Genomic DNA, 69,813 nt, shown 5'->3' with positions numbered 1-69,813 from the left:
ATAAATACTACAGTGAGAGGGAGGCAGCTGAGCTATGCTAGGTAAAAATAAGGTACCTAGACCCCTCCCTTCCTCCGTATGTCATTTTTGCAGGCTAAATGTAATATCCTTAGAGGTGCGAGGAGGCAAACTGGAAATGGACCTTACTCTTTTCAAAGGGAAAATGAGAAAAGAGAAGTTCTGGTTTAGAACCCTCAGAGGCTCGTTTAGGAGAACCCTTTCTTTAAGATCTGAGGGTAAGCTGGAGGTCAAAGCTTAAAGGTGCATTACTTTCAAGGATGGCTTTGCCTCTCGCTAACTCCAGCTATGGGAAACACTGGCTGCTGCATCTTTTAAAAGTGCTAGCCATGTCCAATTTAACCAAAATATTTATCTAGAGGGTGCATGGTCAAATTATTTTTGCTTGACTAGCCTCATGAAGAAGCACCCCCACAATGTTGGGGAGAAAATTTATGCTACATTTTCTGGTTCTTTTTGCTTAATGAGAGGATGACCATGACCGCTGGCAAGGGGATATCAGGAACAGGTGACGGTGACTTCCTTAGTTGAACATGGCGCCTGGTGATAACTTATAAGTCATTCACAAAATGGATAAGCTAACTAGCCCTGGCCTCCTGCATACTAATTAATATTTGTGAATTAGAGATAAAAATATTTTAAACTAAACTGATCATTTGTGTGGATGATGTAATCTTTTTCAACCCCCCCCCCCCCAATTCTTGGATCTAACAAATTCTAGAATTTTCCATGAACTGCTGCCATGACTCCATTTACCCTTTCTGCACTGAAAGGAATGGGCCGAGGGGCAACCTTCCTTCTGAATGGGCTTGTCGCTGCCGACTGGGTGTGGGGGGGGGGGCTGCCCTCTAAGGTTAGCCACTGGGGAAATTAGCTTTGGAGAATGACGGATGGGGAACGGGGGGAGGCAAATCCCCCAATTTACTAACGACATTCCCTTTGCATTCTTCACGGAAAGCGGGACCCCTACTCCTCTTACATCTGTAAGGCACACTCGTGCTCTCTCGCTGTGTCTGCGGTGCTGCCACACTGTCCGGTGCCACGAGGCGTAGAAGGACATTTCAAAGGCAAAAAAGCCCCTTGAACTAGCCAGGAGCCTCTTAACCCAGTCTTTTCCTTATTTCAGCTCTTCCCTTTCACTTCTTTAGGCAGCAGCATTAGTTTTTAAATAAGGGAAACAATTATGCATAATGTTAATTCAAAAGGGGGCTCTCCAAAATCAAAGAAAAACTGTGCACGAGGCCTGCCATCAGTAGGCGAGGGCTGGCCTGTACCCTTCCCCTGCGCTTCCCGCTGGCCGGCCGGCCGGCCCGCCCGCCCGCGTGGCCACGGTCAGCCCCGGCCCCACCAGGGGTGGCCAAGGCCGAGTCAGCCATGTTGGAATCTCACTGCAGCAGAAAGCTCGAGTCTGCCGCAGAGGACCTGGCCTCCAGACGCTGTCACCTGGCCAAGAGCTGGTGAAGTGTCCTCTGCGACCAGGCACTGTTTCCTGGGGATAGGAGACTGTTAGTACTGCCCAAGCTTAAAATGGGGGGTGGGGTGCTCCCAAGAGCTTGCTCCACGGTTTTCTAATGTGTAAATTAGGGGGGAAAATAGTGAAAATTAGCAGCCCAACTCCCCCCGTACCTAGCTATCCTCCCTAAAGGTTAGTATCAAGTTTGTCACTCCTTCTTCGTGAGCACCCTGACACAGACTGGACACTTACTCTCCATTAAACCCATTAACATGCAGAATCCTCATCTGCTTCACGATGGTGCTTTTCCCAGACTCTCCAGCACCTAGAGGACGAGAGTAAGGCTCAGGTTAAGAAAGAGGCGCCTCCCAGGCTTTGGCAGGGAGAGAGCTGCTGTCCGTGGCTTCTTTTTTTTTTTCTTCCATAGAAGCAACATACAACAAACACAAGACAGACTTGCAATTTCGACGCAGAGAAAACAAATGAAACATTTCCAACTCAGTGTCTACCTGTAGTATTTCACCATCAGAATAACAAACAAGAATTAAGGAGGTTCTGCGTTTTTTTGTTTTAAAGGTATTTGTTTTCCTCTTTTGGATGCCATGTTCAATTTTGTGGGGTGTTGGAGATAGGGGTAAGGAGAAGATATGACGCAATTTTGTCATTTGAGGGGGAGAACTGATTAAAACTGAGAAGTGGAGCCTTGAAATGTGAGCATTCACTCGTAAAACCTACACACCAACGTACAGAGCCACATATAATTCACTGTTTGTCAGATGTTCTGTGGTTAAAATACCCAGGATTCGCAAACAATGCCCAGACACTGCAGTTTCCCCCCCAGCGCGTAGCCATGCAGGCCTGCTCCCCAAACATTCGCACAATGCAGCAGCCGCCCCGCGGGTCCCCCCACCCTGGGCTACTTAAAATCCACCCCTATGTGCTCAATATTACATTCTAGCTACTTATTCACCCTCCTGCCCCAGCAAACTGTACATTTCTAAAGATAAACTGTCTCAGGATACAACAACCATGTGGCAGAGGAAAATGGAAGACCATCAATTATCTGTCACCTCAAAAAAACAACACAATTTAATATCAATAGAGCACTTGAGACCAGATTAGCATTAGATAAAAACTGTAACAACAGTAAGGCAGAAGAAAAGACTTTATAATTAAGATAAATATTCCTGGAAACCATTGAATTTAAAAGATTTAAGCCCCTCCAAACTAAAAGAGTGGGAAGAAACATAAGCCTCCATTTTAATTCACCTTTCATTTGATTATTAATAAATAATAATAACATTTTATGGGGAAAAAAACATTTCCAGCAAGCTAGAGGGAGGATTGCTACTATTTTGCATTTTTTTGGGGGGGGGGTAAATGTACTGTACCACAAATATTCCCTATGTGAATAGTTTTTTCTTGCCCTCCTCCCACACACAAGCAGTATGGATTTACTCCCTCTTTTCCCCTAAACTTGGAATTGTATTAATTGTTGTTTTAATGCCCAAATAGCAAAGCATTCCTCCTCTTCCTGCCTTTTCACAAGCCTGTAATCAATATCTGTGAAAGTTAAAGTTAGTTTGCATAGAAACATTGATTTCAAAGCAAACATTCTATCTTAATGAGTGTAACTCTTGCAAATTAAAATACAGAAGGCACATTTGGAAATTCCACAAAAAGAATGTGGAATATTGATCAGGATCTTTAATATTCTGCATGCAGAAGTATTAAAATGTGCCACACCTGTGTTTTACAGACACAAATAGATCTGTGCCTCAGTTTCCACATTTATGAAATTAGACAACTAGGCTGAAAACTAAGATTAAAAAAAATTTTTTTTTGGTAGTTTGGTAATTCAGTTAATTTTCCTGTCATTAAATTAAGATGGGGGAGGAGGACTTGGGGCATAAAGATGTTTCCATTGGGGAGGGGGGATTATTATTCGGTGAGATCAACCATTAGGAATATAAAATGTTGCCACTGGCTTGGGCTGCCGATTCTTGTGCCAGAGGCTATTAATAAATTGTGACAAAATGCAGCCATAGAGGCTAGGGTACCTTAGAATGATGAGACCCCCAGCTAGGAGGTCTCAAATTAAGTGGAGACACAAAAGGTGTTGGTAACTTAAAGGTGTCATTAGCATCACACCTGACTTAAATTAGAATTCATAAAGCAAGTTAACATTCCCAGGGAAGGTTCTAGACTTCTCCAGGTTGCACTTTGAAATCAAATCATATGCACATTGATACTCACATAGCATAATTCTACTTTTTTAGACAAGGATCTCCATATATATACCATTTAATTAGTGGGATTGCAAATGCATAAACACCAAAGAGACTTATTTTCACTTAATTATTAATTTCCTGCATTCATAAATCTGGACCCAGGAGAACAAAGACTTGACCCATCCACAAACACCAAGCCAAGCACCACCAGAAGGAAAAAACAAGCCTTTCACAGTTTTTTCTTGATAATTAAGCTATTTGGTTGAAATGTGACCACGAACTAGGACTTAGCCTAGCAAATTCACAAATTTATTCAGATAGCCAATTACCAAGGAAGTGGAAAACTTCCATTCTAATTAGTGTTTGTGTCATTCTTTTGGCAATTTTGACAAGTCTTTATGCTTTTGTTTTTTCCCAAAGCAGCACCTAAAGAAAAAAGGGGTAAAGGCCATCTCCTCACAGTTAAGGGCCCCCTCCCCCCCCCTTTTTTTTTGGCCAAAGAGGAGAAACAGCAGTGGAAAAAAAGAGAAGAAAAACCAAACAACCAAGTGTCACTTGACCAACAACTAATTAATGTCTTTTCCTGGCCCCCCCACCTGGGAAGTCTTCCTTAGGGCTCTGGCCGCCCTCCCACCTTGGAAAGGACAAGATTTCTAAAACGCCATTTCCAGACCCAGAAGCCATTTACAGACAAATGTCATTTTCCAGATCTGATTTGTGAACGTCTTTTTTTTTTTTTTCTTTTTTCGCCAGGCACTCTCCGTGTGGCACACTAACAGGAAGATGTGTGTGTGTGAATGGTGTGTGGCACGGGTGCGCGCGCGCGCTCCCGCGCGGGCGGGGGTCAGCGGCTACAATTAATGCTCTCCTCTGCTTTTCAAAAAGCCTGCAGGTCTAGAAGGGGAAAAAAGGTCACACGGTGAAATGACGTGTCACTGCCCCCCCGGCCCTCTGCGTGCGGGCTTTCCTTTTCGTTTTGTTGGACTGATTTTATTTGATTCTCCTTCTCTTCCTTCCACGGCCAGGCCTGGCCCAGGACACGTCTGCTCCGCACACAGCCGGGTCCTGCCCGAGACGCACCGAGCGGCGGCCGCCGCCCCCCGCCCCCCCCCCCCCCGGCGCCACGACGGCCCGCCCCTCCCCCACTGCACCACCTTTACCGCGCCGTCCTCTCTCGGGGGGCTGATGTCACCCGCGCGGCCACTTCCCCCGCCGCAGCCGCCCCCGGGCGAGGCCCCCCAACGGACCGTGCGCCGCCCGCCCTCTGCCCCCGTCCCTCGGCCCCAGTCACACACCCTACGGAGGCGGGTCCCCCTCCCTCGGCCCGCCGCCCCACTTCCTGTCCCCCCAAACCCGAGCTAAGTCGCGGTCTCAGGGTCCCCGCGGGCCTTTTCGTCCCCGTCCCCCTCCCCCACACGCACCCCAAAGCCCTGGCGTCGTGTAGGCCTCGCGAAAAGACCGAGAGCGAGACGAGAGAGAGACGGGGGGGGGAGGGCGAGAGGGGGCCGGAGACGGCGGGAGGCGGGCGGGCCGGGCCGGGAGCCGCGTCCGCGCCGCCGGGCCCCCCCAGCCCCATTTTGAGCGCCCCCCACCCCCCGCCCGGCCGAATCTGCGCCCTGGGGTCCCCCTTCCGGCCTCGCCCCCCGCGGACGGAGCCCCGCGCGAACGGGCGGCGGGCCGGGAGCGCGCGCCCGGGGCGGGGGGCGGGCTCGGCGCGCGCGGCCCGCGGGGGGCCCCGCGGGGCCCCCGGGCCGGGCCGGGGCCGGCGCCCCCCGCCCTGCCCTTACCCAGCAGCAGCAGGCGGTGCGTGGCCCGGTAGACCTGCTTGTCCTTCTGCAGCTGCTTCTCGATCTTCTTGTTGGCCTCGCGCTGCGCCTTCTCCTCGTTGCGCTGGTCCTCGGTCTTGCTGTTTCCGAGGCAGCCCATGGCGGCGGCGGCGGCGGCGGCGGCGGCGGCGGGGCGCGGCCGGGCTGCGGCGGCGGCGGCGGGGCCGGGCGCGGGCGGCCTGACGAGGGCCGGGCGGGCCGGGGCAGCGCCGGGCGGGCGGGCCGGGCGCGGGCTCGGCTCCTCGGAGAGGAGCGCGCGGGGCGGACTACGGGGCGCGGGCCGCGGAGCGCGCGGGCCGGCGCGAAGGGGAGGGTGGCGTCGGTCGGACAGCTCCCCGCCCCTCGAGCCGGAGCCGAGGGGACTGATGGCCGCCGCCGGGCCGAGGCAGACCAGAGCAGGAGCTGCGGGAGCTGCTGCCGCCGCGGCCGCCGCTGCCGCTCTTATTGCCTCGGCCCGGGGCCCGCCGCCGCCCCGAACCAAAAGCGCCGCGGCGGGCGGGGGGAGGCGGGGGGAGGCGGAGGCGACGGCGGCGAGGGGGGAGGAAGAAGGAGGAGGAGGAGGAGGAGGTGGAGGCTGAGGAGCGGCCGCGGCGGCGGCGGCGGCGGGGAGGAGGGCGGGCGCCGGCGGCGGGAGACGGCCCCCCCGGGTGCCCGGGGAAGGGGGGTCCCCGCGCCCGGGCCGGGCCGGGCCGGGGAGCCGCCCCCCCACCCCCCTAAGTTGGGCGCGGGGCCCGGCAGCGGGGGGAGAGGGGGCGGCTCCCCGCCAGCCACGACCCCTCGCACGACGCCAATGCTCCACCCCCGGGCCGGGTGTCACCCCGCGGCCCCCGGGGCCGGCGCTCCCCCTCCTCCCGCGGGCGCCGCCAAGGGGCCGGGGTGGGCGGAAGGGGAGGGAGCGCGAGCCTGAGCCCGGACTTCGGAAAATTTCGAAAAGGAGAGAGAGGGCGAGCCAGAGAGAGCCAGAGAGCGGGGAGCGGGGAGAGAAAGCCAGGCCGGCACGAGCCACAGCACAGAGCAACCGAAAAGGAAAACGTGTCCGCACACACACACGAGTACGCACAACACGCCACACTACACAGCGATGGTGGTGTCTGGTGTCTGGTGGTGGTGGTGGTGGTGGTGGTGGTGGCGATGGCGATGGTGGAGGGGTAGGGGTAGGGGGGGCTGGCCTAGATGAGCCTCTCGTCGCGCCCCCGGCGCCGGGCGCCCTGCGCCCCGGTGCGCCCGCGCCCCCGGCCCCGGCGCCTGGAGCGGCCACTCAGGAAGGAGAAGAAGGCGCAGCCCAGGAACACGCGGAAGCAGCAGGTCGCCCCGAACACGAAGCCGCAGCCGCGGCCCTGCTCCGTGCGCTTCTGCAGCAGGAAGTTGAGCACCCACGAGGGGCTGCGCACGGAGAACACCAGGAACACCACGAGGGGCAGGTGGGCGCTCAGCGCGCCGGCCTTGAGCGGCCCGGGGCGCCACACGATGCCCCCGATGCGCGGGGCGGCGTAGTAGGCGTCGTCCTCGTCCTCCGAGTCCGTGTCCCACGCGGCCCAGGCCCTACTCGCGCCCCCGCCGGCGGCGCCCCCGCCGACCCCGGCGGCGCCCTCCGCGGCGCCCGCGGCGGTGGCGCCTTCCCCGTCGACGGCGTCCTCCTCTTCCTCTTCCTCGTCTGCCCCGGGGCCTCGGGCCTCCGCCTGGACTTGGGGCATCTTGGTCCTCTTCTTCAGCATCTTCTCCAACTTCTTCATCTCCTTCTCCCTCTTCTTCTCTTCCTTCCTCTGCTGCTCCAGGCGCTTCTTCTCCATCTTGCGGCGCTCCTTGTCGCTCAGCACCTTCTCGGCGGGAGCGTCCCGCGCGGTCTTCGCGGGCTTGGCGGCGGGCTTGGCGGGCTTGGCGGGCTTGGCGGCGGCCCCGCTCTTCCGTGGGGCGGGCGGCTCGTGCTGGCCGGCCAGCGCCGCAGCCGCCGCGGCAGCTTCGGCAGCCACCTCCGCAGCCGCCGCGGCCGTCTTCTTCTCGCTGTCCACCACCCTGGCTTTGATCTTCATGGCCATCTTCAGCATGGTGACCCGGCCACCTGGAGGAGCTCGGCTCGCGCCTGGCCCGGGAGCTCGGCTTGCCCCCGGCCTCGGGCTGTCCGGCCCCGGTGCGCCCCGTGTCGGGCGGGAAGCTCTGGCTGCGGTCCCCGCTGCTGCACCCGCCGCCGCTGCCGCCGCCGGTCCGGGGGTGGTCGCGGAGAGACGGTGTCCCGAGCGCGGGCGCCCGGGGCTCGGGGTGGGTCGCCGGGCTGGCTGCCTAAGAGTTAGCGTCCAACAGGGGTGAGCAAAGGAAAAGGGGGCGAGGAGGAACCAAAAAGCACCGACGGCCACAAGACACCAAAAAGCACCGAGAAATGTCAACCAACTCAAAAGAGAAAAGGCAAAGGCGCGATGGCGCGAGTGTGCGGTTACCCTCGGCGCTCCTGGCTTTAGTTCTGGGGCACGCCGACGGAGGGGAGAAAAAAGAGAAAAAGAGAAGAGAGTTGGGGGGCTCGCCTGGAGCGGCCGGGACAGGGCAGCGGCGCCGGGGCGCCCCTGCCCAGCCCGGCCCGGCCCGGCTCCTGCCCGCCCGCCGGGGCGCCCGGCGCCTCCTGCGCTCCCCGACTTACATGTGAGTGGGGTCCACTCACACGCAAGGCACTGCCCGCCTGCCTGCCCACCGGCCGCCCGCCGCTGCCCCGCGCCCCGCGAGCGAGCGGGACCCGGGGTTCGCTCCAGCCGGTGCCGCAGCCCCGAGCCCCGAGCGCGAGGAGCGAGCGAGCCAGCGAGCGCCGCGCCGGGCCAGCCACCGGACGCAGCCCGCTCCGCGGTGCCAACGCGACTGAGCGTCCCCGCCGGGGAACGGCGCTTTCTACCCGGCCTGATGACGCCCCAGCCTCTTCAGAGGACCGACCCAAAGCGAGTGGCCCCTATAAAGCGAAGGGGAAGCGCGAAAAATCGGCCCGCCGAGGACGCACCCGAGGGGGCCGCCGCGCGGCCGGGGGGTGCGGGCCGGGGCGGGGACTGTGCAGGTGTGGGCAGGGGGCGCAGGCGGCCGCGTGGCGGGGGGCGCGGGCGCGCCCAAGACGGTGGGCGCCCGACCCCGCCCCCCAGACCTGCCTCCCAATTTTCTGCGAGTTGGTGTAGCCCTGGGCGGCGTGCAAAGTGTGCGACGGCGGCGGCGCTTACCCCGTGCTGTGCGCCTCCTCACCTCCAGCCTCCCCGAGAGCGCACGCACACGCGGCCCCGCGCCCACCCCCCCTGCCCGCGGCGCGCGCCCGCCTGCCGCGCGGGTGTTGGCGGCCGCAAGCCGGTCAGATCTTCGGGCGCGCACAACTTGTGTCTCCAGACGAGGCGGTGGCACGCGATGCCCGGAGCCTTGGCCAGGGTGGCCGGTGGGTGCGTGCCTGCGGAGTTCTCCCGAGGTGGGACGAGGCGTGGGGCCCGAGCTGGGCGCCATGGGGCGAGTCAGGCGCTTCTAGAACAAAAGTAAAACTAGTTTATTGAACATGAACTTGTTTGAGGATTGTTTCAAAACTCAAATGCGACTCCCCCTCCCCCCCCCAAAAAAACAACCCAGACAATGAAACCCCCACACTAGGAGATGGCAGAGAGCACTGGGATCCGGACGGGGACACAAAGTTCTCAGCCACTTTCCCCGGGGTCACTTGCTAGGTAGAAGTCATTCATTCATTCATTCATTCGCTAACTGGGCCTGCAACACCCTGTGCCCAGGCGAGCAAGGTACTGCAGGGTCCAAGCCACGGCATGGCACCTGCCTTGAAGGGGAACACGAGCCTACGGGCCCGATGCTCAGAGCTGCAAAGTTGTCACCAACTCTCCCAACTCTAACTTTCACTTCTACGCAAACTTCACCACTTCACCAAACTTGGCTTGGTGTGTGTGTGGGGGGGGGGGGGGGGGGATAAAAGAAAGTCAACCTCAGTACGCATAAACATATCCAACAGTCCCCAAAGGTACAGGTATACTCGGCGGATACTCGCCGAGCCCATGAGCCCACCAGCTCCTCTCATTTGCTCACTTCAAAGTCAGAAAAAGACAGATGAAGATGTCACATATAATTTTTCTTCTCTACCCCTATTCTACAAGGATTTTTTTTTTAATGGGACTGGAAGGAAAACCAAGAGCTATGTAAAGAAACTCAAGAATTCTTGGAAATAGGAAGAGGAAGCCGGAGCTAGCAGCTGCCTGTCTCTCCCAGCGGTCTTCCCAGCCCGGTCTCAGCTGCCTGTCTCTGACTGTCAAAGAACCCAAAAATTGTTGCTTCTCCTCCCAGATGCAGGCCAAGTTTGTTCCATTCTGATGAAAACCTCATTTCTTCACAAAAGTAAACTTTACAAAGATAGGAAAGACAGAAAGAAAGGAAAAAGAGATGAAAAAGGAAGGAAAGAAAAAGAGAAAGAAAGAAAGAAAAAGAAAAGAAAGAGAGAAAGAAAAAAGAAAGTAAGAAAAGAAAGAAAGAAAAGAAAGGAAAAAAGAACTCCTAAGTTTTAGGTTAATACTTTTCACTTAAACAGAGTGGATAAATATATAAATATAACTGATCCAAACGTGCTCATAGGAAAATGTGTCAGCAAAGCTGCCCCCAATCATGATTTCAATTTCGAGGATACTTGGACAGATCATGACTCACTTTCATTCCCCAGCCCAATTAGCACCTTCTTGAAGACAAGGCCTAGGTCTCACATCGTTACATAGTAAACAAAAATTTCTAGTTGAAATCCATCTACTGTCATTCTTTTTAAGTTAGTAAAGCCTTAGAAGATTTGTTTTTCTTTGTTACATTCCATTTGTTCAAGTCTCTTCCTTCCTGCTGCTAAAGTGGCAAAGCACACATACATTGTATTTAAAAGGTATAAGGTAAATAGTAACCTTGTTACAGCCAGTAGCTACACAGTATAAATGAATATAATGAAGAGTCTCCTTATTTGGAAGCCTGAAGTTGAGCTACTGCCTCCCCCTTTTAGACAAACCACACTTCATCTTTAGTAGGAGTGAAACTATCCCATAGCATACATGGACATACATTCTAGAAGGCACAGTTGGGACCACGGCACTAGAAATGGTAACTCAAGGTCAGACTTTCCTCCTTTCAACTCCAAACCTAGCAGACCATCCTTCAAAAAAAAAAGTGGTTTTTTTTAATATGTAAGTTTTGCCTATATTTTATTATGACTAACTATGATGGACAAATACAGCATTTACTTTGTAAATACATGGTGGCAGGTGGACTTGAGGGTTTACGGGTAAGCAAATGACACCAGGAGCTCTGAAACACAAGCTGGCTTGTGACCTGCTCAGTTTTCTGTTTTCATTTGCCACAAAGTGAAAGAAGAGAGTTTATTTAATTGGTACGGTGAGTTGACACCACCTACAATTTTTTGGCCTAGTATTTGACCTACTCAAGCCCTAAAAGTTGTTGGAAAGAAAAGTAAAAAGCTGTTCAGGTTTGGAGCTTCCCATGTGTGACCTTGTTATATGAATTAGTAATTTATTTTAATAGCTGTTGCTATTAAAATTGCCTAGTGTATGTTTCTTGAGAGTACAACAATCTATTAGCATAATTCTTGGAATGTGCTAGACCAGAGGAGAGTTTTCCAATGGAAGGGGCCCCTCATTTCACTTGGGGAGAGAGAGAGGTTAAGGAGGTTTGAGGCTCCTGAGAGACAAAGGACCAGAACACCTCTGATATAAAATGCTAAGAGTAGGTACCCCTGCTCAAGTGACATGCTTCATTCCCAAACCATAAAGTTGGGAAGAAACACACTCCCAAACTAACACACTAAGTCACCTAATGTCACAATGTAAGAGATGGGCCACCCACCTCACAGAGACAGGTCTAGTCTATTTTGTATGACAGTAGATGTCGGAGTTTGGATTCTGTGGTCTTGTGTGCTTTGCATTTGTGGATGGAGTTTGTGTTCTTTGCCTTGTCTGCTCTCAGAGGAAGCAGAATTGCTACAGCTTGGAATCTTGAAAATATTTATGCTGGATGATGTCACTTGGTTTTTGGACAAGAGTGTTCTCCCTGGCCTTTCATTAATGGGGGAAGGAGGGGAGAACTGTTATAAGTTCTTCTCTAAGAGTCTATAAAAATATAATTACAATATTATTTTAATACCAAGGAAACAAAAAATAGGCCTCCACTGAAATAGAAACTTTAGCTGTAAGTTTAAATAATAGTATTTAGTGCTTCCTCTGTGCCTTCTGTCTTCAAAGAGTGTTCTACACTTTAATTAATGAGAATGACTGAAACCCTTACTGCAAGTCCACATTATTTGAAGCCTGTTGCTATACTGCAGAAGCAAGCAGGTTTTTTTTTTGTTGTTGTTTTTGGTTTTACAGTGCCTACTGTTAATCTCTGTAAGAAAGTCTGCTACTTCACTTCTTTAATCTAATGTAGTGATCTCACTTAAGGTATTTTTTTTCTTGTCATATTCACTAGTTAGTCATCTCAAACAAAAACAACCCTAACCAAGCTCCAAACTAAACGTGATCCTAACTCAATCCAGAAGACTCAAATGCAAACGCTGAAGAATTAACTGTATTCAGTTACCATATTTAATATCTACCAGCCAATCTTCAAATCATGTCTGTAAATTGGAATATGCTCTAATTCTTTGACCTTCATGAACACAAACTCCATCAAGGGCAGGTCCCACCTGACAGCAGCCTTAGGGTCTTCGAAGCCCAATGAAGCCCAATTCCAAGACCTTTCTCACCATCTCCTTGATGGAGAAGGGACCACAACTTTTAACAAAGCCACCATCTACCTCAAAAGGGAGGAGACCAAGTGTATTAACTGTCTTCCTTTTGAAGCCTAAGTCCTGTACACACTGCACATGGGCCTTGTTTTGACCCTGCCTGAATAAAGCAGTTTGGACAGTAGAGGAGGGAGAGGGAGAACCAGAGTCACAGCAGAGCCAAAAGGGTGATCCCTGCAAAGAGGACAGCAGCAGCAGACACAGGGAACTATAACACTGAACGTCAAGCTCATAAGCAAGGGAGCGCATCTGCCTCTGGGTCTCAATATCAATGAGGTCAATGGAGCTCCTAGAAATGGACATCTTCACCCGGTCCGATCACATGAATGGGCTCTGCCAAGCTATAGCATGGAAGCTAATTTTCCTAAACCAAAATGCTCTTTGCATCTCTTAGGACAACGTGGGGGAAGAGGAATCCATGAGGATGGCCCCACAAAGAGCCTGGATGCATGGCGCCCTTTGGAGGTCTCGGTGGATGCCTAGAAGTTCAGGCAAAGCATCAAACCTTTGCAACCAGTCTGAGAACTGGATGAAAAGATGCTTTGATGAACTATACACCCCATAGCTACATCGTGGGGTCTCTGCAAACAGCTGCCTTAGCCCATTTTCTGGAACATTCTTTTTTTTCCTTTTCTTTTTTACAGTTGCTCTAAGTCTCTACTACCTTCTCAGATTATGGCTCCTTTTGTGCTAATTACAGAAGAAAAAAAAAGGTGAAAGCATGCCACTGGCTGTACAAAGAACACAAAGCAAACTTACTTAAAAAAAACTTAAATATAGCCTTTTTTTTTTCAGAAGGCAGACTACTGAGCTTTCAAATTATTTGTACTACATGGATTAATTGCAGGTGGTCAATTCATTTCCTAAGATAAGACCCAGGCGACTAGAAGGTGTAGCTATCAGGAAGGCATATTAAAAATGTGTGTTGCTTTTAGAGAACATTTACATAAAATGATGAGATCTTGTGATGATGAACTTGTTTTTCCCAGCACTTAATTGTGAATTAAGATTTGCTGAGGATGACAGGCTGATTTAAAAATTACCATGGGAAGGAAAGAAATGAAAGTCAGAAAGCAGGACCTGCCCTCTGCGTGTGAAATGGAAATGAAATGGAGAGAGCAGACCATCTTATTTCTTCCTCTGGAAGGCCAAGGCTGTGGGAGGAAAAGAAGCCTTGGCTGTTGTAGTCCCCTCTCCATTTTGTAAGAAATGGCTTTGCCAAAGGTGGGACTTGGGAAGAATACACTGTAACTATAAGTCAAACAAATTGTGGGTCCCAAGAACTCCCTCAAGGGTTAACAGGTGAACAGTGGCAACTTGGAATGATTGAACTTTTTCCTAAGAAACATTAAATACCGGATGGCTCATGCTGAAATAATGCGACAGCTGTTGTCCCATGGGGTCCAATTTTGGACACTGGCTCCCGGGACAGGTGTACTTGTGGCAAGCCCAGCTTGGCTGAACTGTGACGCCTAACTCAAAACTTTTTCCGGTTGACGGGTGGCAACTGGAGAGCCAGCCAGGAAAGAAGAGCCTTTGCCAAGGGCCCAGAAGACCATGTGTGCACAGCCATCAGCAAAAATGTCCACCTCGGGGGAGAATAGAATCTTAGTTCCATGCTAATAGAACCAGAAAATCAAGATGGCCCTGCAATACCTAGGAAAGTGGGGGAAAGAAAAGATCTAATCAAGAAGCAAACAAGTCTGCCCTACAGTTTGGCTTTTGATGTCAGCCATTGAAGCAAGCCTGGATTCTAGGAAATGTGTCACCAAAATTGGTATTATTAGAGGCGACGGCACAAAGCTAGCAATGCAGAGTCTAACTGTAACATACTAATTATACCTATTTTTATTCCAGGGTTACAATGACCTAACACCAAGAAATACAAGACTGGACAACTATCCCTTCATTCACCTATGGAAGAAATGAAGACCCCAGGGCAAGGCTTTGCATGGCTTCCTCGCTCTAATCTAAGGTGAGGGGTGAGCAATTGCTCATGAAGGAAGCAGACTTCCCAGAGAATCTGGCAAAAGGAAAGGAGGGCAGGGCAAACTCGACACCAAACCGTGGGAGTTCCAGTATGATGTCAGCACGCTGGTGAAAGTGCATCTCTGAAATGCCAAAGATCAGCCTAAGCCAACTGCCCGAGTAAGGAGAGAGCATTCATACTGCCAGGCTAGGTTTTGTTAAGATGCTGCCATATGTCTGAACCATACAGAGGAGTTTGACATAAAACTTAGGGAGACATCTAATCTCCATGCACCAGTCCCGATCTAAGTCATCCCCAAAGTCAAAAACCTACAGGAACTCAAATTCATTGTCATTTGACTCTGGCCTCTGGGAGGCGCCCTAGAACAGGGTAATGTAAAGTTTCCAACTAATCTTCTATTGCCTGTATTTTAAAGTTTCCATTTCAATGCATTAGGTGAAATGCTAGCTAGTTGACTGTTGTGAACTTTACATAGGCTTGATATTCTGATTGTAAAGGTATGAAATCCCTTTATATTTACTCTGCCTTGAACATTCTGAACTATGTTAAATACAGGCGCCTTCTCCAACTTGGTAAATTTGCATATCTACCAGGTTGAGTAGAGAAAACAGAAAGAAGTGATTTTTGTTTAAAAAGAAAAAAAAGACAGTGGCTGATGAATAGAATTCTACAACAAATATTTAAGTGTCTAAGATGGATGTCAAAGAAAAAGGGAAAGAGTAGATGCACAGTTTCTAAGACAGGGAAAGCAACCTTCTAGAATATATGAAGTAGGGGTTGGAGGTGTGGCTCAGCCAAAGAGCAAAAGTGTCAGATACTGACTTTGAGTCCTGGTTTCAGACCAAAAAAAGAAAAAATGCATAAAGCAAAACAGGAAATCTGCAGATAGAGGGAGTGGGGTAGCTACTAGCAATCCCAAAGCTAACAAGAAAACAAGACAAACAAACAAAAACCACTGGAATTTATAGTGGCTGAATTGTGGCTTCAGCCTTTTCCCTCCCTCAAATAGAAAATCCTGTGAAATCAGCCAATTGCGATCCTTTTCCTTTCGGAAACATGACATTGATTTGTCTAGCAAAGACCCATTATTAGAATTCTAAGGTCTGCTTAATGGGGCTACTAGTAAATAGGAGTCATCAATTCTTGGCCTCCCCTAGCCTGAAATCCTCCATATGTGGTAAGCCGCTGAGGATACATTTTCAAGGTTCTGTGACTATTACATAGAAATAAAGAATCAAGGCTGATCACATTTGCCCACATCTGCCCAGAAGAAAATGAAGATGGGTTAGGAATGGCATCTGGGGGTGATCTCAGCACTCCTCTGAGCTATTTGGAAATAAGGCTAAAGGGCAGGAGACTACAGCAAGAAGGGACTGAGTCCTGCCAGGGACCCACTGTCTCCTCTTCTGCCTCTCCCCCCCCCATGTCTACCCCCACCTGTCTGGCTTTTTACTACATTCAGATTGGGGGTGGGGGTCGGGGGAGAAGCTATCCAAGAGCTATCTAAGGCCATCTCAATTGGCTATGCAGATGAGAAGAGAGAGAACTTGTCTACTCTCAGTTTGGGTGATTTGGAATGGGAATGGGAGGGGTGTGGTCAGTGTTTCCAAGAGACAAAACCATGGACATTTGTCTCTGGCTATTCCAAGTGGCCCCTCTCATTTCTTGCTAGCTGAACTGTGCTAGAGAGAACCTAAGACAAAATGGGAGTGAGTTGTTTCAGTTTCCTCTAAAATTCTAAGATGGCTGCAGGCACTAGACAAACCTTGACTAATAGTGCTGCTGCTGAGAGTCTAGCATGGTGATTTCTGTCCACACTATTGTCCTGCTACACCTGCCTGTAGGGACCAGCCTGCTCCGCTCCTGCAGCTCCCTCTCTGCGGCAGATTTCAGATGGCTGCTGCAGGGAAGGGAATGACACACAGCAGCGTTTCCTTCATGCGCACAATGCCTTCCTCACCCCCCAGTCTGCAGACTGGCTCTCTCTAAGTCCTAAGATGAAGTTTACCTATAGCATTTGGGCTGGGTGGGTTGTGGGGACATGGGGGCAGGTGGTTAGCCGAGATGATTGGCTCAACTATTCATGTAGACTGATTGTAGACAAAAACAACCAGACCTTTTTTTTTTCATGATTGAACTTTCAACCTGATTGATCAGTGCATTGATATCAAGAAGACAAAAAAAAAAAAGAATTGAGTGAAAAAGGTCACGGGAATAGGACATGTGTGGAGGACAAAAAGCTGCAGGGATCGTAACAGCTTTGCGTGTTTCTAGAGATGAAGTCTGAGTTTTTCAGTTGTGCCAATGGCTGAACAGTGACACAGGTACAGCTGAGAGCGTGGCACTTTCAAAGCGATGCTGTCCCCTTCCATTTGGCTCTGCTGCTGCCAGATGTGGCTGGGAGCCCCTCTTATTTCAAGGCTCTAAAAAATGTAAATGGTCTAAATCAAGAAGCCATCCAATCTCAACCAATATGAGATGAAATAGGAAAAATGAGAGCCATGTTTCAGACAGGATTGCAGTCTCCACTACCTCGTATTTAACAGATCACTTCACAAACATTTTTCAGAAATAAACATTTTAAATATTTGCCTTCTGCAAAGTGCCTATTTATTCCTAAAGTGGGGGGGCAACCCTCAAGTCCTTAACTTGATCTGTCACGGAAAGTGCACAGGTGCCTATCTGGTACACATCTCTATCTGATAGCTCTGGGATTTTTTTCCCTCCTCTAAACTATAAGAATTCTAAAATAAACTATGTAAGCAGCCAGAACATCACAAACGAGGATGTCACTCTCCCATCTTTCTCCTTCCAGACTCAATTCCCAGATCCTCGGTATTACTCTCCAGTGGAAAAGGAGAGAAGGCAGCTTGGAGCCTATCTATCCTTTCAAGTGCTTCCTCCACATTGGATCCGTTCAGATCAGCCAGACTGCTATCCCTGCGTCCCTGCAGCAGGCTGCCTGGCCGTGCATGGGGACAGGGGACAAATTGCAGCTGGGACTTGGCCCAGCCTGGAGGAGGGGAGAGGGACTGCAGTGGTTGTGGGTGCAGCAGATCGCTCCGCGGATCCGCAGTGCCTCTCCACCGCAAGATGCTGCCCTCAGCCTGTCAATCCTCTTCTAAGTGCAGAAAACAAAGTGGTTTTACTCGCAGATGTCTGTAATTCACCTACCACAAAGCCCCAAGCCCACCCCGCCTCTTCTCTTTTAGTACCAGCTGCCTGTTAATAATAATAATAAAAAAAAAATCACTGAAGTGTCTCCAGCAGTAGCCAGTCCACTGAGTGAGAGGAATAAGAAACCCTAGGGGTAAAAAATAATAATAAAAAAAATCACAGACTGTTTAGGGAAGTTGACAGGGCGTGTGTGGAGGTCAGGGTTGTATCACAGCAATCGGTGTTTAATTCAAGGCTGGCAGTGTGGCTTGTCTCTGCAGCGGTTTCTAGTGTGGATTCTGTGGGTAATGCAGCCGAACAGACTCAGACCATGGCTTCTGCTCGGTGCAAGTCTGTACCGGGAACTCTCAAAGCACCCTCCCTTTATGTTCTGTGCCTGCAACAAGCCCCCAAACCAAGGAGGGAACGGAGACAAAGTGCAAAATAATGTACCTTGCAGATAGAACATTTTTCTATCTGTTCCCTTCATCCCTGGGGATACCCACAGCCAATCTGGGCTGCATTCTGCATTGTTTTCCCTATGTCTCATCCCGAAGCTAAGGCTCTCTTTCCAGCTCCCGAATGGAGTCGAGGATTCTCTTACACTTCTTTCTAGGTACTGCCAAACTAATGGGCTGCTTAAGGCCAGAGGTAGGAAGGGAAAAGGAGACTCTTCCCTGATTCCTGCTTGAGCTGAATTTGGTCTCTCAACACCTGCTTCTCCAACTCCTCCCCAGCCCTGAATGTGTCCTCTGCCCACAAGCACATCCCTACCCGGGCCTGCCGGCCACCCCTATCCTCTCTCCAGCTCCGGGGACCCTACATGTTGGCTGGACCTGCACATCTGACCTCCCCGCTGACCTGAAAGGAAACATGATTTTTAACAATGGATGCGACCACTTGAAAGATGTCCAGCCTGCTGGAGCTGAGCACCGAGTGGAGAGGCTCGGCCTTCAGATTAAAATCACATCTTGCTGGCACCTAACAGGTTGTTCATCTTTGCCCTTCAGGGACCTCTGTGCACCATCACGAGGCTGAACACAGCAGAGCTGCTGAAGACCTGGCTGGTGGTACCCAGACTGCAGGGAGGTTTGTCTCGCATCCATCACCCCACAGTGACAACGGCTCTGTACTCTGTCCCTTGGAAGCCCCCCGTCCCTCTCTGAGACCCCTCGCCCCTCCCCCTACCACAAGCCTCCTCTATAAAAACCCCAAAGATCTCTCTCTCTTTCTCTCTCTTTCATCATAATTAAAGAGCTGTCAGGGAAATGGCAGGGCTGATTTTTGCTGCTGTTGAGATGACCCTCCCTCCCTCTCTCTTCCCTTCTCTCATTTGCTAAAGTGGTCCTTTCTCTGCCTGGAACCTGACCCTTTGGTGATGGAAATTTTAGTTGGAAGCAGAGAGTTTGAAGCTGAATCCTAACCTTAGGAGATGGAAGAAAAATCGATGTTTTGAGCCAGGCTCTTGTCTGCAGCCAGGTGCCTGCGTGGCCGTGTGCATCGGCAGCGGCTACCTCCGGCTCCACACAAGGTTTCCTAATGACAAGTCCCTGTTGGGGGACACACACTAGCAAGACATGGAGGCTTTTTCCTCCCTGTAGTGTTAGTAGGGGACAGGAGGAGGAATCAATTTAGAAGGAAGCAGAGAAGGCTGATGTGGAAAGATAAAATCCAAACGGGTTCCATGCTCCAAGGGGAAGTGTGGCTTACATGTGCAATGCTGTTGCTTGTTTATTGTGTGCTCACAACAAAGCTGCAGCTTACACACATAACCAACCGCCCTGCCACTCTGGTTGGGCACTAAGGCCTTGGTGCCATTTAGGGGTCTTTCTCCTCTCGTTTGGTGTTAATGTTATTCTAATCCTATTCAGCTGCCACAGAGCTTTCTGAAAGGCACATTTTCAGGTGGGTGACATGGGAAGTAAAAACCAAAAAAGTGCCCCTTCCCCTGAGTGCTGTAGAGCTCGGCTGTTAGAATCTATACTCAACTGCGCATCATGGGAGAAACCCATAGTATTCATTCTAGCCTTTGACTACATACATTTTAAGGAAACTCGCGTTGTTAGGAGCTTTCGCAATTAGCTTAATTCCTCCTTGCTAATTATCATGCATCTTGGAACGTTCCCCGGGGCCCCCGGGGGCTTCGAGAGGGGTGTGTTGATATCAAAATGCAGTCCAGGCCTCCTCCTTTGGATCCTTAGTTGTTACTACACCTCTGCGTAACTATGCTAAGGTGTGAAATCAACCCAAGGGTCACTCACACCTGTTTCTCCTCTGGCTGAATCCATAGGGCAGTCAGAGGGCCGCTTATATAACAGACACATCACAGGGCCACTTGTTGCTCCTTCCTCCCCGAGCTCCCTGCTTTAGATCTTTTCTTCTTCCTCTTCATTTTGTTCTTTTTTTTTTTTTTTTAAGAAAGCCTCCTTTATTTCCTGACTGGCCTGTGTCATAAGCATGCACGGATATGGGAGAAACATGGGCATTTGTAATCATGCACCTGAGCTGGAAGAAGTCAAAGGCCTCAAGGGCTGCCACTTCAAGGGGGGAGAGGGGCTCTCTGTTGCCAGACACAGAACTACTCAAGCACCACACTGCTGCTCAGAGCCAGGGGGCCAGGGGTTCCTACGGCCCAGATCACAGGGGAAGAAGGCCCATTTGCTACACTGGGAAGAATGCTAGGGCAGATGACTGGCACCTGTCCCCTTCCTGCCCCTCCCTGATGCCTCCTGTTCGAATCCTATTCCTAAGAACCTCATTATTAAAAATGTGACTCTCTCCGCTTTTTGACCCCTCTCAGCTCTTTATTAAAATGCAAATGTCCCTTAAGAGTAACCCTACAAGCCTTTGCCAGCTAATGGGATTAACTGCACAGAACACAGCCACCTGCAGGAGGTGAGGCTGCCGGGGGCCAAATCCACACTTCTCAAATTGCCACCAGCTTTCCCCTGAATACCTAGGATGGAAAATTCAATTCTTCGTGTTTCACTTCTTTTTTGAAAGATGGCAATTTGAGAAGCCAAAATTTAATAAACCTGAACCTTTATTCATTACGGAACAAAACGCAGCCAGGGGTCCTTTCATCTTAGTCATCCACACAAAACCACCTCCCCTGTTTCATTTCTAACACGTAGATACGGGCATGTTCTAAAGGTACAGGGAAAGGGCGCACATCATGTGCTGAACACTAGGGTCTCTATGTAAGATTCACCACTCCAAGGTAAACATGTAGATAAAAAGTATTTGTGAAGACAAGAACCACAATCATGGATATTAAAAGTTCATTTTTCTTTCTTCAGAATTAATGACACTAGTGTGGATCTAGAATATCTACCTCCTTTAGGGAACAGGAAGAGGCCCGGAGCCCAGGATCTAAGATGGAGGATCAGAAGTAGGAATGGAGGGCAGGCCCGGAGCCCAGGATCTAAGATGGAGGATCAGAAGTAGGAATGGAGGGCTGGAGCTAAGATGGAGCCCAGGATCTAAGATGGACGATTAAAGCTAAGGTCCAAAGACTACAGCCCAGGTGAAAGTACTATAGTGCATCAAGCCACAAACATGGTAATCCTGGACACTGGCAATTCTGAGTTTAGGTGGAAGAGAATTTCAGTCCTGGCTTATCCTGAACGGTATCTGGCTCTGGGGCAAGAAGGACCAGGTGATTCTCAAACCAGCTCTGAGCTAGGGCTCTGAAACTTGGACTGGTCTATACTTCCAAGGGAAAGGTCTCTACTCATACTCTAACTACCAAGTTACTAACAGCAAGACCTACCTCATGACTAGAAAAGGCTCAGTGGCTACTCTGAAAGGGTCTAGTGTCATACTGGCTTGGAAACTGAATGGTTGTGCCTGTCAAACTTCTAGTCAGGGTTACGTGTTTTGACCCAAGTAGATCTTTCTGATTTTCTGCACTCAGCTATCATTTGGTTTCTCAACTAGAGTAGAGAACTCTTGAAGGCTGTAGACATTGGGTCTTTTGACAATCTTCCATTGTCTTTTAGTTGCTATATGTTCAGTCTATATAAACCCCTAGTAGAAATTTTCCACTATGGTTAATAACCTAGCTTTGTTTTCATTGATAAGATCATCAAGGAGATGGCCATGTGTTAAACCTTTGTCTTCCCCATAGGGAAGGGCACATATTAAGCAATTAGTATATGTCTACTGAATGAATGAATGAATGAATGAATTAAAATGCCCAAATGAAGGCAAACTCACCAACCGGGAAGGGACTCACTCATCTTGAGAGGCGTGGCAGGCAGGTAAGCAGCTACTGCATGCTTAGAGATGCTACTAGGGAAGGAAAGAAGACTATTTTGACATAGAAGATACCCAAAAACTTAGGGGGAAAACTTCTCAGTGAGGGAACATGGTGCCTGTGGGCCACTGATGGGGCAGTCCATGCTGTTTGCCAAGTTGAACATAACATACATGGGAGACAAACCTCACATCTGCCATGGTCAGAGCTCTGAAAAATTAATTTGTGGCACTCTTTTCATTTTGGAACCATGATGGAGTGACTGTTATCCTAAATCAGGCGTGTCAGTTTATGCTAAATTTCCATGAAAACACTTCCCAACAATCTTTCTTTCTTCCATTCTGAAGAACTACCATGACCCACCAATCCCCAGTAATTCCAAAATGTCACAGAAGGCCCATTGTATGGACGTTCTTGTGGTGTGAGCTCCTTTTCTGGAAGATTAGAACAGCAATTGTATGTTGCATGCCTCCCCCACTCCCCAAGTCCCCTCACCAGCCATTTTGCTGTCTCAAAGCAATACAAATTTGGCCCAAATCAATTTGCAACACATTTCTACTTTTAGCACTTGCTGTGGAGGGAAGGAAACCTTTTCTGGTGGGGAACAAGAGACTCAGCCTGGGAAGCACATTCCCAATGTGGGAGAAAGGAGTCCCAGGTTCTAAAACAGTCAATCAGGGCAGGATTTTTACTGTTGTTTTCTTTTTCTCTTTTACCTTCAGTTGCTGACTGAAGTACAGGACACAGAGGGGCAGCTAAGGGAATGCCCCACCCTCCAACCCCAAGACCAGAAAGCTGAAAGTCTGCTCACAAGATTTGTTTCTGCCTAGCATGTCTTTCCGTCCCCACCCTGAGCCCAGCACTACATCAATTATATCTCCAGTCTCCTGCGAATCCCTCCTTTCTCTCCCCCTTATCCTTCCTCACGGAGTAGAATTGTCTTCCTTCTCTAATGAACTATCCCAAGAGAATAACACTTGTTTTTCAAAGGGGGTGGGGTAGGGGAAAAAAAGGAAGGAAGGGGAAAAAAAAGGAGTCGACAATGCCTGTAGGAGTCTGGCTGGAGCCAGCTTCTCCAGGACACCAGTCTGCAAATTCCTAAGGATTTCCTCAACTTCTGAGATGTATACTTAATGTACAGTGTTTGCTTTTAACTTTAGGATTCGTTTTGTTTTGTTCTGCGTGATTATTGAATCAAAAGACTCACGTAGGATTTTGTGTTTTCGAAAGGATGAGAAGGTTCATTGTGTGCCAGATTACTTAAAACAAAACAAACTAAACCACTAAGTAGGACAGGCGTGTGAAAACACTTGAAAGCTCAGGTTTTGTGAGAGTGAGTGAGTGTGTGTGTGTGTGTGTGTTGTGTGTTGGGGAGATGTTCCTAATTTCAGAGTAAAAACAAAAATTGGAAAACTATTTTAGGGTTGGGCGATCAGCACTGCAGAAACAAAAAGGACACACTACAGAAGAGAAGGTAAAGAAGACATGGCAGCCAGAGGTCCCTGGGGACTTCTGGGACCTGGAGGGGTCTCGGGGTCTCAGCTTCATGCCTTGCCTACCCTCTGGGCCCGCCTTCTCTCCCCTTTGCCAGCTAAGCCGCGCCAGCCCTGAGCTATGCTGGCAGGCTTCCATTCTAGCCTGGTGCAGCTACAGTTACGTGCAACCTGATCCTCTTCCAACTAGAAGTTTCCAGAGGGCAGGAACCCCATCTGGTGTAAAGAGCTGAACTTGGCAAACGTACTCCTTCACTTTCTTTTTCATTTCTTCCTTCTCTTTTTCTACTTTTTTCTTTATTTCATTGGGTTTCTTTTCCTTTTACTCTTTCTCCTCTCCCTCTTTCCTTCTCTCTCACTCTCTGTCTCTCAAACATAAGAAAGAAGGTGGTTCACAAGGAGGCTGAGATTTCAGAAGTGCAGATAGGAAGGAAGATGGGGAAGGAGTTTGGATTCTTTCCCTGCTTCCCCATCCCACTGAAAGGACTGAACAAGCCAAGGAACTACGGAGCGATGCTGGGGAGTGGGGGAACACTGAAGAAATCGGCATGCCCTGAATGGGGTGAGTGCTGCGGTTTATGAATACCCCTTAAAATATCCATACAGGAGGCGATAAGGAGGAAAAAAATCGCAGCAGGATGAGGGCGGGGGGATTTCCTGGCATATTATAATATCATTTTAACAGTAAGTACAACTTCTAGAAGAAAAAGGGCCAGGCCAAGAGTAGGGCCTGGGTTCCAAGTCCTGTGGGAAGCAAAACGGAGCTGTCTGGCCCCACCAGGGAGAGTTCTGAGGGTGTGGTTCCTATTGGAGCAGGCTCTCTGTGTGCAGAGGACCAAGGCTGGCAAAGAAACCCACGGAGAACAAGATAACGGATCCCTGAAAAACCAAGTCCCCATGGACCTAAGACAGAAAGGAGGGCCTCCACAAGGACCTCCTGTCCCCTCAAAATACAAAGCCTGGCGCTTTCCCCCTACTCTTGGTCTAGAGAATTCTAGATGCTGCTGCTTCCTGCGAGCAGTGAGCCCTTGGGAGCTCGCTGCTGACCTCTGCTGGGAACGAACACCACTGCCCAGGGTTCTCACCTGTACTCTGTATACTCTCACACCTGGGGATGGGGCTACAAATGAGGAGCCTGGGGAGCGAGAGGGGGAGGAAAGGCTTTGCAGAATCCTCCAGAGAAAATGGACAAGACATTAGTAGCAGAATGGGGCAGTGTTCATATGTTCTATTCAGTCCCTTTGACTTCCCAATATGAAGGGAGTGAGGGGTGGGAAAGCCTGCCAGAGGGTGAAGAAGTCCTCCTAGCAGAGGACTCTGTGTCCCTGAGGGAAACCCACACAGCCCTGGGCAAAGGGATGACCTCAGCCCAGACCCAGGGATTATTTGCCAAGGGCCAGAAGATGGCCCTAAGCTTCAATTTCCTATGCCGTCTGCCATTTTGGAATGGACACATTCAAAGGCTGAGGGTGTTGAGGGGGCGGGGATGCCAAAGTTGGACTTCAAACTTTTTGTCAGAGGATTAAACAGTTCTCAAGAACAACATCCCTCTCTGTTCTAGAAGAGGAAGACTGGGACCTAAGAGACAAGAGAGATTTTCTCAAGTTTCTAGAAGTGGTGCCTTTCAGAACCAGGACCCAAGGGTATGCAGATGGAGGTGACCCCCAGCAGTTTGGAGGTCACTCCCGCAGTCTGCTTTCCTGCCCTGGGTAAGGTCTACAGAGCCACGAAGTAACGTGAGGGTTTGTCCTCAGATATTAATTTTTAAGGGAAAACCTTTTTTTTTTTAAAAAAAAAAAAAAAACAGCCCTGAGTCCTAGGGGACCAGGCAATGTCTCTGGGGGACGAGGGGGGATTTAGGGGGGATTTGAGGGGGGGGATACAGTTCTGCCTCAAGCAGCTTCAGGCTGGATTCTCAGAGCCTGTCTCTCAATTGTAAAGGCCGAGCGCCATCTGCCAGCCATTTGTGAACAGCTTTGTTCTCTCTCATTGTTTCCACATGCCAGCCCTGAAGAGTGGGCTTCACATTTCCTTCCCTTTAAAAATAAGTAAACAAAAGGAGATTTCCTGCTCAGAAAGCCCCTGAAAATAAGGGTTCTTCTTCTTCTGATTCTTTTACTATCAGGAGATAGAAAAAGGGGGAGGGGGCGAGGAATAAAAATGAGAAAGAACCAAAGAGGTAAAATTCTTCAGGGGGCCCAGATTTCTATCCTCCTCCTGTTGGAAGTTTGGCAAACTTCCGTGTCCTACTTTAGGGAGCTCCTTCTTCCTGCAGACTCAGGCTTGCGGTCTGGAGATGCTTTAATCTCTGAACTCAGGGGCGATGGAGGCCTTCCCTACTGTCCATCTGAGTGGGCCAAGGTGGCCACGGTGGCTTCGCCCTAATCCTGCTAGTTGAGTACAGCTTTCTACCCTGCCTCTCAAGCTCTACCTGTTCCTACCTCTCCCTACCTTGAGTGTTCACTTGTATATACATCAAGTTGAACAGAGAACACAACACGCCTTGGCTTCCTCTTAGACAACCTATCCAATAGAGGCCCCTCCTCTGACCACGGCAGAACCCCAGGAAGAGATGGTAGAAATAATTCTAATAGTCAACCTTGTCTCATCAATTCTTTGGAGGCAAAAGCCTTTTCTAAATGTCACTTGGCAAAAGCATGGATCCCTGGAATCAAGTGCTGGTCTCCATCAAGATCATAGGAAGGAGACCCACGTTCTCCCACCCCTCCTAAGCCAGTGCTCTCTCCATTATCCCATGTCCCATGCCAGAAGCTGGGACTCCTCTGACCACCCTTCCCCTCCTTCTGGAGGAACACATGGGGAGGAGGCACACAGAACCATCATGAGAAGCTTCAACTTCCAACCAGGATAAGACATTCACTAAGAGTGTGTAGGAATGACTGGGGCCCATGGGAAACATATCCGAACATTCTGCACTGAGCGCAGGAGACCTCCCAAGTGTCCATCTTAATTCCTGCCCTGGCTGTTTGTATTGCAGAACAGAAATGCTCTTTGGTGACTTCCCTTCCTACAGCTAAAAGGCAAGAACCGAAATCACATTAATGTTTAATTATAAATAGCCAGAAGTCAGTCGTCTGGCAAGCTAACTTTAAAAAAATGTTCCCCTAACATCTGGCATTTGTTTTTTGGGTTCTGCTGTGTCTTCTAAGCACTTCCTTGGAAAGAAGTTGTACGTGGTCCCAGGCAAAAGATCAAAATCAACATTCTGAGAGCTTGCCTTGAGGGATTTCTAGGATTCTGCTGTAAGGAGATAGCAGTTGGAGGAGCCACTTTGCTTAGCAGAGCCCAGAACTGAGCAAGGTCCTCTGCTGGCAAGTTTTGATGTCAAATACTTTTTAATTCTATACATCCAGTATGTAATTTGTCAAACTACAATCCATTTCTAGCCCATCACCCTAAAGTAATACTATCAATAATCAAAGCTAAGTGTTTGAATATTTTGTGCTTATTTGGAGTAGAGAATAGTTTGTGCCTTAGTTTATTTGTATTTTCTGGCCTTTGCAGTGAACTTAAGAGGCACAAACTTCAAACTCTCTAATGGGGGAAAAAACAGAAAAAGGAAAATCTTTGTTTTGAGAAAAATAGGAGCTGGGAGTGTAACTTAGTTGGACAGTGCCAGGATGCTTGGGTCTGGGGTTTGATTGCTACAATGGAAGGGAGGGCCTGTGTTTCGAAAAAATACAATAAAATGACAATTTCATGTTCTCCTGATTAAGAGATATCTGTTACAGACTCTACCTGAGGATGGGGGAAGAGGGCAAAGGAACAATTTATGGAAGACCACGTACAAGACTTTGTGACCTTGTCTGCCCTTGCGCTGTCTCTTCTTCTGGCTTACCTCTTTTCTTTCTAAAAGATCTCTCCTTAGGCAAAGGGGGAGTTCCTAGCCTGCCACAGGTCCAGACCACCCCCGAGGGGCAGAGGTGATCAGTTAGCAGTTAAGATCTAGGAACGCCCTGATTCTGCCCACCTGTTGATCAGCTGGGGCCTGGGTTGACTAATCCAGAGTCCTAGTCCAATTCATGGTTTGCCCCCCTGAAACAATTCCCTTTTCTCTTCCATTCAGTGTCACTGGGGTCACCTTTCCTGGATTGCTGGGAACTGTGGGTCACCAAGGTGACCATACACACTGCTGACTGGCTATAGTATCTGGGAAGCCTTCCCTCTGAAGACTTTCTGGGTATGTAAGTTATGACACACAGAAATTCCAAAGGCTTTGATACTTCTGTTAGGAGAGCAGTTCTCAACCCTGGTGGGCATGTGACAATGACAGGAAATGGTTCTGGTGATCACACTGCATGAATGCGGTGTAGGTGTGTGTGTGGTGAGTGCGTGTATGTGTAAGGATATGAGTTTGTATATGTGTAAGAGTATATGGGTAGAAGGGTATTGTGTATGCATAAGTGTGTACAAGTGCATATGCATAAGTGTGTATATACAGAAGTGTGTATGTGTAAGAGTATGTGTAAGGGTATTGTGTATGTATATGTGCGTACAAGTGTGTACAGTGTGTGTATGTGTAAGAGTATATGTGTATGTATTGTAAATGTGTGTACATATGTATATTTGTGTGCACATGTGTAAGGGTAAATGTATGAGAATATATGTATGTATATGTAAAAGTATATATGTGTAAGGGTATGTGTGTTGGTGTAAAGATATGTGTGTATGTATGTGTATGACATTCATGTGTAAGGATGTGTGTATGTGTTGGGAGTGTGTGCAAGTGCATGGTATCTAGGTCAGAGGAGCTTTAAATATCTTACAGCATGCAGGACTTCCTCCTTCCCCCTCCCCTCTCCTCCTCCCCCCCTCCCCAGTGATAAAATGTCAGTGGTGCTATCTGGAGAACCCCATTGTTATCAGAGCCCCCTCAAAATGCATCTAAAATCTCCCCACCTAACAGGGAAACTTCATGGCTTAGAAACAAAAAAAGCTGGGGTCTGACTATGGCTTTGGGGTGTCTGGGCTCCATCTGGGCGGGGTGGCAGGGGAGGAAGTGAACTGGGCCTTCCCCTACCTCACTAGCTTTCTGTCCCCTCTCATCTCCACTACAGATGTGTGGCACATTTTTCTGCCTTATGCTACCTCACCATCTAGTGGCCACCTGGAATATCAACTCACCTTCACCATCCCTGGCGCTTCTCTAACTAGTCATTTAAAAATTGGTATTTGGGGTGGGTGGGTGGGCAGGAATGCTCTGAATAATATACATGATTTCACTGGTAATTAGTCATCCTATAGGCCTGGTAGAGATACAGCCAAAGGAAAAAAAATATATAAGGAATTAAGATGGATGCTTTCTAAGATTTCAAAAGCCCAAATACAGGCTCAAAAAATAATAAGGATCTCAGGGTCTAATTACAAATGAAGCCTTCCCTTTGTGAAGGAAACTACAGAGCATCTGTTTACATCCTGTGGACACATAGGAGTTCCTGTGTGTAACTGCAGATTAAGAACAGTGCTTCTTTGAACGGACATGTTTCAGGGGTCCTGGTCATCTGCCAACCTCCATGCTTCCTAACTCTCATCCTTCTATGCTTTGCAGGGATTTTTGTTTCTATTTCCTTTGGTGGCACTGGGACCCACTGGCTCCTTTTCAAGCTTTGGAAGCTAAGGCTTAGACATGGGTGCCAGCACCTAAGGGCCTACATATGGACAGCTAAGCTGCAGAACATCTGTGTCCATTTCCTCCCGGCCAGGCCCTGCTAGGCCACTCTTCTTTGGGCCCTGACCTCTTATCCCAAATGCCTGATCTTGGTTTTCCTGTATCATCGAAAGAATTATTGGGGTTGCTGTGTTTTTCTAAAAACAAAACAAAACCCAAAACTCAGCTTCCAACTTACCTGAATGAAGGTTCCCTGTAAGAATAGCTTCACAGTAATTCACACATTAGTAATCAGTTTGCTGAGAGGCAAACTGTACGTATGGGGCGAGGAGAGAGGCAGTATGTTGTTTGGATCTGAAGGAGGGTTAAGGGCTACGCCAGAAGATACAGTCCTGTGACTGTCTTCTGATCTTATGAGAACCAACTCGCCCTCAGAGGTGACACTGAGCATTTGGAAGCTTGACAGAGGTGCTCCAACGTAGACGCACAGTGTTTTCTCTTCCCATTATCAACTCATTAGAGAAAGTTGAAAGTAGTTACTTGGTACCACACGTAAAATGTGTGTGACAATGTCAGAAACACTGACTGACTCATAATACATTGAAGATGGCTTAACAATTTATAGAATCTCTATGCCTCTCTCCTAGCCCCAAATGGAATTGTTTAAAAAAAATTAGTAGGATTCAATATTCAAGTTCTGTGGGCAGAGCTCTACAAGTCAAAATACTAGTGAATTCTCCTGAGGTTTAGCAAATGACCCCGCAATGCATTTGGGATTTTACCTCAAAGTTAAGTACCAGGTCGGCCCACTTGCTGGGTTTCATGGTTCTGTCACAGATCGTTTGTCTAACCTTCTTCCCTGGTTACAGGCCCTGTGGTTCCATGTGCACAGCTGCTCCCATAGTTCTGACTTGAACAGTATGTGTGTCATGTTTCCATGAACTGTGTGAGGATCAACATAATCTTAAAAGACAAGCATGTTTTTTGGGTGGTTCCCTACCTTTTTCTCTTCCGTTGGAGAAGGTGTCCTCTTCAGCTTTTTCCTGCTGGCTTGCTTCACCCTGTAGCTGTTGACTAGAAAACTAAAGATACTTTTTTTTTAAACAAACAACACAAACATGTATAATAACCACAGAACAATTTAAACTCTGGTCTTTAAGTCACAGTTAATACATTCATTTATAGATAGGAGGTAATAAAAGGAGAAAGGAGAGGAAGGTAGGGGTAAGGGGACCACAGGTGATATTTTTTTAGGATAAATGCCACTTGAGAATGACTTGTGACTATGGCAAATTTGGCAAAGGTGTCATGTGTTTACTGCTGGAATTGACCTCTGATCATAAAAAGTGTACAAAGAGTGCATTCTGAAATGAGGAAACAAAAGCAACCCCAACCCTCAACTGGAGCAGGGAGGGGAAAAAATAAGTCCAAGAGGAAAAGAAAACTTCTACAAATATTTAATGTTTATGGGAGGAGGGGGCGCCATTAAAATGTTTATTAAGAGCTTAGGGATGTAACTTCACTTCTAGCATCTGAATCTCTAGGGGAATTGTGGGGAAAAAATATTGCTTCTTCTGAGTCTTCTGAAACTTCCCTTCCTCATTCAAGAGGGCCTACTCCAGTGCTCTGTGGAATCGCACTTATCTAAGTTGTATAAAGGCCCCTATGGACTGGCAGATTCTTCAGTAGCACACCCAAACACAAGTCGTGCCTGGAGTCATCTCATCCTCTGGCTGACCACAGGTCAGAGGAGGAATGTGGTGGGGACAAAAGCCCCATGCAGTGGAGTTGAATGAAATTTGTTAAACGTGGGCATTGGGAACCACTGTGGGTTGCTGGGGAACACCAGTAATACTGGCAGTAGCTAACGAGACGGGCCATTGGCTTTTGGGTTCCTCCTCTGATGGTTTTCACCCTCTGTGATGATCCTACTGTGCATCAACTGGCCATGTCCTTTTTATTTTGGAGTTTCAGTGCTTCCTGAGAAATTTGATTTTAAAATGGGCAAATGGCATGCTAACTCAGCAGTCACTGAAACCCTGGATGGGCAGGGGAGGGGTGAGGCTGGTTTAGGAGGAGCCTCATCTTTGCCATAGCTTTTTGCTTTTGTTTTTTCTTTTAAGTTTAGAAACCAGTTTTCCTTGTTATTTGCGGATCTTCCAAAAAGTTCTTTATCTAGAGGTAGTTGTTGGGGGGTAGAAGGGAAACTGACTCTAAAAAGAAAGGGCATGTTTGGCATTGCGAATGTCAAATCTAGCTCTATAAATCATTTTCTCCCAAATGAAATTTATTTTTGCTTAATATAAACTTTCCAGTACAAAAGTTAAAAGTAATCTTCAAGGTCATACATTGATTATTGCTAAATGGGAAAATGAGAATGAGTCCTGAAGTAAAAGTAAGGATGACTTAAAACCATATATGCACTGAGGAATATTGAGCAGTTTTAATAGTATCATTGTATCTGGGCCAAAATTGTAAACAACACTATACATTGCAGGGAGTTCTGTATAAAAGCAACTGCATTTTTACTATTGTTATTATTATTATTATTGGGAACCTGAGTAAGGAGAAAAACTTTAGACCCTGAGAAAGAAAACTGGAAGATTTAAAAAAAAAAAAGTCTGTAAATAGAACCTGCATTAAAAAAATAGAATAGAAAACCCAATAAATAAAGACTGCATTGCTGCATTGCTGCCAGATGGGTTAAAGCCAAAGTGGAAATTAAATATCACCATAGCAATGACAGGTACCCAGAAATGGGGAGCTCTCATTTCATGTACACTCAATGGACATTTATAACCAGGGATCTGTCGGGGTCTAGCTGTAACTCAGAAAGCAGTAGAATGTTTGACACCTGTCATTTGACAAGGGATTTGAAGAGCACACAGTACATTTGCTATAGATAATTATGCACACACTGCCACATAGCTTCTTATCATCATGTTTTTGGAAGGCATTATCCTATCTGAATGTGAAATCTGAGACCCTTCACTTACCTTGGCTTCTCTGAGCAAAAACAAAAACAAAAACCCTGAGATTTAATCTCTGGAGTTTGAGCTTATGAAATGAATTTGGTCCTATCATGTTTTTATTGCCCAGAACTAGTTCAAAGTACATGTGTGAAGTCGGTAGAAAGTTTTAAGATGTAAAATGCAATACTAATATGCTGTCATCATTACTGCTCACTAGAAATATTGAGAGCTGTGAGACTTTACTCCTTCAGGTCAGGAGGGGATAGACAGAAAGGAAATGAGTGGAATTCTCTCTGGTTAATACCAGTGGTAGATGATGTGGGTAAAAAAAATTTTAAAAATTAACTGACCCATGTGGAGAAAAATGTTTGCTTGAGTTGTTTTTTTTTTAAGAAAGCTAGGGAAAATTATATTTTAAAAGGGCTCTGGGGAATAGGAGCCTTTAAACTAGTATCGGGGAAATAATTAAGGTATTTCTTAACTCTAAAATGTGGTTGGGCCTGACAGGCCGCGCTCTCCCATACAGCAGGCAGCTCAGTAGAGGCCTTCTGAATGCAGAAAAATGGCTGAAATGGAAAAAAAAAAAAAAGGGAAAAAGAACAACACCAATACTTCTGCCGGATGGGATGCAGTGTATCACTGCAGCATTTATCCTACAATTAATCATGATTCACTGTGTAAACAATGTCAAAGAAGACTGGCCAGTATTATATTCAGTGTTTGCCTGCATCGATTTAATAAATATAGCACATACTAAAATCATTTTCATCCAGTAGCTCCCTTTCATTCTTAAAATGAGGCTTCAAAAAAAATTTTTTTTAAATTTTAAAAGTCTGCAAAGGACCAAAAGGCAAAGGGAAAATAGTTGATGACTGGATAGTATTAAAAAAAAAAAGCTTTAACTCTTCAAAATATTTCAGAACCTTCTTCATGTTATTATTATTATTATCTACTAACGTTCTTGTCAAGCTTTCCAAGATATTCAGTAATGGGCTTGAGGTGTTTGGGCAATAAAAACAGTGTGTGAACACATACACACTCATCCTTAAAGCAACAGATGAAGCTTCATGCCACAAATTGAAAGCCAAATCACAGATGGGCATCTGGTCTGCATTTGCAGTGCTAAGAATGCATGGACATCTTATTTCACACATTGGAACCAGAAAGTAAAAGTCCTTTGTCCTTCCTCCTCCCCCATGGACAGATAAGGGAGGCTCAGGTGAGATTCCTGTCCTCACTTCTGCAAGGCCTGGTTTGACAAGCTGCATTGCTAGTTTCAGGAAGCAGGTTCCTCTGGCGGCCATCTTAGCTCAGGTTTGTGCCAGGAAAGGCCCAAGGCTTGCCAGCCTGCCACCTCACCCCCCCAGCCCTAAAGACAAATCAAGGGGATGCAAAGAATTCCTAATATCCTGAAGTCCCAGCCCCAGATGTGGCATGTGCTGCTGTAGGATGGAGTGTTACATAAGCTATGGTACAGTCCTCCACATGCCCCCTCCCCCTCCTTGGGTAGGAGACTCAAGTCATGGAACTAAAGGATTCCTGAGCTAGGAAAGCTTCATTTCTCAGAGAAGGCCCCAGTATGTAAAGGTCACTGTCACTGGGGCTCCTGTCAGGTCAGATGTGACCCTCCCCCCCATCTTTCCCTCCCCAGGTTTGCCATCCAAAGCTAAATCTGAACTATGGAGAGGGTCTCTCAGTTACCTGCAGGGAACCCAGACACTGTCACATAAAGTTCTGGGGCTTTAGTGTCATTGAGACATTTCAAATTTAAAAATCTCCTGTTGGCACGTTTTGGTAAGTGGGTAAGTGGCAATGTCCACCCCCATTCCCACCCCAGGCAGACATAAAAAAATGACCATCACATCTTAAAACTGTCAGTGGTGGGAGACATCACTGCAACAGGGCTATGCCAATAATGTTATTCATAAAAAAATCCTGTATTATGAAATATTTAATAAATGTAATGTAGTCTTAGGAAGTGTGCTCTTAAAATCCCTTGAAATGTTTCAGAGAATAGAATAGGCAGACTGCTGTTCACTGATGCTCTGACTGTGCCCAGAAGAGTTAAGGTCCCCAGGTTTGAGTGTGGAGGGGGGTGGGGGTCCTTGCTGTGAGGTGAGGGGAGGGGCCGATGAGAGCTGGGGAAGGGAGACAGGGGAGGGGAGAAGTACCTCCCGGTTAGCACATCATAATCCATCTGAAGTACCAGATTTTATTTATTTGTTTATTTATTTATTTATTTATGGATCCAAAGATCTTACCTTCAAGCCTCTCTGCCACCAGCTAAAGCTGCTTGAAAAAGATTCACATGTAAACACTGACATATTTCACAGTTTTGCCTACACTGTCCCCATGCTTAAGATAATATATGTAATTTTTATTGCATGGCAATGATAAAAATGACATTTATACTGCAACATACAGCTCCCATCTTTGCAAACCAAGCCCCTCCTGCTGCATTCTCTGTAAAAGGGTAAATGATTGGCTTACCTCCAGCTCTTCGCTAGGGAAGAAAATAATTTCATATTTTAAAGACATAGCCACGCCCACCCCTTAGAACCAATCCCTTGTGACATCGGGACGTGGATTGGCAGGGGGGGCTTGGTGTGGCCCCCTCCCCCTCCCCCTCCCCCCAGGTGGGCCGAGTGGGTGCAGAATACCGAACCCCCGTGTGCAGCCCCGGAGCCCCGGATACCTGTGGGTCTGGTTTTTCAACGGAAAAGGCGGGAGGGTTTGGCGAACGAATGAGAAGTGAGGAAACGCTTAGCGCAAAGGGAAAAAGAGAGAAAGACACACAGGAGAAAGGTTACAGAGGCCACGGCAGCCCCCCACCCCCACCCCCGCCCCACCAGCAGCCCGGCCGGCCGCCCGATTACCCAGGATGCCCCACCACCTCGGCCCGCGCGCCCGGCCGGCTGGCCGCCGAGCGCCCGCGCGCGGGTACCGCGGAGCGCGCCGGCTCCCAAGTTTCCCCCCGCGCCATGGCGCACATCACCAGACAGCCCGTTTCTGAGTACGAGTACACAGTCGGCGGGTGGTTCGGGGTGTGCCGGGGTGGCTTGAGCAGGTCATGCACAGGCGGACACGACAGGAGCACCAGACACACACCAACCACAAGCCGAGTCCAAGCAGCCGTGCCAGGCGAGGCGGGGGCGCGGCCCCCCATGCCCCCAGCCCACCGCGGCCCCAGCCAACGTAGCCACGGGGAGCCCCGGGGCCCCTCCCGGCGGTTCCTCGCTCACCTGAAGCCCTCGCCTGTCCAGCTTACGGCGGCTGGCGCTGGCGCTGGCCTCCAGCCGGTAACGACCCTCAATGTCGCTCGGCACCACTTTTCTCCCTGGAGGGCACATACTTCGCCACCCGATCCTTTCCCACGGCCCCCTCCCCCGCCCGGGGCATACACTGGGGGGTCCCACCCTTCCACCAGCCGCAGGCTCGCCCCTCCGAAGCCTCCCCCCCACCGCCCCAGCCCCGCGGGGCGAGCCGGCCGTCACCTTCTCGGGCTGCCCCGGCGGCTCAGCTGCCGTGGGCAGCGGCCACCCTATTACCTAGAAGCAGCGCGTACACATATAATCCGTCTTTTCCTCCTGGAGTTGGCGTTCGAGGCGCCCGGCGCGCAGCGGGTCGAGCCTCTTGGTGCGCAGCTCCAAGGCTTCTTTGCGCATCTGGCGGAGCCTCTCTTCCACCAGCTCATCCCGGGGCCGGCTGGGGCTCCCGGTTCCGTGCTCGGGGTTCTCGCAGCCGCAGAAGCAGGTTCCGAAAGATTGCACGAGGAAGTTGCGGAGTAAGTTGCGCTCGGGGGCCGTCTTGCGGGGCTGCCGGCTGCGGTGGGGCCACCACTGGAAGCAGCCGAAGGTTTTTTGCTCCGACTCCTCGCTGGAGGAGTCGCTGAGATACTGCTCGAGGTACCTGACCCGGGCTCGGCCGCGCTCCGATTTGCCCCGCCAGGCGCTGCTCGCCCGAGTAGGCCGCGGAGTAGGCGGGTCAGCAGCCTGGATCTCGGGGCTGGGGGGTCTAAGGAGATGGAGGCTTCGGGGCCCCACAGAGGTAGGGGACGCGAAGGCGGTGCGGATGATCCCGGGGGCCGGGCCTGCGGAGGCTGAGCGGATGGCAGTCGGCGGCCGGGCCGCGGGAGCGGGCGCGGAAGCGAGAGCGGCCGGGGCGACTCGGGCTCCCCGGGCGCCCGGATTGGCCGTGGCGACGGGGGCCGCCCTTGCCGCCGGAGGCTCGGCTGCGGCCGGGGCTGCCCCGGCGCCTTCGGGATCGGCTCGGGCGGCAGGGGCGCCCTGAGCACGGCGATCGGCTCGAGCGGCAGGGGCTGCCCGCTGGCCAGGATCTGCGGGCGCGGCCGGGCCTCCGCGGGCTCCGGCATCGGCGGCCCGGGCGGCAGCGGGGGCTCCTCGGGCTTCGGGCTCGGCTTCGGCAGCGGGGACTCCTCCGGCTCCGACATCGGGCTCAGCCGGGGCGGCCGGGGCTCCTCCGGCGTCCGGCTCGGCGGCGCTCGCAGGGGCGGCCGCCACTTCGGGGTGGACTGGGGCTCCTCCGGCGCCGGCAGGGGATCCGTCCCCTGGAGGGGGGCCGTCTCCTTCCTCCGCGGCGGCGGAGGCTGCGCGTCCTTCCATCTCCGCTGCCTCTCCCTCGACTGGGGGTCTCTGCGCTCGCGCACTCTTATCTGGGGCTCCCGCGATTCCGATGGGCGGGCCGTCAGCGGCGATTGGGGGGCTGTCTGTGTTGACAGGAGCGTCGTCGACCCCAACGGGGGCGCTGCCGATCTCAAGTGGGGGTCCGCTGAGCTCCATCGGGGGGCTCGCGCGCTGGTCGTCGGGAAGAGCGCTGCCTGCCTCTCGGGATGGGCTGCCGACGGCGCCCCACACCCGGGGAGGAGGCGCGCTCGCGGCGGGAGCGAGGCAGAGCGCCCTCGGGACCGCGATGGCCTGCAGGAGGCCGCCGCCGGTGCCCGGTGGGCTGGCTCCGGGGAGCCCAGGGGGTGGATGGTCGTTTCCAGAGGCTTCTCCATCCAGCTCAAATGGCATCGCCTCCTCGGGGGGAGGGCTGTGGTCTCCCCCGAAGGCGGCGCTCGCAGGCCCGATGACTCGGGGCTCCGCGGGAGGTGCTCCGGGGACCCCTGGCCCGCCGGGAGCAAGGTCTGCGACCTGCAGGAGAGGCTGGCCGCCGCCTCCCGGGGCAGGCTGGTCAAACTCGAACGGCATGGCTTCTTCTGGTGGAGGGCTGTATCCTCCCATGCCCGGCGTCGCCCCAGCCAGGGCTCCGGGCTCCACGGGCGCCAGGCCGCTGGCCTCGAGACCTGCTCCGGTCCCAGGGGGTCCAGACTTCTCCAGGTCGGGCCAGAAGCCTCCCATGGTGGGCTGCTCCACCTCAAAGGGCATGGCTTCTTCAGGAGGTGGGCTGTAGCCCCCGTCGGCTCCGGCTTCCTCGAAGGCCGGGCTGAGGCCCTGGTGGTGGGCCCCGGGGACATCTGGGGGTCCGCTGGCGTCGCCATTGACCTGGATGGGGACGGGCTCATCGGGAGGCGATTGGGTTTCCATCTCTTCGGCTGGGCCAGGCCCAGCACCGGGGGCAGCGGCCCCTGGGGCTTCCAAAGGTTCTTGCTCGGGCTGTTCGCCGTCTTCAGGGGGGATATTGTGTTGTCCTGACATATTATTGCCGTGGAGGCAGTTGCGCATGCCCATAACAGGGTGGCGGTTGTTAAAGTGAATTTGGGGCCCCGTGAGACGGAGCACCCAGCCAAACTAGGGTGAAAAAAATTATTCAAAAAAAAAATCAGAGTTCCAGCCCGGCAGTTCTTCAGCTTCACGTCCCAGCCTTGCGAGGCTGCGGGGCTCTCCGGGCCTGGAACCCCAGACCGCAGAGGAAGCAACGCGGCCCTGGCTGGTGGAGCCTTGGTTCACTTCCGGTTCCTTCTCGATCACTTTTTATTCTCTGGGGCTGCTCCCTGGAGAGCCAGGCTGCGACTTGGCCTTGTTTCCTCTTCTATCTGCGCCAGGCCAGCTCTCAAATTGGCTCTGAAGAGCGTGCCGATTCGTCCCGAAAATCGTCAGTAGCGCTGTGTCTCTGCCACCAGAGGACGCCGGTCCCGGTGCCGAGGCGGCTCCGGCTCCGGATCCGGCTCCGGGAGCCGGATCCGGGCGGCCCGGCAGCCCGGGACTTTGGGTATGGGGGCTGATGAGCGCAGGCCTCGCAGGGATGTTTTGGCTCCTTCCTCTCCTCTCCCAGACTGATTTGGAGTCCTTCTCCTCGCCTCTCCCCTGGCCAGAGAGAGCGAGCGAGCTCGCCTGCGTTGTGGACACGTGACGCAAGACGTGGGCATCAGGATGCTGGAGAGCGGGAGCTAAAGCCCTCCCTCCCCAGACTCTCCTCAGGGGAGGGGGGACTGCAGGAGGGTTTTCGATCACCCCAGATACCCTAAGCCTCTTAGCGGTGGCCCCCAGCCCCAGGAAGCGCTGCATTTTGAGCTCCAAGTCCGGAGCTTAGGACTTTAGATGCCGGGCAAGGGGACCCGGGCGAGGCGTGGGAATGCGACAGGTGGTCGCGAGCCCCCCGGAGGGGACGGGAGGGGCGAGGCCCGGGGGGCTGTCGAATGCAAGCACAGAACCTGCTTTTTAAACGCCTCTGGGCATTTTTTTGGGGGGGTCATTTCTGCTGTTTTTGTTTGCCGTCCGCGGACGATGGCTGCGGTTCAGTCTCAGCGTCCCCATCCCCATTATATTTTGGGGGTCTCAGCGGTGGCCCAGAGTGGCGCAGAGAGCGTTTGCTTGTGTTTATGTGGACGGTGACGCAGAACCTTGGGTCGGACATCAAAGGTCTCCGGGCGCACCGCGGAGGATAAAGCGAAGCCCCCCGGGCGGTCGCCGCAGTCTCGGCCGTACCGGTGTGGGAGGGGGGGGGTGCTCACAGGAAGACCCCAGCTCAGGCCTCCGACTTCCGAAGGGCTGGAGGAGGTTGTCGGCCGGCATTTATGGTCGGTTTAGGGTGGTCTCAAAGACTGGATGTCTCTGTGCTCAGACCCCAGGGAAAGAAATACAACATAAATAAAATGTGCCGCGCCGGCCACAGCAGCCAAGGCGCACGGCTTGCAGCCTCCGGCGCGCGCGGCCGCGCGGGTCGCCCAGCCCACCCCAGACCCTCTCCAGCCCTTCGTTAACCACCGCCCCCCACTCTTTTTGGAACAAGTATCCCAGGGCAGCTGCTTTGCTTTCCCAGGGCTTATAGCTCTCTGGGGTGGCACCAAACGCGGCCACATACCCAGCAATCGTCCACCGCCGCGCCGCGCGCCCCCTTTGCCGCGGTGCCGCGGTGGGCTCCGTGCACGCGCGCGCGCGCGCACCGCACTGGGTCTGGGGGCTGCGGAGAGATTAGCGACTGAGAAGGGAGAGGAAAGATTAAAAATTCACCATTCCCCTATCATGTAAAAGCTAGCACACACACAGATTCGCCAGCCAGGTGCTAGGGGCTGGCGAAACACTTTGCCGTGATGCCGGGTACGCGCGCGCGCGTGCGCGCATGTCCGATCACGGTGGGAAGGGGGAGACGGGGGGGGGGCGTGGGTGGCTGGTGACAAGGCCCTGGGTGACCCGGGGAAGGGCTGGGCCGAGGGATGGGGTCTCCCCAGATGTCCCCGGAGAGCGAGGGCATGGCGCCGGCCGCTGCAGTTGCGCTGCAGGCGGGTGGATGGCGTCTTGCCGCGATGTACCGCATACATCTAACGCATTCCCTCTCCCAACCAGGGCACCACAGACACAACGTGCCGTAGCCCCCCGCATCCAGCGCCCCAGCACCCACGTGGCCGTGCTGCCCAGAGGATCGTTGACAAAGCCAGCCCCGAGGGACACCGCGACCTCCCAAGGGCAGCCATCCCACTCCGTAGGTCTACGTTCTCACTAATGGTAACACCGAACTTTGCTTCAAAGTTTGTCCAACTACCCCGTCCTCCCCCCGCCCCCCCCCCTCGCCCCGCAACCGCCGAAGAATTTGAGCATCCATTGAATGGGCCAACTGGGTCCCCAACAACCAGCTCCCTCCTCTCCGACCCCGGCAACGGGTCAGTCATTGGGCTGGGGTCACGCCAATCAAGGCTGCCTGGCGAATGAGCAGGGGGCTTCGAACCGGAAACCGGATATTGGTGGGAGGTCCAATAGGGGGCGCCGCGTTGGAACGCCCAAAAGGTTGGGTTGCTTGGGTGGTTGGAAGCAGTTGGCGGGCCGACGTATGGCGGCCAGGCCTAGGAGGCCAAGAGGACCGATGGCGCCGGGAGATCATAATTTTTCCCGCCGCCACCAGTCACAAAGGTCGGGGGTCTCCCGAGAGTCAGTCCTTGGGCTCAAGGATGGATGGTGGTAAGCTAACCTCCGTTGAGGAGAGGGAAAAGGATCCAGATTCCCAGGGCCTGGAGTAGTGGGCCAGAACCAGGTGAGGACTTCCCGCCCAGAGCGGAGGAGCCGCCCATGACTCACAAGGAATTGAAAACCCAGAGATGCTGAGCCCTGTACAAAATGGAAGGTCAGTAGACGCTGCGGTTGCAGCCCCAAGGAGGCTGCCTTGGGTCGGGGGGCCTAAACGGGAGGGACGGCACTCGCCCATTCTTACGTCCCCAAAGCACCCAGCTTCGAAAATCAGGTTCAGGGTCTCTTTGTTTGACTGCCTCGTGGATCTGTGGAGCACCTTTGTTCAACGTTCATCATCTCTCTTTGTCAGTGGAGCATTTGCATTCAAGGGATAAAGATTGGGCAGAAACCAATCCTAATGAAAGAAAAGATCTCCAATTGGAGGAACTGGGAGAGTCTTCCTAGACAAAATGGCGTTTCAAATGGGTTTCCAAAGGACAGATGTCTTGACTTTGCCTAAAAAGGGTGGGCGGAGGGAGGGGGAAACACATTTACCTAACAAGAACAAAGGATCCTTGACAAAGGTAGAAAATATGGGGCATAGGTGAGCAAACAGGACAGGGCCCTTTTGCTCTTGGACAAGCAATGGGACAGAAGTGAGGAGAAACTGGATGGAAGCTCTGATGGTTTCATGCAACACCCTGGTTGGCACTGTTGAAGCGATTTTGGCAAGAAATGGAGAGGATGTGGGATAATAATAATAACAACGTTATTATTACTATTTTAATCCTCCTATAAGTGGAAATTTGAGCCACATTTCAGAGGATGGTCCTGATAAAGGAAAAGAGATATGCCAATAACACCTTTAAGGGAGAGATCTAGACACAATAAAGGACTGGAGAAGGCTGAAAGGACTTAAGAGGAGTTCCAAAGGAGCCTCTGCCAACTTCTGTGCTAGAGGAATACCAAAGATTACACGGGACACTAGGAGTAGGATAGTGAAGTCAGAAAGGAGCTAGTAAGGGCCAATTTGATTTTAGACATGCAAAGTGAACGGGATGTGGGACAGTCTGGTGGGGATTTTTATAACTCAATATTGAAGATGAAGAATCTGAACCCTGGAAGAAAGCTAGGTAGCATTCACTCAAACTGGAAATAACCTTATTTGGATTTGAGATCACTAGATCAGATGAAACTGCTGGGAAGCAATATGTTTGGTGATGGAAGAGCAATTGGAGAATTAGATAGGAGAAAGAGGACTAGACCATGAGAGAGAAAGGAGGGTTCTGAAGGGAAGGAAGGGCTTCCCCACCCTAGACAATGGCTTCCTGGCCTCTACTTTGGTGACATTTTGGTCAGGGAAACTCCTTGCTGTGGTGACTGTCCTGTGTACCACAGGATGCCAAGCAGTGTCCCTAACCTCTACCCATTAGATCTCAGTAGCATCTCTTTAGTTGTAACATCTAGCAATGTCTCTGGACTTTGCCAAATAAATCTGGAAGCAAGACCACCCCTTGTTCAAAGTCAGTGTCATAAGCTGAGAAGGAGCCGGAGCCCTTGCATGTGACTAGAAATCACCTGAAAGGTAAATCAGTGCCAGGAAAAATGAATTTCAATATTTACCTCTATTCTTAATTATTTTCCTGTAGTGATTGGCTACCAGAATCTGAAAACCCCAAACCACTTGGATGAGAGGGGCTAAGAGCTAAAACTCCAACTACGCATCTGCTGGGGATCTTGAGAGGCCCCAGGTGCGTAGCCAGATGTTTGAGGAGCTTCTGAGACAGAAGAGACTGGGTGATTCCACCAAAGAGACCTGAGGATCTCCATGGGGTAAGAGCTAGGGGTGGTCACCAGGGAGGTAGATCACCAGGGGGTTCACCTTGCTGGGTTGATTTGTCTAGTGGATTTGCTGAGGATTGGTGTCTTGCTGGCTAAAGACAGAAGCATGACCTTGACTTGAAAGGAGAAGGTCATACTAGTTGGTGGGCAACCTGATCTGGGGCCTGACCCTACCAGGTGCATTGTTATTATGGTCTGTTATTATCATTGTATGATAGCAAAGGACCTTAAACAGGTTTGCAATTGCAGATGGATTCAAAACAGGAGAAGAGGTAAACACTGAAGGAAGAAAGTCAGCTATGGGTTCAAGCAACTAAGAGGAAAGTCAAAAGACAATCTGGTGCAGATAAAAAGGCTGTGTGTCAGGGCAGTGTTGGCCCAGTCCTGATGGGGATTTTGGTAGCAAGAGGGGCTGCATCAAGGAGGACAGGGTTTGTTGTTAAAACCCAGATGACGGTTTGTTTTACACATGGCTACTGAATAGGAATGGATTTTCTACACTTGATGAATTAGTTAGAAAGGAATAGGATGCTACTCATTTTTTCTGCCAGATTGCTTTCCTGAGCAAAATCCTTGCCCAGTCTGGAGGCCTAGCTACCCATGAAATGAATCAGTATCCTTTTGTAACTAGGCGACCCCAAATAGAACATGTTGGTTACTGTTGACTGTTCTATCAGTGCCATTCCGGCATCACTGCCACCTGCAGGGGTGCGAACCACCCCTTTTGTGGCAGCCTTAAGCTTCCTGGCTTTGTGGATGCTTCCATGCTAGACCTTGTAAGTGATGATGTTTGTACTTACATTTTGGGATCTTACTTATTGACAGAAACACAAACACATCCAGATTTTAAGTATCTGCTGTCAACTTTTTTGATTCATCTCTGTAGCCACGAAAGAGAAAGCAGAAAAGGGTACCTTGAGAGGAAAAGGGGGTGAGCAAGAGGAAGGGAGCAGAAGCCAGGAATAGCAGTCCGGCCGGCGCTCAGGTTCCTTTGGGTCTGAGGCTCTGGGGAAAGTGGGGGGCAGTCTGGTGAGGAGCCTTCTCAGCAGTGCATTCATGTCATTAGTTGTCAGTGAGCTGCTTTCAGATAAGGAAAAGGAAACAACAGAAAAATCAGAAGATATAAATGAGAAATCTGGCCACGCAGTGACAGGTTTTTTGTTTGGTTTTTTTTTTTGAATGCTGGCCTGAGCAGCAATAAGATTTTGAAGCTGTTCAATTAATTACTGTTCAATTAAGACTGCTGCCGCCATCCTTTTCTCTCCTGCCATCTCTGCCAGCCGTGGCCGGTGGAGGCAGCAGCAGCTTACTGCTGTCTATAGAAGGGGCTGCGTGACCAGGCTGTTTCAGACAAATGCCAACTAAAAGAAAAGATGCCTCCGGCCGATGAGGCAGAATCCCGGGCTAGGGGCAGATGTCGAGCTGCTCCTGCATAGGGTAGAAGCAGCATTTATGAAAAATGCGTCATCTGCTCAAATTGAAAAGCTCCTCTGTGCATTTAGGATGCCCCTCCCTTGCTGAGCTGTGGCTCATTAGTCCTCATCATAGAAAGACCAAGACCTTTTACCTCAGCCTGTCACCTGACCACACATGCTAGTGCACTGTCTCCAGAGTCGTGGAGATGCAGCAGAGAATTTTAAGGGGGGGGATGTAGATGAAAGAGACTGCAGGAAGGCTTTTCAGAGAATGGGCTAAGAGAAGACATTGGGAGGTGAGGAGGAATCTAGGAAAACAAATGTGGCTTTAGAGAGTGCTATTGAAAATTTCTGTAAGTCATGGTAGAAATTCCAGGTGGGGGGGGGAGGGGGGCTTCTGAAAGCTGTTTGAATCAAAGGGGAATGGTATATTTCACCTTTCCATACAACTTCAATTACCCAGAGCAAATTTTCCTAATGACATCTAATTGGGACAGCAACATAAGCCAGGCCGAACAGAAACCTGCTTTCTCTGGGGGATTTGGGGGGAAGGAGGAGAAACCTGTCAGTGTCCACTGCCCTGTCTAAATGGGGCCTGGACCCCTCAGCCCTCACGTGTAAGAGTAGGGACATGAGAGGCTAGCCTTTCCAGAGCTAAAAACCAAGGCCTAGAATTTTACCTATTGTTTCATTGAAGCACAGAGGTATTTATGTGCAGCCTGCATGGATGGAATAGTCCAGGCAAGTCTACAGACTACAGAGGCTGGGGGCTGTGTGTGGGGGGGTGGGAATTGCAGCCCTCACCAGAGGCCCTGCAATGCTGTCTCTGGCTATATAAACAAGCTTTTAGCACTGAGGGGACATCTTTCTGTACCTTGTTTCAGTCTCTTCACCCATCAGATATTTGTGTGTACCCTAAGCCTTTTTCTGAGTCTCTCTCTTTCTTCAAACTGCTTTTGATTGCCCTAAAATTTCCTGGCTTTGCAATGACCCTCGTGTCCTCCATTTTAAATCTTACCCCCTGCCCCCCACCTTCCTGCCTTGTCCCGCCCACCTTCCTTTTTTGTTTTTCCTTCTGTCATCCCTTGAAGTTTTCTTTTCTACTTTGCCTCCCTCCCATCTGCCCCCACCTCACCCTAACTACCCTCTGCCCAGGCAGCCTGGCTTCTCTGACAATGATGTTCCCTGGGTAATTTGTGGCAGGCTTACCCTAAAAGTAGGCCATAGAATAAACACACAGGCAGGTGCCCATCCTTGGAGCTGGGAAGGCAACCTCCCTAGCTCTACCCAGAATAGTCTGCAGGCAGAAGGTGCCATGGCGCCAGCTCCTCCTGGACACCCTGCTTCTGCTGTCTGAGATCTGTCAACAGGTGATGGTGGCCTGCACTGCACTCGATCACAGTCACTAGGCTGTTGGTCCTGGCCCTTTGACTGCTCCCAGCAGCCTCGGTGCCCCAAGCAGGGGCTTTTGAAAACAAAACCTGTGAGGTTTTGGTTTTTTTTAAAGGAAAACAAATTTTTAAGAAAAACTCGCTAAAAATTTTATAAGTGGCCTCCTAGAGACAGCTTATAGAACAAAAAGAGGATGCTAAATCACTTAATTTGACAGAAGCAACCTGGGGGTGTGTGCGTTTGCTTTGTTTACCCAATGTGTTTGCAGTGGAGCCAAAATAGGGCTGTGTGTGTGTGTGTGTGTGTGTGTGTGTGTGTGTGTGTGTGTGTGTGCGCGTGCGTGTGCGCAAGTACGCACACAGAAAGCTTATCAATTACTAGATGTGAGATTACATTTCATGGGAGGGGGCAGCTAAGAAAAAAAATAGCTGAAAGCTGTTCTCTGGAGGGAGTGATAATGAAAAATAGAGTTGGAAGAATTGGTTTATCCTAAGTAGCTCTAACCTCCAAGCTGTTTTCCCAGGTTTAACCTGATCAGGACACATAAAACTGTGACTAAATAATGTGCTTAACACTCCCGATCTTTCAACTGGCATATCCGCCCGTGGTCTCCCTCAGGGTGCATTTCCTGCTGCAATGACCACATGGCACTTAGATTATGCTCTCTGCACCAGTTCAGGAAGGCTCGGTCGGTCCAGAGATCTCTCTCTCCCCCTCTCTCACATACATACGTACATACATACACACACACACTGTTTCTCTCTCTCACACACATACACTCTCTCTCTCACACACACACACTCACTCCCTCTCCCTCCCCTCTTCTTCTCCTGCACATGCTCTCTCTCGTATTCCCCTCCATCTTCCTCTCCTCTCCCCTCCCTCTGAAGGCTGCTCTGAAGTATAGCCAGATTTTTCTCAGTTTAGAGAGAGACAATCAAGTCTGTGCTCACTCTCTCTCACCTCTTAGCATTTTTGCCACCAGATGAAAAGCAGATTTGACAAAACTGATATTAGACAACACCATACAGATTTCTTCACAGATAGTGCTTTTTAATTTGGTCAACTGTTAGGTTCCATTAGTGCTAAAATGATGCATAGGGTTAAAGGTGGATCCTTAAGGCTTATTAATCTAATTGACTTGCACACATCTGGAGCTGAAAGGCAACACAGAACACATCATGTAGCTAGTTTGCCCAAGAAGAAACTGAGGCAGAGTGGTGCTGAGTAAGATCCAAGCCATTCAATAGGACTGGGACTAGCCCAGTCCGTGTGTGTGTGTGTGTGTGTGTGTGTGTGTGTGTGTGTGTGTGTGTGTGTGTGTGTGTGTGTGTGTGTGTGTGTGTGTGTGTGTGTGTGTGTGTGTGTGTGTGTTCTCCTCAATCTTAATGTGCTAATCTTAATGATTGGGCAGGAAGATTTAGGAAATAAGAATCCTTGATATCAGAAGCGTGTGTGTGTGTGTGTGTGTGTGTGTGTGTGTGTGTGTGTGTGTGTGTGTGTGTGTGTGTGTGTGTGTGTTCTCCTCAATCTTAATGTGCTAATCTTAATGATTGGACAGGAAGATTTAGGAAATAAGAATCCTTGATATCAGAAGCCCCGCCCCCCCCCCAACAGGAATCCCATCTCTCATTGCCGAGCAGGGGGATTAAAGGTGTAACCTGAGATTATGGTCCTCTGTTGCTGGGCAGTGCTGAAGGGAAGGGCAGTTCTGGAGTTGGCATATGACATCACTGGCCTCTGGACGCTTAATTTGATTTCAGAGATTTGTTTTTTGTGATAGGTCACCTTCCTGTTAAGATACTTCTCACAACACAGTTTCTGTTGAGTTTCCTTTCAATAGCTCTGCTCCATTTTGAAGAACAGTGATCATACAAATAAAGTAAAATCCATAAAACTGCTTTTTAAAAAGATAATTCTTACCAGCATTGAAGTTTCAGCTTTCTTCTTAGCTAACCTTTCCAGCACAGCTGCTAGCAATGCAAGCTAAAGACTTAAAGGCTGTGAAAACAAAACAAAAACAAAACAAAAACCCCACAACCCAGGGGCTGAAAGGCTGGCCACACATTAAAGAAACATCTTAAAACAATTCCAATCGTTCTATTCTACTAAACAGAGTGTAAACTTTGAAAAGGACTCCCACATCAAGCTAGTGATAACTGGAGTGGCCACATAATTGCAGCTCAAAAAAGTTCAGCTGCCGGTGCCGCACCGCCCCCCCCCCCCCCAGGCAGACTTCCGTGGAGCCAATGATTAGTGTGGTAAAGGGGAAAATTAAAATTCTAAACTGGTTTTGGCTTAACAGAATTCAGGGGGTATAACACCCCCCCATTGCTTCTGTCATATTGATTTGGCCGCCATATTTTTTTGCTCTATAAATTAACCCCTTTGGGGAGCACTTATAAAATATTGGGGCATACCACCTTATTGAACGAGCTTTATTTTCTCACTCCCCCTCCATTTGAAATGCAGTGCTGAGTTGGTAACTTGCCTCTAGTTGAAAAGGTCTGCTTTTTTTTTTTTAAGCTACTCCTCACCCAGCAGACCCGACCTCTGATAAAGGGCTAGGGAGCCCATTGAAATGCTAACCCTAGCTTAGGGCTGGGGAGACAAAGGGCCAGTTGGGAGACTAGTGACTCGGGAATGTTTAGAGAATTTGCTAGAAACTGGAAAAGGAAGGTAGTGTTGCAGGCAGAAAGTAGCTTTTAGTGTCTTATTTAGCAAAGCCCCCTATCCCCTCTTCCAGGGTTGTGGGTGCTCCTCTCAGCCCCCTCCTCCCTTCCCAGTTTTTCGGAGTACTCCGCTGCTGTCCCTTACGGCTCCTCCCCCCCACCCCCGCCTGCGGCTCCTCCCCCCCTACCCCGCCCTGCAGGCGGAGGGTGGGGGAGGAGGGCCGCGTGGGGGGGAGGGTGTTTGCTGATAGCTGGGTTTTAAGGATTGGGTTGTAGTGTGTTTGTCTTCTACTTTGGCTTCTAGATAGTTTATGGAGGGCGCTGAGACAGCAAACTGAGTTTTCGATTGTGTGCCCTGCTTACTTGGGAGGAGGGCTGGGCTCCCTGTGCAGGCTTGCTTTTTTTTTTCTTTAAACAAAGCAAGACTTAGGTGAGGCATTGACTAGACACAGAGGACCTTTTAAAAAAATTTATTCATTCTTGCAACCAAGCAATATGCTAATTTAGCTAATAAAAAACCTGTCTCCTGTTCTAGCTCCAGTAGGTGCCACCCCACAATTTCCCAACAAACCTGACTTTTTTGCCCATCAACTAGACACTTCCTGCTCTGCGAACCCAGACTACCAAGGCATTACGAGATAAAAAAACAACACCTGAATGTCACAGAAATGTCGCCATCCTTGTTTATGTTAAATAGAAATTTCCATTTAGAGGAGCCCCATTTCACTTAGGCAATTTCACGCCTGCAAGCCAAAAAGCAAAAAACCCCAAGGTACCTGGCCCTTCTGCAGATCCCCGCATCCTCTGGACGCCAGCCCGCCCCGCGGGAAAACGGCACCCGCCTCCCCGGTGGCCGAGCATTACCAAAGGCCGCACGGGTAACTCCAGCGACGCAGCCCCGCATAACTTCACTCCTGGAGGCTGCGCCGCAGTCCCAGGGAAAAAGGTCCAGGAAGGAAGACCATTTAGTGTTCCTTCTAGCACCTTCCTTCTCCCAGGACCCTAAGAACGCACTCATCTTTCATTCCAGGCCGTCAAACGCTTTACTTTCCCAGATTTTCCAAATCATTCCAATCAAAATAACTCCTCGAGCGCTTAGTGAGGTGCGCGCGTGCGCACGGACGGACGCGCACAAACTTGTTTCCAAGTCTGATAACATTTTCTAAGTTCAGTGCTCCATTTCATCGATTAGTTTTCCTCTCCCCCGATCGGAGAGACCCGATTGTCGCGGGCTTGCGATCCTTTGGGGCAGAACCACAGAGCAATCTACCTCCCTCCCCCGCCCTCGGGGTACTACAGGGCCGAGCTAGGCTGAAAATGGCCGGAGCGCGCGCCGCCTCCCTTCCCGGAGGCCGCCGGAGCCGCCAAGCCCAGCCCCTTCCAAACTGGCATGCTGGATCTGACACTTTTTCGAAGCTCGTTTAGTGCCACGCTCTTGGGGCGCATTGTCCAGTATCCCCATGATAGACACGACGACCACCCCCCCTCCACACACACACATAACCTGCCCCCTTCCCGATTCCCCTTTCGGCTCGTGACCATTCCGACCTCTTAGTCCCTCTCTCCCGCCTTTAGGACCTTGCGCAAGCCGCCCGGGACCTCTCCAGCCAAGCTGCACCCAGCTGCACCACCTGACCAGCTGCGCCAAGAGACTGGCGCTGCCCCGACGTGATCAAACCCCGCATTGCCAACTTGGATAGACCGTAGGTGCCACCCCAAACGCCTCTGTATCCGCGCTATGTCCCCCGTCCCCCAAATACCAGTGACTCACGGGGAAATGCCGGGCCACCAGAGGTTGGCTCTGGGGCGCACGGACGGAGGCGCACGCTCTTCTCCGTGGCTCCCAGCCCTGCCAGCGCCTGGTAGCGGAGCAGTTCCGCAGTGAGGAGCGCTGATGCCGAGGTCCCGCGGCTCCGATTGGCAGCTCCGGGACCAAGGCTTCAGGCTACGCGCCCGTGAGGGCGCCTGGCGCACCAACAACTTTGCTCCGGAGCCGCGGTCTCCGGCTCGCCCAATCCCGTGCCGCTTACTTTTCGCGCATTGCAACAGTGTCGCTGCTGCGCTGCGGCTCCGCGATCCTGAAAGTTGGAGCGCGCGCACCTCCGAATCACGGTTCGGGGCCTGCCAGAGCCAACTTACTTGAGACGGCTCTTTCTAGGAGGCACACACGCGCGCCACACAGCTGGCTTACCTCTGCGGTGAGTTGTGTACGGCTCGAGGTCTGGGGCGCGCGCTCCGCTTCAGTCTCGCGTCCCAGGCACCATCTCAGAAACCTCAGGTTGTCTCCAGCGAGGCGCAGGGCGCGCCTCGCCGTCCAACAGACCCTTGGCTTCCGGGGCGCCCTGGGAAGATTTGGGGAGCCCCTGCTCCCTCGCCATTATCCCCGGCTTCCAGCCGACCCGCGGAGCCCTCGCCCTAATCCGTCTAGCCTTTTTGCCCATCCTTCTTCCTCCCGCAGCACCCACACTGCTCCCGCCAGGCCCCCGGTGTAGCCACGGGCAACTAACCTGAATCCATGAAAACAAGGAGAATCTGGACGGCGTCCTCCATTAGTGACGCCGGATGGGGATGGATGGCTTTTTGGAAGGGGACTCGGGGGAGGGGTCGCGGCGGGTGGCCTTTCTTGGCTTGCAGCGGCGCTGCTGCTTCTTCTCCTTGCGCTCTTCAGACTCCTCGGGGTCCCGGGGATCGCGCTCCTCGGGCTCCTCCCCCTCGCCGGGGCGCTGGGGCTCCTGAGTGGTGGGCTGCGCGGGGCTGGCGGCCGCCTCGGAGCTCTGCAACTTGAGCGCGTGCAGGCGCTCGGTGAGGGATTGGTTGAAGGCGGCGCGACGGGGGCTGCGCCCGTCCTCGGGCTCGGTCTCGGGCTCACTGGCGGGTGCGGTCTCGGGCTCGGTCTCGAAGTCGGTCTCGGACTCGATCTCGGACTCGGTCTCCGTCTCGGTCTCGGTCTCACTCTCGTAGTCGAACTCTTCCTCGTACTCTAGGCACTCGGGGAGAGACAGCTCCAGGTCTCCCTCCTCGTGCTCGTGGTCAGACTCGGACTCAGGGGACTCGGGGAACACCTGGGCGGAGCGGTGATGGGCGTTGAGGAAGCTCCGGCGCTGGGCGGCCGCGCGCTGCTGGGCGCGCGCGTTGGAGGTGGCGAGGGCGCGGAGGAGCGCGATGGAGCAGGAGAGCCAGAGGAGCGCGGTGGCTGCCCGGCGGCCGATGGGCGGGCACAGGTCGTTGTAGTTGTGGCGAGCTCGGCGCCAATGCTGACCCCGGGGCCTGCGATCCATCCTCTTGGACGCCCCGAGAAGTCGGTCCACTCCCTGACACCGCAGAGAGTGGCTCCGACCCGCACGGGCTGCTGGAACCTAGAAGGAAGCGCCTTAGGAGGAGAGAGCGGGGGTCCCCGGGTCCCCGTCCCACCGCGGGCTGAGAAGGAGAAGAAAGCACCTACCTAGGCGGCCACTTAAGAACTTTCTTCAGCTCCGCGCCTCTAGTAGTCTCGCCGCAAGGAAGGAAGGTAAGGCGGGGAGGAGAGCGTCGTCTCCTCGGGGCTCCTCTCGCCGAGTCTGGGACTCGGGAGGTGCCTCCTCTGATCCTCTCGCCTGGGAGAGGAGAGGAGACTGAGCGCTGGGAGCCGGGGCGCTGAGGCTCGCCAACTTGCGCGCCGGTCGACGCGCGCCGTCCGGGCATGTGCAGTAGGCGCGGGCCGCCCCCTCCCGCGCGGCGCTCGCCCCTGCACGCCGGCAGGTGGCAGAAGGGAACCTCGTTTGGAGTGAGCCCGGCGAGGCGGCGGGCGGGGCGCCCGGCCCGCGCGCCAGCGCCACGCTCAGCTACAGGTTAGAGTACTTGGGCGGCTAGTTGAGGATTCGCCACCCGGGCTGTGCCCTTGCCAACTTCTCAGGAAACGGAGACGGCCCCCCCTCCCCGTGCCCGCCGTCGGACTGGTAAATCGTCCCCCTCCGGGAGCGGGGATACTCGCGCGGCTATTAATGATCCGGCCCCGGGCGTTTTCCAGGGGCTTAATAGTTTCAGGATGGTAACCTCAGGCAATCATTAATCACAGAACCACCTTTGGCAGATGCGTTATCGTGACTAATTACAGAAGCTTCCAGAAAATAGGCTCCCTGGGCCTTCTCAGCTGGCTAGCCCCCCTCGTGGACCCGTAAGCCTCCTCGAGAAGGTCCGAAAGGGGGACTCCCGCTTGAGCCCCCGGGACCCGCCAGCTTAGACGGGGCTGAAGACGGTGGGGCGCGGGAGCTGGGCTGGAGGCTGGCCGGCTCCCGGGCGCACCGTCAGCCCGTCCGCGCGCCCTCGGAGCCGTGACCGAGATCGGCTGTCAGCCGAGGAATTTTTAAGCACACAGGGCACTCGCGGAGTGCCTAGCCCGTGCCAAGCCCTGTTCGAGGTGCTGAAGGAAGAGTAGTGGAGAAGAAAAACCCCTCGCATTAAGGAACGGATATTGAGGATTAATCTGCTGTTAATTGGAACCGTAAATCATCCAGAATCAATGCCTCTTCACCCACTGGCATTGTTTTAATCCGGCTGGAATTCCGTGGGTGCAAAGAGATGGCTCGCCCGGGGCGGTGGGGTGGGGGCCGGCCAGACTCCATAGAGGGCGAGGTTGAGCCGCGGGGCCGCCCCCCGCCCCGTCAGCCCCACGAAGTCAACCGAGGTCCACGCCCGGGAGGGGGGGGGGCGGCGGGGGTGCCGCTGCGGCGTGACCGCCGCTCTTAGGCTGTGCCTGCCTTGAGTCTCGCCCTCCTTGCCAGACGTGCCTTCGAGACTAGAACAAAGGTGCTAGAGCTGAGAGTCTAAGGCTGCTGTGCAGGACACATACTACGAGCTGGCGTATCGTTGTGGTTGTGTTGGAGTGAGGAGACTCAAGAGGAGAGGTGCTCCTCGGTGGAGGCTCAGCTCACTCGTGTTCCCGAAGTCGGCTCCCCCTCGCTGAGCCGCTTACTCTTACCTGGACGGCAGCCGGCGTGAAAGCTGCCAGACCTAGGGTTAAGACCTCAGTGGCATTCCAGCCTGGGCTTTGGGCAGTTGAGATTTTACTTCTGTGTGCGTCGGTGTTAGATCTTGTGTCCTAGGAGATTGTTGGTAGCACTAAAATATTGATGGGTCTAATAGAGTGGGGTTGATTTGGCAGACCCCATAAAAGCAGAGTAAGTTTGGTTGTGTCCCACTCTTAACACTTTGCAGAGAAATGGAAGAGTTTTACTGTTACAAGTATAATCACCTTGTAAGTACTGTGGGACATTGGGCAGGGGTATCGGGAGCTATCTCTCAAATTTTGATCTCTGCCCCTCAGCCCAGACGAATGGGGACAGTTTGGGTGTCGAGCCACCCACTTTATTTCTTTCAATTGGCACAGCTCCACCGACGGTGTCTGAAGCATGAACACATCCGTCTAGCTGATTTCAAGGCATACTGAGTGGGAAAACAAAACAAAAAAGCCAGGAATATGTGGGTGCAGGCAAATGCCCTTTCAATGGAAACTAACGCCGGCTGTCAGCAGTGAGGTGGAGGGCGATTCTTTAGTGTGCCGGAGAAGTACTTCATTTTTCAGATGGAGTGCTTTATGCCTATAATGGAGATGGCAGCCTAGAGCTGATCAACTAATATAGATACGCGGAGATTGCCTGCATTATTTAAAAATACGCATTACATAATACATATTTTTGGACTAGATTCTGCATTAGCAATGCTCTTTCTTTGTAGGATGCATTTTAATCAGCAAACAATTTAACAAAACACTACCTTTTCAAGCCCTGGTCATGTCTAGTTGCAAATACATTCTGGTGTGCATTCGGCACAGACTCCAGGGGGACTGCGTTGCCCAGGGACTGCACTGAAATACTGTGCCATCCCGCACTTAGAGCCGAGGGTGAGCAAATGGATCTGTGCAGAAAATGCTCTTTAAAATGCATTACGTGCATGACTTTAAAAAGTGCTTGCTGCAGAGTGAATTTCAAAAAGGACCAAGTGGGTGATGAATGACCTCAGTTGTTACCAGGCCAAGGAACAAGGGGTCTCTCTCTCCATCTGATGATTTACAAAGTGTGGTCATATATTACCTTCAGGCTCTGCCGGAGGGAAGCTCCTAAACCAGTTGGTCAGGAAAGCACCATTTTTGGGGCTCGTTTCAGTATTACCAGTAAGGGTTTTGTTTGGATGCATTGGGAAGAATATTGGCTTCAGCTCCTTAGATGACTGTTGTGTGAAAGAGGCTTTAAGAGTTACTTTATGTGCTCCAGAGGGCAAAATTGGAACCCCTATTTAGGGGGATTTATGGTTGGGGGGGGGGTTGCATTCAGCTGAGCCCCGGAGTAGAATGGGCTGTCAGGAAGTTATTGGTTGGTCCTCAGAAGATGTGTTAAGCCAGCCAGCCAGCCAGCCAGCCCGCCCACCACATAGTGGAGATGTTTTCCATGGTGGAGCTTGAGGCTGACTGTCTTACCCTTGAAGTCATATCTGAGTCCGTTGGGGGGTCAGGGGGCTGAAGAACGGCTGCCTCTGTGGGGTACCATTTGAAAGTGTGAGGGGCACAGTGACAAAAAGGAATGCTTAGGTGTCAGTTTCAAGCCGCAGACAAACAGGTAAAATGAAGATGGACTCGGCGGCCCGGGGTGGGGCTCTTGAGGCTCTGAGACACAAGGCCAGCCTGTCTATTAATTGGATTGGTTCTCTTTGCCTCCCCTCCTGGGGCTGTCTCAGAAATTACAAATGGAATAGGCTACTCAGCAATCACGAACAGAGTCATTTCTATGACCAAGACAGTACTCCTGGCATTGTGGGGAGATGGAAGTAATTGGGGATGAGCAATTAATTTCTCTGCCAATCCAATGTGTGTGTCGGTGTGCAAGGCCCCCGATATTACAAAGTAGAGTGACAGCAGGTGCTGAAGGAGGCAAGCTCTGCCAGGTAGACGCACCCGGGCAGGGGAAACTGACAGTGATTAGAATCAGATGCAGTGCAGCTCATCTGCTGGTTTTTAGAAACAGAAGTTTGTGGTGGTGGTTGTTTGTTTGTTTTTACCTCACAGGGCTTTGCAGTTTCCCCTGTGAGGATTGCTTGCAGGCCACCTGTTTCTGTGTCTACCATGTGCAGAAGCCATGTGCTGGTCTCTCCAGGAGACAGAGATGAACCCCATGAACTTGTAGAAGCATTGCAGGCTATTGTCAGAGGTCCCTTAGACACCAACGCATTTTCCAAGCTGAGATTTAAGATAAAGGATCGGTTCTGTTCTGTCCGCTGAGTGGGTATAATCACTCTTGAACATGTTTTTTGGACAATCATTGGAAAGGACTATTGAGAGACGGAACGCTTTTCAAACTTTCCTTTGGATAGAAATGAATTCGGGGACGTTGAAGGGCCGCTCCCCACCCTCGCCGTGGCCATCAGCCAGAGGGGCTCAACCCCACTGAGAATTTGGCCCTGGGCTCACCTGCCTCTTCCCCGAGGGCACGAGCACAATGCAAGTGCACTTGTCTCCTCTCCCTGGGGTACTGTCGTGCCGTTCCTCAGAGTACGCCGACCTCGGCTGGTGCTCACCAGGAGAAATGGTGAAGGCGCCAAGCTCCGGATTTTATGATTTTGGGGGAATGCCATACAGAGCTCAAGGCAAACAATAGGGGGAAATAATCATCTTTCTGACGCGGCTGGGTTCTGTCCAGGCCATTGTTGGGATCACAATACTGTATTTGTGCCATTCAGGTTACGAGGGAGATAGGGTCAGCACTGCCGCATTCCTGGGTAGGGATTGTTAGTTGTCGGCTCACGAGCTGGCTTTCCTTTCCCCTCATTTGTGCCCTTGTGGTAGTCCTCCCACCGGCTTTTTCCAGACTCTGGATCCAGCAAGAAGCATCTAGAAGCTCCCTTATCCAGGTGAAGCTTCAGTACATGCCTTTAGAGATGTGGCTGCCTGGTCTGTGTGATGGCCCTGCTTCATAGAGCAGCTCCTTCAGCCCCTGGACTCTTGACCACTTGCCTTGCTTTGACCATAGAGTTCAGGACTGGGTTCTGTCTCTCTAGACCTGATGTAGCTCATCGTCCATGCACACAGGTGCCACAGTGCTGGTGAGGCTGGCCTCCGTTGTCCACCTCTGTCCTGCACACCAGCCTCTCCTGCAGCGAGGGAGGGTGGAAAGTACTACTGACTGCAGACAACTAGCCAACCATTGGGAATACTCTCAACTCTGAGTCTTCAACTCTCCCAGCTATCACACACGTACACAGCCTCTAGCACCAACAGCCTGAGGCTGTGTACATCTCAACTGCTTAGGATCTGACTCACCCTGCAGACCTGAGGGAGGGAGCGAGCGTGGGGGTGGGTGAGCCTGGAGCACAGAGGGAAGAAACCCTTAGTGGTGTCACGGTTCAGGCACATGCTCATAGAATCCTTTCAGCCCGAGCTCTTCAAACTATGATTAGACCAATTTTACGTGTCTAGTCACTGAGGCTCTGGTAGATTGGGGACTATTTCTATATGTGCAAAGTGAAGTGGAGAATTGAGGCAATTATCTTCAGGCAAATGAATCTGGGCTATGTAATCAGCCCATCCTGATAACTGGACAAAATCGGCCTCATTCACGTAGCTTTGCTTTGAGTTAAAGAGAATTCTGAGGTATTTGTTTGTTATTTTCACTTGGCTTTGTTTTTCCCAAAGGCCGTCTTGTGAATGTCCAGTCCCGTAACCGTCCAGGGGCTGGGTGGGCGGCTTCTTTAAGGCTTGGGACACTGCCACTCTGTCCCATGTGTGGGGAATTGACCTGAATCCATTTGAAACCAGCTCGGGCCCACAGCTGGGCACCATAGTGGCCATGGTGCTATGGTTCCACATCAGTGTCTCCCTCCCTCCCTTTCTCCCTTCCTCTCTCTCTCTCTCTCTCTCTCTCTCTCTCTCTCTCTCTCTCTCTCTCTCTTTCTCTCTTTCTCATTATCTCTGCGTGCATACCAATCCAGAAATGGTAGACAAATGACCTTTCCCCTTGCGTGCTTATGGTGAGTGATACCATTCCTGCACGAAGAAGCCTGGAAAACAGAAGGCCGGAAAGAAATGATGACGTGTTGTAGGCTGCTGGTGGCTTCTGGGCCCTCTCTGCACCCCTGCCTCCCCCACCTCCCGCAACCATTGTTTTGGCTAAAATCTCTCATAAATGGAGAGCCTTTCTTCTTGTTGATTTAGAAATTTCCTCATAAAACTGCCTTCCTTCCCTCTTGGCTCTGTACTCCCACGCGAGAGGAAGGAAGCCCAAGAGAAGGCTGTCGGAACCTTGGAGGTCTGGGTGGGTTGGAGCTAGTGAGAACTTGTGGTCAGGTAATGGTCCTTGAATAGTGTTCTTCACATGCAGGCAGCCGGTGGCTCGGTGATGTCTGTAGGTGCTTACGGGGCCGGGGGGGAGGGGGCCGGGAGGAGGAGGACCAGGCCCCCCCCTGGCAATAGAAACGTGCCTGCCACAGCCCCCTCACACAGGTGCACTTAATTACACAACAGCACAGCTTTAATTAGCTGCCTGCGCTTTGAACTACAAGTACTCTAGGAATGAGGAGCTTGAGATGGACATTGGAAAATTAGAATTAAAACAGTTTCTTTTTATGTATGTATGAGTCTTATCTATCTATCCAGATACGGATAAATATATTCCTTTGAAAATATCTCAATTAGTTATTTAACAAAACAACAGTTAAAAACCTCTATTATGGTGGTTAAGAGGGTTTTGAAAGACATCTGTGTTCTTAGAGTATTATGGCATTGTGTGGGTTGGTTTTTTTTTTTTTAATAGTTTATTGTGAGCTGGTTTATTCCTGCTCAGTTTGTTAAATTCTCACCTCTTTCCCCAGTGTGTTGCTGTGGTTGGTTTAAACCCTTAGTGATCATTGTTTTATCTTTACCATCTGCCAGGGCAAGTGCCTTCTTATTGAATGTTATCACAGAATTCCGATCCTTTTGCCCATTTGTTTTCCTGGAAGCACCATTTTTATCCAGTTGTGTAATGACCTGGGTGATATTTTGTGTGAGATTGCATTCAGTCTGTAAATCAAATTGAGAAATACCGTGGTCATTTCTGCATTTCGTCTTAAGACAGAAGCGTGGTCTCGTTTATGCGGGCCTGTGTTTCTTCTAGTAAGGACCTGTGTTTTTTGTATATGATTTTAATGGATCAAGTGGAGTTTGGTAAGTGGATGTACTTGATGCATACATTTTTCACTCTGACACTTTTGTTGCATTGAGGACAGGCTGGTATTTTCATTAGCTTTTCAGACTGTTTCTTATGTGTTTATAGGAGTGACATTAATTTCTGTACATTTTCCTCGTGCCCTGCCGACTGCAGCACGGGCTGGCAGGTGAGGCAGGGTCCCTGCTTGGGGACAAGCTGAAACCTAGGCACCGATCCCAGGGAGGACACAGTAAAGATGAGGTGTGGGGGATCTCACCAACACGTATGGATGAATTAATTTAGAGCTGCGGAAGCTTTCTACCTCTAGCATTCGGATCTGTCATCTCTTTTCTTTTTCTTTTTTGTCGGTTGTGAGGCTTGAACTCTGGGCTTGGGCGCTGTCCCTGAGCTCTTCAGCTCAAGGTGAGCACTCTGCCACTTGAGCCACAGCTCCACTTCTGGTTTTCTGGTGGCTTACTAGAGATGAGTCTCACAGACTTTCCTGCCTAGGCTGGCTTTGAACCTGGATCTTCAGATCTCAGCCTCCTAAGTAGCTAGGATGGCAGGCGTGAGCCACCAGCACCCAGCTCATCTCTTTTTCAACAGATAATGATGAGAACTTTTTGTTTTCCTTTAAGACTTTAAAGATTTTTTTTTAAAAATAAGGTTTTTTGAAAGAGCAAACTGTTTAACTTTCCCCTTTTCCCAAAGACTTTAGACTTAATTTTTTTTCTTTTCCCATGATTTTATGTAGCAGATTAAAAAGACATTTGGCAACTCTCTGTTAGCACCACATATTTCTTTTGAAACTTTAGCATTGTCTGAAATCTGAACATCTGGGAACCTCCAATTCTGTGTCCTCCTAAGCCATATCGTTTTAAGTACTTTTCTTCATTTTAGTTTACTTCAAAACATGTATGCTTAGGGAAGCACTTTTCTTTTTGTTACTTTTCAAGAATTTAATTTAGCTCACACCTGTAATCCTAGCTACTCAGAAGGCTGAGATCTGAGGATCACAGTTTAAAACCAGCCTAGGCAGGAAGGCTGGACTTGTTCTATTTTAAACTAATGTTTAGTTTATTCTTCTGGATTTTTCTAGTTAGCCCTGGCATTTTTTTCCCATTCTCTAATTTCTTCATCCTTCCTTTGTGCCTTGCTGTATTCTCTGAAAGCATGTGTGAAAGGAGAATCTTGGTTCTTTCTTTAAGCAGGGTGCTGATGTGTGTGCACCCATCTTGCTGCTTGTATCATGAAGGGAATTTGCTCTGGTGCCTTTTCTTCTTCTTCTTGTGTTGTTGCGTTGGGCCCTAAACTGAGGGCTTCACATTCTCCCCTTGGCTTGCTTGCTCCTATCTGGTGCTCTACCACCTAAGTCATGCTTCCATTTCAGACATTTTGCTGATGAATTGAAGATAGTCTTGAGAACTAATTCCTCAAAGTCAGCTTAGGCTGACCTGGAACCACAAACCTCTGATCTCCGTCTCCTGAGCAGCTGGGATAACAGGCGTGAGCCACAGGTGCCCAACTCTCCGGTTGACGTCTTGACTCTTGAAGATTTAGATGGGTTTTCACTCAAGTGGGACCCGCTGGGAGGTCCCCTAGCAGGGCAGCAGCCAGATTCTGGTTATCTGTATGTCCAGCGCTTCCTCGCTGACTTGTTGGCAATGACAGTGGTGTAGGCAGTGTTGGCGGCTGGTAGTGGTGATGGGTGGTGGATGTGGGAGCGGCAGCGGTACTGGTGATGGTGTGGTGGTGGTGATGGTGGCAGTGGTGGCGTTGTAGTGGGGTGGTGGTGGATGGCGGAAGGGATGATGTGGTAGCAGGAGTCCCTGGAGCCCGGCGAGGCAGAAAGCGCCTGAAGTGAGGTTGGGAGGCAGCCAAACGGGATTTTGTTTATATGGATTTCCATTTTCTTTAGTGGGGTTTTTTTTTTGTCTTGTTTTGTTTTCATTGTTTTGTTTTGTCCCCCGCTGGAACTGGGATTTGAACCCAAGACTTTCTGCTTGCTAGGTAAGTTCTCTACTACTTAAGCTGTATATGCCCCATGCCTATCACTTTATAGTAAGGGCTTTTTTTTTTGTTTGTTTTTTTGTTTTTTTTTGTAGTGGTTCTGGGGTTTGAACTCAGGGCCTAAGTACTATAACTGAGCTGCTTTTGCTCAAGGCTAGTGCTCTACCACTTGAGCCACTGACTTTCTGCTTCTGACTTTTTGGTAGTTAATTGGAGATAAGAATCTCGTGAATTTTCCTGCCTGGACTGGCTTTGAATCAGGATCCTCAGATCTCAGCCTCCTGAGTAGCTAGGATTGCAGGCATGAACTGCAGGCAGTGCCCAGAAAGTAGGTTCTTTGATAAACTTTGGGATACCATATGAGTTTGAGTTACGAAAACACCTAGAGTACCCCCCATGGGTGAGAGTGCACTGGGCACCGGGGATGTGGTGGGAGATGCCATTTCTCTTCTCTCTGATTTGGAAATACTGAGCCATCACAGAAGTTGTCGTTACAATCTGAGCGGATGACCCTGAAAAAGAAGTGGGTTCCTGTTTGTTTTGTTTTTCCAGCACAGTGTGTGCACAGTGCTCTATGAGGGCACATCGGAGCCCGTCCGCTTCCTGAGAAAGCGATCCCAGCACAGTTGAGCCAAGAGGCAAAGGAAGGGCAGGTGGCGGCGGGTGCTGGTACAGCTCCAGGCAGAGGAATCGCCTATCAGGAGCCCTCTGGCGGGAAGAAGGCAGACCTGTTAGGGGAACTGATAGGAGATCCGCAGAGCGGGAGGACAGAAGATAAGGTCTGGAAGGGTGGTAAGGGCCACCGCTAGAGCTTTGTCAGCCTGGCAGAAAGAAATGCAGACTCAATGGCTGCTAGTGGAGAAGGGGTGCTTGTCCGGACAGCCAGACGTGCCTAACCAAGTTTCTCTGGCCCCACAGTGAGACAGGGGTGGCGGGGAATCAGTTGGTGGTGGGTGGGCCTTAGCAAGGTGGTTGGTTCTAGAAACATATAAAACTAGTGTAAGTGAGAATGTCTTCAAGAGCTCTTTAGAAGCCTTTATCAACGAGGCTTGGATGCGGAGAACTGTTGGTGTCAAGAATGGTGCCCTGGCCCGCCGCGGCCACCACTTCCACTTGTATGCTCAAGACGTCAAGGTCAGAAAGATAGTAGCTCAAGGCCAGCCTGGGCAAAAAGTGCATGATACCCCATCTCAGCCAATCAAAGATGGTCATAGTGGTGCCTGTCTGTGATCCTATCTGCATGGGAAGGTGGCGGCCCAGGCCAGCCTGATCATAAATGCAAGACCCTGTTTGAAAAGTACTTGAAGCAAAAACATCTGGGGGCATGGCTCAAGTGGTAGGCTTAGCAAGCCCAGGCCCTGAGTTCAAACTCTAGTACCTCCTCTACCCCCCAAAAAAATTACCATGCCAGGTAGAACTAGATACAGTCAGTGTGAACAGGAGGAGGCCCTGATGTTTGGTGGCGCGATCTCCCCCGTGTCGGCCATATGGAGCAAGGTGTCATTCCTCTCGGAGTTAAGTACCTCTGTACTGTTCATAGACAGTATCATGCAGGCACACAGATACCCTGATGCTTAATGGACAGTCATGAAAGTAGGAAGAAGCCTAGTATTTAGGAAGGGTCGGACAGGGACACCCCAAATTCAGTGAGTGAGTAAGGTTCATTGGACAGAAGTCATCCGGGGCTGGTGCACCCGGGGAGGTCAGCTGAGCCCTCATCGACAAGAGGGAGGTGGAACCCACAAGCTGGTTCAAAACCAGCTCTTAAGCCGAATCTGCCTTCTCAATTCTCACCATGCCATGTGGAGAAATCTTTGTGTGGCCGTGGAAGGTGAGCCAAGGGCTCGGATGTCAGCCCTCTTGATATCAGATCTATTTTTTGTCAGCAACCAAATGGACAGTTCACAGCTTCACATTCTTTTCTTGATCACTTTAGAACTGACATTCTACCGGCTCCTTATTAAAGCAAGAGCAAAGCAAGAGCTGGCTAGAAGCAGCTTGCAAGCTAGAAATAGAACTATACCATCCCTTGAAGAATCCAGTCTGGCAAAGTGCACATGGCCACCAGGAAGGCCTTGGCCAAGGGTCACGCTAATATAATTTGGGGACGCACTGTTTTTCTGCTGGTTACTCAAAACTACAGCTTCCAAAAGCAGTAGTTATTACCTAAAAATGCCTCAAACCATAGAGATTGTGGCAAGAAAGGCAAGTCAGTTTTCCTCAAACTTTTTCAAGATGGCAGCTCTATGTAATCCATGTTCTATCAGCAGCTTCTACCAAACATGATGTCTTCCTTTTAAGGTTGAGTTGCATAGGCATGTGACTGAGTGACACGTCTTATCTACTAGTTCTAAAATACCGAGCAGAGCTAAGACTCAAGGCTGCATTCTACCCCACAGCATGCTCAGAGCCTTGAGGTCAGAGAGGACTTGGGACTGTTTTTCTTGCTTTGCTTGGTGGCTGGAGCTATGGCGGGGGCTTTACCCAAGACCTTAGCTTTATTGCTTCTCAGCCTGTCCACAAGAAGAGTTCAACTTCAGCCACAAAAAGATGCTGAAGGAGAGTGTGCCGGGTTCCATGTTGTGTTTCTTTCTGTTCCTCAGACCAAGCTTATGAAGAAAGAATGCCCCTGGCTGGGCACCAGTGCCTCACGCCTGTGATCCTAACCACTCAGAAAGCTGAGATAGGAAATTCATGCTTCCAGGCCAGGAAGGACAGAAAAGTCTGTGAGGTAGACACCATTTAACTAATCAGAAAATGCTGGGCTGAAGGTGTTGCTATGAATAAGAAAGCAGAGAGAATCCATGGCCCCGAGTTCAAGCTTCAGCACTTGACTCCAGCAGAGGAGGAGGGCAGGGAGGGAGGGGGAGGAGAATGCAGCAAACGTAGTGAGTTAGCCATGGTGGACAACTAGGGTTTCCATATAATTTGTCGTATGACCAGGGCATTTTTGAGTGTGGCGGCTACTGGGTACCCCTAAAATTCCTGGGAAGCCAGGCTTGATGGGCTTTTCTTCCATGCTATTGTTAATAGTATTCATATAACGTAATGAAGCGTGTGAGTAGTCTAACTATAATACATGTGATGTTGGGAGAAGTCACTTCCCTTTTCCCACAAATCAGACAGTTGGGTGAACTCCGTGTGCAAAGTGACGTCTGCTCAGCTGTGTTTCTTTTTCAAGTCACAGATGTCCAAAGCTTAGGCAGGAGGAAGCTTTCTCCAGCTCTTCTCCTGGGTTGCTGGGCAGACCTAGGCCTGATGGTTGGAGCAGTAGCACTGGGGGCGCCGTACCCGCTCCCGTCACCTCTACATTGCCTCTTCCAGCAGAGGAAGAGGCAGGCCAGGTTGGTGGCCTCTGGCATGAAATAACCAAACTCAAAACTGAGCTCAGAAGTCCCTAAGAGCCACCAGAGGACTATCAACGCCGTGTTTTGTTCAGATTTGAGTTCCTTCCTTGCCACTGCCACTGTTGGTGGGACTTGTCCTTATTTGAATGGACTTGTGTTTAAAGGGAAATTATACCCTTGCTGTAGAAAATTTGCCAACAGCCAGGTGCAGGGGTACCCACTTAGAATGCTAGCTACCCAGTAGGCAGGACTTCCTTCCCAAGCTATGGAGCAGCAAGACCTTGACCCCCCCCAAATCAAAACAATCGCCAGGATTGGTTGGATTCCGTCTAGTTAAGCATTTTAAAGTACGCATGAGGTTCTTAAAATGGACGGCATTGCTCTGCCTCTCAAGGCCCTTGCTCGTCTCCTCTCCGGGGAAGACATGGCTGCGGTGTCTGTGACACGTATTTCCCACGCACTGAAGGGGACGAGTTAGATTTTGATTCCAGTCTCTAGTCAGGCGCCTCTCTGCTGAGAAGTGGGAGGGCAGAGGAGGGATTCTGGTTCCAACCAGTTGAAGCCTGCTGAGTTTCAACAGGACTAAATTACTTGGGGCATATTTTCTTTCCGTGACATTTGCCTTCTAATAATAAATGGACAGATGTAGTTGTCTTGGTCTGCCTTTACCATGGCATTTGCCATGGTGTCACATGTTTACCTTTGCAGATGCCACCAAGCCAGCCACGGGCTCAACCCGTGCCCCTGGCCTCCGTGGGACCGTGTCCCAAACACCAGAGAGTGTGGGCCACTTCCCTGCCCTGGCCGCTGACGTGTTCAGGCTGCATTCCGGCCTCGTAGAACTGGCCTCCTCACCCTCACCCTTGCCTCCTGGCTTTTCCACGAACTTGGGGAAGGGGAGCTGAGTCTTTTCTCCCTCTGCTCAAGGGGTCCCCCCAAAGAGCCTGTGTGGCGAAGTCTGGGTTCATCCATGTAGTTCGTGCCCTGCTCACAGATGTCAGAAGTGAGCGAAACTAAGCCCCGTGTGCATGAGAACTCTGCCAGGTTCCAGCGAGCAGCCGATAACCCGGGCTGCTTGTTCGTCGCTCACTGTGTGGAGGAGGCCGCGTCCGGGGGGAGCCCACGGTGGCCTTGCTGGGCCGGGAGTTTTTAAATGCTAAATGTCATTTCTTTTTATGTGTTTGTTTTCCCGTGCCAGGGCTCCTCACACGCGCTAGGTAAGTGCCACCACCCAGCCACAGCCTGGCTCCTCGAGACTCAAACTGAAAAGTGTGTGTGCCACCTCTCTGCACAGAGCCCAGGTATGGGGCAGATGAGCCAGCAGCCCCAGGGCGCTTAGCCACCCTGTGCCCTGGCACAGTAAAGGCCTTCCAGGCCAGCTGCTTCTTCCCCACAAACGAAGAGGTCTGAGCCCGGAGTGGTCTGAGCACAGCCAGGGCCCGCACAAGCCCTTGCTGAGTATTGTTCCCACGCTGGGGAATGTTCACGGTGGAGACGAAGCCAGCAGGCCTGGAGCACAGCTGTCTCTCGTGGATCTCATGAGACCCGTGTCCCTCTCGCAGTTTTCCTCTCTGGGTTTCTTAGCCATTTGCTCCTAATGGATTCTTTGGGGATAAGACGAAGTCACCCTCTCTGCCCCCAAAGAGAACATGTTGGGAAAATTCAAGCACTTCTTCCTCTGTCTCCCATGACATCACCACACTGGTGTTTACTCAGCTGCACCTTTGTGCCCAGTGCTGCCCCGAGCCCTGCCCAACCACAGAGATGCATGGGCTTGGGGCCTCGGCACAGATGTGCACAGAGCATGATCAGCGGAAAGAAACCCCTGCTTCAGAAGGCCCCATGAGTTTCTTAGAGCCGTCACCCAACTTTGGGGGGGGGGTCCTTTTCAAGGCCCCAGATTGATGATTGGAAATGGCCTTCTAGACCAAAGCCAAGTGGACACAGCTTTGGTGGTTGGCGCCGGGCAGCGTTCAGCTGTGCCCCTTGAAAGAATGCGTGGTGGGAACATTCAGAGCCCAAATCAGCACTATAGCAGTTGTCGCCGTCCGTGTGGAAAGGTTTTGTCCCAGTCAGCTGCTGGGCCTCTTTGCACTATATTAATAGCAGGGACATGGGGCCTGCTGGGGTCGGAAGCCAGCAAGAGGGGGACAGCTGAGGCGGACATTACCCCGCACCCCGGGCATGTGCTCCCGTGTCACGGGCCTCCAGATGGCCTGCACCTTGTGCTGCCGCTCAAAAGCCCCCGAGCTCCTGCCTGACTTCGCCTTGTAGGGCCAGGGATGGGCACTTGCTGACAACTGGGTGACGAAGGACCCAAATTAAGACCGGCGTGTTGGGAAGAGGGTTCGAATGGCTGGGGCCGGGCAGATGGGTGCTGGAGGCGCAGGCATGCAGGGCCGGATGAGGTGGTGGTATTGGCATCTCAACAGCTAGGGGCCCTGGGTTCTCTGCGCCAAGGCTGGACGGAGAGTTTTAAATGTCAGAGGCCACATGGAAACTTGGTTGGCAGCAGGGTAGAGGGGCAGGGGGATTTGGAGGACACTGGGTAGCCATGCCTTTATGTGGTCAGGAGAGCCGGGTAGGATTAGGGCCTGGGAGGAAGGCCAGCCTGTGAAGCACCCGTGGAGAGGTAACAGGAAGGATCCTAGGAGTAAACATAGGTGCCAGGGGTGGCAGCCAGACCAGAGGGCAGGTGAGGATGTGAGCAGGTGCCAGGGCCAAGAGTCCATAGAGCCCGGTAGACATGACAAGGACAGGGCTGAGCAGAGGTCAGAGCCCAGCTCCCAGCACGGAGGTTGGGAAGGGGTTTGGGAGTGGATGGGGGGGGGTGGGCAGAAGGGAAGCCTGAAGGTCAAAGAGAAACCACCCCCCAGTCCAGTGCCCTCACCTTCCACCTCTGGGCAACGTCTGTGCCTAGGCGGTTGCTTTACGTGAGTCAAGGGCCATGAGGCAGTTGAGGAAGATGAACAAAGCCCCGGTACTCAGAAAGAAGCCCCCACAAGGTAGCCCCTGTGGCCAGTAGAAGTCAATCAGTGAACAGCCGCCATGCTGGATGGAGGAGACGCCGCCCTCGAGCCTGCCCAGAAACACGGTGTGGAAGCCTTCAGGGGGCCTGTTTTTAAGTGTGAACAGTGCTAGATCATCCACCCATGTTTAGATGTTAGGCGGTTTTTACCAAGCTTCAGGATCTCTGATTTGGTTTTCTGGGGTCCGCCATTTCCTGCTCTCGGGCGGGCCGTAGGTGAGGGGCGGCTGCCCCCTGTTGACCAGTGCAGACTGGCTGCCGTGCGCTCCGCCACCCGGCGCTGTCAGTCACCCCCGAGCAGAGCAGGACTTGGCCCCGTCGGGCGCTGCATTTGCTCTTCCGGTAGTGAAGTGCAGCTATTATTATCCCAGGAGCAACAGGGGTCATCATCCTTAGGCAGGGACCCAACAACAGAGTTTGTGGCAGGGCCCTCCTTGACTTTGTCTGGGAGACCTGGGGTCACGGCTGAGCGTCTTAGGGTGCTGGCGCTGGGGAGGGCCAGGCCGAGCGAGAGGGTAGCGAACTTCCTCGGGGGGCATGGGCCAGGGCAGTGGAGCCAACATGGCTGCCTGGTTTCCTCTTTGTGGCCCCTTAGTAACCTGAACAGAAGTACAAGGTTAAGCAGTTACCATGGCAATGAAACATCTGTGTCCCTGGGCCTCTCAGACACAGCTGGGTGGAGACTGACTTAGCTCAGAGAAGGCCAAGGTGGCTCTGGAACGTAGGCCTTGCACACTCAGAGCAAGGGAAGACGGGGAAGGGAGGGGAGGGCTCCTTGATGGGGAGCCCCTGAGTTCATTTCTTATTCCAATTATTCCAACTGACAGTTCCGAGTTCTCCCTCACTAGTTCAAGCTCTGGGAGGAAATCCTGGTAGGTGTGACAGAGCTATGCCTTTGCTGCTTCTTCTGCATGAAGATCTAGGGACCTTGTCCCCCGAAATCCAAGTCCTCCGCTGGGCTCCAGGTCGACCCCGGGGTCGGCTGCTCTCGGCCACGTGCTCAGCCTTGGCCCACAGAAGCTGTACTCCGTGCGTTCTGGAGCTCTGAGGACTGCGTTCACTCACTGTTCACAGCAGAATACTGTAGAAGAGAGAGCTGGCCGATAACTTGCCCCAGGCCATGTCGCTGGGAAGTGGTAGAGTCTTGAGCTTGAACTCAGCAAGTCTGGTGGGTGCCAGGACCCAACTTTCTAAACCACCAGCCCCTGCCCATGCTGTTGGAAGCTGAGGGGCCTTCAGGAAAGTGCCCTAGGAAAGAGGTTTGAAGTGATGCCGAAGCTGGAGCTTCGTGAGCGCCTAGGCAGAGGGGGCAGCTGGTGGAAAGGCCCTGGGGTGGGGAAGAGCCGTTGGAGAGCTGTGGGAAAGCAGGAAGAAAGCTGGGGGGGGGGGGGGGAAGAGGGGGGCACTTCGGACAGCTTGGGTCCAAATCTAGGCACTAAGTGCTTACCTCCCAGGCCGGGCCAGGCTATGCGAAAAGAGCAACAGAGAGACAGCTGGCAGTTGGTCCAAGGGTCACCTAACTGGGCCTCTTGGTGGCCATGATGCATGCCTGAGGAAAACAGCGCTTGTTCACGGAAGGGAGGGGAAGCTAAAGGGGGCTTGGATTTAATGGGGTCTGAGCACCGCCACGCTGAGTATTTGGAGGGCAGTTGAATGAAGCAGTTATGTTTGGAGAGGCTTTTCCTCCCAGGACCCTCCTTGAAGTGTAGAGAAGGGACTCCGGTACTTCTGGAATCTTCTTCAGCTTTTGGAGGCCCGCCTATGGTGAAAGTTGGTTCTTTGTAGCCTACTGGACAGATCTCAGCCTTGGGAGACTACCTGGGAAGTGGGAAGACTGTGGAGTTTCCACCACGCTGTAGCTGGCTGGAGTGGACACTGTAGAAGTTTCTGGAGAGACATCCTGGGGTACGTGAATCCACCAGGTGGTCTCAGGCTTCTGAGAGCATCAGGTCATTTGCCTGGTGAGTTTTCTTGTTTCTCTTGGGTTTTCCCAGTGTTGTGTTTTGATAGATGAGGAAATGGGGTCTTGTAGGACGTTGGTGCCTGGAGCCGTATTTCCAGTCCAAGAGGAAGATGGTGGGCTGCTGGGTGTTCCCAGGGCGGGTGTGGTGGGCAGCTGAGGTTCGTGGTGAGGACACCACGAGAGGGCTCCCTGACATCCCCTGGGGCCTCACTGGAGTCCGTATCTTACTGTGGGTGATTGGCACCCCCAGGGCTCCAGTGGGGCATAAAATACCTAAAGCCCCTCACCACTAGATGGCGCAGCTGCAGTGACGATCCTGATGGGCACTGCCCGTCCCCCTCTCCTGGGGCTGCCTGGGGTGGGCTTCTGTGAGGAGATGGGTGGGGACCGGGTTACTGGCCCTTCCTGCTAGACCAGATCCCAGTTCCCATCATTCCATCTCGCTCCAAAGTCGCTAGTAAGTTATGTCACCTTTGTGGGCCTGGACTTGTTGTCCAGTGGTTGAGTCCTTCCTGAGGGGCCCAGTTGCAAACTCAGCGACCTTTCTTGTCTTGGGCCCGTTCATTGTCCCTAGTCTCCAGGGTCAACAGGAACATCATGATTCTGTGGCGTCTGCTTGTCTGGATGTGACCTTGGATCAGTGGACTCTAGGCAGACCTTCCATCCACGATCATGTGTGGAGAAGGCTTTGGAGATGAGACACCAAACCTAGTTCATTAAGGGCCTGCTGGACCTCCTCGGAAAAGGGGCCATCTTCCATGACTGCCTCTCTCTCCCATCAGTGGACAGTGGCCTTAGCATGGCCTGTGAAGACACATTTCATTGGCCACTAAATAGGCGTTTCATTTGACCACTGAAAGACAGACATTAAGTTCCGCGCTTACTAAGATGACCTTAGGAGATGGTGTGTGTTTATCTTGTTAACCCTTCCCCCATTTTTCTTTCTACCTAAGCCTTTCTTCTTTCAACTGTCTTGGGAGCAGCCGGCAACTGTGCCCTCTTGGAAATGTGTGCTTCAATCTCTTCTCATCGGGAATGTGACCTTTGCCCTTGGAAGGACAAGTTTGCCCAGCCAGAGAGTTAATAGAAAGAGGATCCTTTAGAGGTAAGCACGGACCCCCTCCCCCTTGCCCTTGGGCCTCTGACTCATAGGTGCCATCTCAGAAGTGGGGGGGTGTGGAGGAGGATCTTGCTGCAAGGCAGGCCCAGTGAGGGCTTCTGGAAAGCCCCTTATCAGAGCTGGCTTGGCATCTCTGCTGCGTTTCTTAGAGTTGGCTTGATTAACTCATGGAGTCCTCCCCAAAGCTATGTGGAATGAGAGGATTTACTGTTCCAGGTTCTGCCACACCGAATCAGGTAGTAGGTGGGAAGCTGTTGGCCAGCTGCTGTCCAAGAACTAAGCAGGCGTGTTCCCAGAGCAACGCTTTGTACTGCTGCATAAGAAATGAGCCCCTGATGTAGGGGACACGGTGTGTCTACCCATCTGTCCACCCAGGGATGCTGGGCTGCCCAGATGCAGGGTATGTCTGGGTCTGAGGGCCGCCTTCCCCACAGCTCCTTTCTCAGCAGCATTGGGGCGCTCTCCTCAGGGCCCCCTTATCTAGTCCTACCCCAGTTCATGGTCTTGTTGTTACCTCCCGAGCACTCCGGTGCCTGCTCCAAGGCAGATAGCTTCCACCCTCACGTTCCCTCAATCCGAACTCCCAACACAGCTTGAAGACCTCATCAAGATGCCTGTCAGCAAGAGGGACGTGGGAAAGAGCCATGGGACTTTGGATAGTTTCTTCCCGGGGCTCTGTGAGATGGGGGCCTTGCCCAGAGCTTGCTTAGAAGACCAGCAG

General features: G+C 51.3%; 3 protein-coding genes and 1 long non-coding RNA gene across 7 annotated transcripts in view; 1 reads left to right on the top strand and 3 right to left on the bottom strand.

Moving 5' to 3' along the window:
- LOC122124620 overlaps positions 1-171 on the top strand; it is a 2,125-nt gene extending 1,954 nt beyond the window's left edge. The window contains exon 3 of the long non-coding RNA XR_006150605.1: positions 159-171. This is a non-coding gene — a long non-coding RNA (uncharacterized LOC122124620). The remainder of the gene's footprint in view (positions 1-158) is intronic.
- The window catches only part of LOC122124612 (guanine nucleotide-binding protein G(s) subunit alpha), a 16,678-nt gene extending 10,969 nt beyond the window's left edge, over positions 1-5,709 (bottom strand). For 2 of the 4 annotated variants that reach the window (XM_042699282.1, XM_042699283.1), the window contains exons 1-2: positions 5,490-5,684; positions 1,724-1,796 (exon numbers count right to left, since the gene is read on the bottom strand). In XM_042699282.1, the coding sequence (XP_042555216.1) occupies positions 1,724-1,796; positions 5,490-5,628 (212 nt within the window). In that variant the 5' untranslated portion in view covers positions 5,629-5,684. Of the gene's footprint in view, positions 1-1,723; positions 1,797-5,489 lie in introns of all 4 variants that reach the window. The other 2 variants (XM_042699281.1, XM_042699285.1) reach the window with 2 other exon arrangements.
- A 28,107-nt stretch (positions 5,710-33,816) lies between these two features.
- On the bottom strand, positions 33,817-37,500 carry LOC122124601 (guanine nucleotide-binding protein G(s) subunit alpha isoforms XLas-like). Its single transcript, XM_042699263.1, is given in 5 exon segments — positions 33,817-33,948; positions 34,506-34,572; positions 34,923-35,025; positions 35,028-35,143; positions 35,348-37,500. Coding segments are annotated over 5 exon segments (2,571 nt in total).
- A 12,522-nt stretch (positions 37,501-50,022) lies between these two features.
- LOC122124614 (neuroendocrine secretory protein 55-like) lies at positions 50,023-50,993 on the bottom strand. The gene is made up of 2 exons (XM_042699287.1): positions 50,916-50,993; positions 50,023-50,829 (listed from the first exon to the last, which is right to left on the bottom strand). Exon 2 carries the CDS (start codon positions 50,749-50,751, stop codon positions 50,023-50,025), a length of 729 nt encoding a protein of 242 aa, XP_042555221.1. The 5' UTR covers positions 50,752-50,829; positions 50,916-50,993.
- Between the last annotated feature and the right edge of the window lie 18,820 nt (positions 50,994-69,813).

This window comes from Dipodomys spectabilis, unplaced genomic scaffold (genome assembly GCF_019054845.1).
Source record: "Dipodomys spectabilis isolate Male_0828 unplaced genomic scaffold, ASM1905484v1 ptg000240l, whole genome shotgun sequence".
In the NCBI taxonomy this organism is placed as follows: Eukaryota; Metazoa; Chordata; class Mammalia; order Rodentia; family Heteromyidae; genus Dipodomys; species Dipodomys spectabilis.
Note: the sequence above shows the minus strand (reverse complement) of the source record. Positions and strands in the feature narration are given on the sequence as shown.

What these genes read in the sequence shown, in the direction of transcription:
- LOC122124614 (XM_042699287.1), bottom strand. Translation starts at nt 50,751, where the DNA reads ATGGATCGCAGGCCCCGGGGTCAGCATTGGCGCCGAGCTCGCCACAAC.